The sequence below is a fragment of the Symphalangus syndactylus genome, chromosome 3, assembly GCF_028878055.3.
Source record: "Symphalangus syndactylus isolate Jambi chromosome 3, NHGRI_mSymSyn1-v2.1_pri, whole genome shotgun sequence".
Taxonomy (NCBI): Eukaryota; Metazoa; Chordata; class Mammalia; order Primates; family Hylobatidae; genus Symphalangus; species Symphalangus syndactylus.
In genome coordinates this window covers 2,671,684-2,743,772 of record NC_072425.2, presented here as the reverse complement: position 1 = coordinate 2,743,772, position 72,089 = coordinate 2,671,684, and positions in this window count along the sequence as shown.

Genomic DNA, 72,089 nt, shown 5'->3' with positions numbered 1-72,089 from the left:
AGCGCTAAGAGGCCTACATTGGGAAAAAGAATATCTTCAAATAAAAACTACACAGATGCATTCTGTGAAACTTCTTTCTGTTCTGTTTGTTCAACTAAAAGAGTTGAACCTTAGTTTTGATTGAGCTGTTCTGAAACACTCTTTCTGTAGAAAATGCAAGTGGAGATTCGGAGCGCTAAGAGGGTAATAGTGGAAAAATGAATGTCTCCAAATATAAACTACACAGAATCATTCTGTGAAACTTCTTTCTGATCTGTGCATTCAGCTAACAGAGTTAAACCATACTTTTGATTGAGCAGATCTGAACACTCTTTCTGTAGAAAATGCAACTGGACATTTGGAGCGCTAAGAGCGTAGTAGTGAAAAAAGGAATATATTCAAATATAAACTACACAGAAGCATTCTGTGAAACTTCTTTCTGATCTGAGAATTCAGCTAACAGAGTTAAACCATACTTTTGATTGAGCAGTTTTGAAACTCTCTGTCTGTAGAAAATGCCACTGGACATTCGTAGCGCTAAGTGGGTTATAGTGGAAAAAAGAATATGTTCAAATATAAACTACACAGAAGCATTGTATGAAACTTCTTTCTGTTCTGTGCATTCAACTAACAGAGTTGAACCTTACTTTTGATTGAGCCTTTCTGAAACACTCTTTCTGTAGAAACTGCAATTGGACATTCTGAGCGCTAAGAGGCCTATATTGGGAAAAAGAATGTCTACAAATAAAAACTACACAGAAGAATTGTGTGAAACTTCTTTCTGTTCTGTTTGTTCAACTAAAAGAGTTGAACCTTAGTTTTGATTGAGCCGTTCTGAAACACTCTTTCTGTAGAAAATGCAAGTGGAGATTCGGAGCGCTAAGAGGGTAATAGTGGAAAAAGGAATGTCTCCAAATATAAACTACACAGAATCATTCTGTGAAACTTCTTTCTGATCTGTGCGTTCAGCTAACAGAGTAAAACCATACTTTTGATTGAGCAGATCTGAACACTCTTTCTGTAGAAAATGCAACTGGACATTTGGAGCGCTAAGAGAGTAGTAGTGGAAAAAGGGATATATTCAAATATAAACTACACAGAAGCATTCTGTGAAACTTCTTTCTGATCTGAGCATTCAGCTAACAGAGTTAAACCATACTTTTGATTGAGCAGTTTTGAAACACTCTGTCTGTAGAAAATGCAACTGGACATTCGTAGCGCCAAGTGGGTAATAGTGGAAAAAAGAATATGTTCAAATATAAACTACACAGAAGCATTGTATGAAATTACTTTCTGTTCTGTGCATTCAACTAACAGAGTTGAACCTTACTTTTTATTGAGCCTTTCTGAAACACTCTTTCTGTAGAAACTGCAATTGGACATTCTGAGCGCTAAGAGGCCTATATTGGGAAAAATAATATCTTCAAATAAAAACTACACATAAGCATTGTGTGAAACTTATTTCTGATATGTTCGTTAAGCTAACAGAGATAAACAATACTTTTGATTGCGCAGTTCTGAACACTCTTTCTGTAGAAAATGCAAGTGGACATTCGGAGCGCTAAGAGGGTAATAGTGGAGAAAGGAATATATTCAAATATAAACTACACAGTAGCATTCTGTGAAAATTCTTTCTGTTCTGTGCATTCAACTAACAGAGTTGAACCTTACTTTTGATTGAGCCGTTCTGAAACACTCTTTCTGTAGAAACTGCAATTGGACATGCTAAGCGCTAAGAGGCCTTCATTGGGAAAAAGAATATCTTCAAATAAAAACTACACAGATGCATTCTGTGAAACCTATTTCTGATCTGTAAATTCAGTTAACAGAGATAAAACATATTTTTGATTGAGCAGTTATGAAACACTCTTTTTGTAGAAAATGCAAGTGGAGATTCGGAGCGCTAAGAGGGTAATAGTGGAAAACGGAATGTCTTCAAATATAAACTACACAGAATCATTCGGTGAAACTTCTTTCTGATCTGTGCATTCAGCTAACAGAGTTAAACCATACTTTTCATAGAGCAGATCTGAACACTCTTTCTGTAGAAAATGCAACTGGACATTTGGAGCGCTAAGAGCGTAGTAGTGGAAAAAGGAATATATTCAAATATAAACTACACAGAAGCATTCTGTGAAACTTCTTTCTGATCTGAGCATTCAGCTAACAGAGTTAAACCATACTTTTGATTGAGCAGTTTTGAAACACTCTGTCTGTAGAAAATGCAACTGGACATTCGTAGCGCTAAGTGGGTAATAGTGGAAAAAAGAATATGTTCAAATATAAACTACACAGAAGCATTGTATGAAACTTCTTTCTGTTCTGTGCATTCAACTAACAGAGTTGAACCTTACTTTTGATTGAGCCGTTCTGAAACACTCTTTCTGTAGAAACTGCAATTGGACATTCTGAGCGCTAAGAGGCCTATATTGGGAAAAAGAATGTCTACAAATAAAAATTACACAGAAGAATTGTGTGAAACTTCTTTCTGTTCTGTTTGTTCAACTAAAAGAGTTGAACCTTAGTTTTGATTGAGCCGTTCTGAAACCCTCTTTCTGTAGAAAATGCAAGTGGAGATTCGGAGCGCTAAGAGGGTAATAGTGGAAAAAGGAATGTCTCCAAATATAAACTACACAGAATCATTCTGTGAAACTTCTTTCTGCTCTGTGCATTCAGCTAACAGAGTTAAAGCATACTTTTGATTGAGGAGATCTGAACACTCTTTCTGTAGAAAATGCAACTGGACATTTGGAGCGCTAAGAGAGTAGTAGTGGAAAAAGGAATATATTCAAATATAAACTACACAGAAGCATTCTGTGAAACTTCTTTCTGATCTGAGCATTCAGCAAACAGATTTAAACCATACTTTTGATTGAGCAGATTTGAAACACTCTGTCTGTAGAAAATGCAACTGGACATTCTTAGCGCTAAGTGGTTAATAGTGGAAAAAAGAATATGTTCAAATATAAACTACACAGATGCATTGTATGAAACTTCTTTCTGTTCTGTGCATTCAACTAACAGAGTTGAACCTTACTTTTGATTGAGCCTTTCTGAAACACTCTTTCTGTAGAAACTGCAATTGGACATTCTGAGCGCTAAGAGGCCTATATTGGGAAAAATAATATCTTCAAATAAAAACTACACAGAAGCATTGTGTGAAACTTATTTCTGATATGTTCTTTAAGCTAACAGAGTTAAACCATACTTTTGATTGCGCAGTTCTGAACACTCTTTCTGTAGAAAATGCAAGTGGACATTCGGAGCGCTAAGAGGGTAATAGTGGAAAAAGGAATGTCTTCAAATATAAACTACACAGAATCATTCGGTGAAACTTCTTTCTGATCTGTGCATTCAGCTAACAGAGTTAAACCATACTTTTGATTGAGCAGATCTGAACACTCTTTCTGTAGAAAATGCAACTGGACATTTGGAGCGCTAAGAGTGTAGTAGTGGAAAAAGGAATATATTCAAATATAAACTACACAGAAGCATTCTGTGAAACTTCTTTCTGATCTGAGCATTCAGCTAACAGAGTTAAACCATACATTTGATTGAGCAGTTTTGAAACACTCTGTCTGTAGAAAATGCAACTGGACATTCGTAGCGCTAAGTGGGTAATAGTGGAAAAAAGAATATGTTCAAATATAAATTACACAGAAGCATTGTATGAAACTTCTTTCTGTTCTGTGCATTCAACTAACGGAGTTGAACCTTACTTTTGATTGAGCCTTTCTGAAACACTCTTTCTGTAGAAACTGCAATTGGACATTCTGAGCGCTAAGAGGCCTATATTGGGAAACATAATATCTTCAAATAAAAACTACACAGAAGCATTGTGTGAAACTTATTTCTGATATGTTCATTAAGCTAACAGAGTTAAACCATACTTTTGATTGCGCAGTTCTGAACACTCTTTCTGTAGAAAATGCAAGTGGACATTCGGAGCGCTAAGAGGTTAATAGTGGAAAAAGGAATATATTGAAATATAAACTACACAGTAGCATTCTGTGAAAATTCTTTCTGTTCTGTGCATTCAACTAACAGAGTTGAACCTTACTTTTGATTGAGCCGTTCTGAAACACTCTTTCTGTAGAAACTGCAATTGGACATGCTAAGCGCTAAGAGGCCTACATTGGGAAAAAGAATATCTTCAAATAAAAACTACACAGATGCATTCTGTGAAACTTATTTCTGATCTGTAAATTCAGTTAACAGAGATAAAACATATTTTTGATTGAGCAGTTATGAAACACTCTTTTTGTAGAAAATGCAAGTGGAGATTCGGAGCGCTAAGAGGGTAATAGTGGAAAAAGGAATGTCTTCAAATATAAACTACACAGAATCATTCGGTGAAACTTCTTTCTGATCTGTGCATTCAGCTAACAGAGTTAAACGATACTTTTGATTGAGCAGATCTGAACACTCTTTCTGTTGAAAATGCAACTGGACATTTGGAGCGCTAAGAGCGTAGTAGTGGAAAAAGGAATATATTCAAATATAAACTACACAGAAGCATTCTGTGAAACTTCTTTCTGATCTGAGCATACAGCTAACAGAGTTAAACCATACTTTTGATTGAGCAGTTTTGAAACACTCTGTCTGTAGAAAATGCAACTGGACATTCGTAGCCCTAAGTGGGTAATAGTGGAAAAAAGAATATGTTCAAATATAAACTACACAGACGCATTGTATGAAACTTCTTTCTCTTCTGTGCATTCAACTAACAGAGTTGAACCTTACTTTTGATTGAGCCGTTCTGAAACACTCTTTCTGTAGAAACTGCAATTGGACATTCTGAGCGCTAAGAGGCCTATATTGGGAAAAAGAATGTCTACAAATAAAAACTACACAGAAGAATTGTGTGAAACTTCTTTCTGTTCTGTTTGTTCAACTAAAAGAGTTGAACCTTAGTTTTGATTGAGCCGTTCTGAAACACTCTTTCTGTAGAAAATGCAAGTGGAGATTCGGAGCGCTAAGAGGGTAATAGTGGAAAAAGGAATGTCTCCAAATATAAACTACACAGAATCATTCTGTGAAACTTCTTTCTGATCTGTGCATTCAGCTAACAGAGTTAAACCATACTTTTGATTGAGCAGATCTGAACACTCTTTCTGTAGAAAATGCAACTGGACATTTGGAGCGCTAAGAGCGTAGTAGTGAAAAAAGGAATATATTCAAATATAAACTACACAGAAGCATTCTGTGAAACTTCTTTCTGATCTGAGAATTCAGCTAACAGAGTTAAACCATACTTTTGATTGAGCAGTTTTGAAACTCTCTGTCTGTAGAAAATGCCACTGGACATTCGTAGCGCTAAGTGGGTTATAGTGGAAAAAAGAATATGTTCAAATATAAACTACACAGAAGCATTGTATGAAACTTCTTTCTGTTCTGTGCATTCAACTAACAGAGTTGAACCTTACTTTTGATTGAGCCTTTCTGAAACACTCTTTCTGTAGAAACTGCAATTGGACATTCTGAGCGCTAAGAGGCCTATATTGGGAAAAAGAATGTCTACAAATAAAAACTACACAGAAGAATTGTGTGAAACTTCTTTCTGTTCTGTTTGTTCAACTAAAAGAGTTGAACCTTAGTTTTGATTGAGCCGTTCTGAAACACTCTTTCTGTAGAAAATGCAAGTGGAGATTCGGAGCGCTAAGAGGGTAATAGTGGAAAAAGGAATGTCTCCAAATATAAACTACACAGAATCATTCTGTGAAACTTCTTTCTGATCTGTGCGTTCAGCTAACAGAGTAAAACCATACTTTTGATTGAGCAGATCTGAACACTCTTTCTGTAGAAAATGCAACTGGACATTTGGAGCGCTAAGAGAGTAGTAGTGGAAAAAGGGATATATTCAAATATAAACTACACAGAAGCATTCTGTGAAACTTCTTTCTGATCTGAGCATTCAGCTAACAGAGTTAAACCATACTTTTGATTGAGCAGTTTTGAAACACTCTGTCTGTAGAAAATGCAACTGGACATTCGTAGCGCCAAGTGGGTAATAGTGGAAAAAAGAATATGTTCAAATATAAACTACACAGAAGCATTGTATGAAATTACTTTCTGTTCTGTGCATTCAACTAACAGAGTTGAACCTTACTTTTTATTGAGCCTTTCTGAAACACTCTTTCTGTAGAAACTGCAATTGGACATTCTGAGCGCTAAGAGGCCTATATTGGGAAAAATAATATCTTCAAATAAAAACTACACATAAGCATTGTGTGAAACTTATTTCTGATATGTTCATTAAGCTAACAGAGATAAACAATACTTTTGATTGCGCAGTTCTGAACACTCTTTCTGTAGAAAATGCAAGTGGACATTCGGAGCGCTAAGAGGGTAATAGTGGAGAAAGGAATATATTCAAATATAAACTACACAGTAGCATTCTGTGAAAATTCTTTCTGTTCTGTGCATTCAACTAACAGAGTTGAACCTTACTTTTGATTGAGCCGTTCTGAAACACTCTTTCTGTAGAAACTGCAATTGGACATGCTAAGCGCTAAGAGGCCTTCATTGGGAAAAAGAATATCTTCAAATAAAAACTACACAGATGCATTCTGTGAAACCTATTTCTGATCTGTAAATTCAGTTAACAGAGATAAAACATATTTTTGATTGAGCAGTTATGAAACACTCTTTTTGTAGAAAATGCAAGTGGAGATTCGGAGCGCTAAGAGGGTAATAGTGGAAAACGGAATGTCTTCAAATATAAACTACACAGAATCATTCGGTGAAACTTCTTTCTGATCTGTGCATTCAGCTAACAGAGTTAAACCATACTTTTCATAGAGCAGATCTGAACACTCTTTCTGTAGAAAATGCAACTGGACATTTGGAGCGCTAAGAGCGTAGTAGTGGAAAAAGGAATATATTCAAATATAAACTACACAGAAGCATTCTGTGAAACTTCTTTCTGATCTGAGCATTCAGCTAACAGAGTTAAACCATACTTTTGATTGAGCAGTTTTGAAACACTCTGTCTGTAGAAAATGCAACTGGACATTCGTAGCGCTAAGTGGGTAATAGTGGAAAAAAGAATATGTTCAAATATAAACTACACAGAAGCATTGTATGAAACTTCTTTCTGTTCTGTGCATTCAACTAACAGAGTTGAACCTTACTTTTGATTGAGCCGTTCTGAAACACTCTTTCTGTAGAAACTGCAATTGGACATTCTGAGCGCTAAGAGGCCTATATTGGGAAAAAGAATGTCTACAAATAAAAATTACACAGAAGAATTGTGTGAAACTTCTTTCTGTTCTGTTTGTTCAACTAAAAGAGTTGAACCTTAGTTTTGATTGAGCCGTTCTGAAACCCTCTTTCTGTAGAAAATGCAAGTGGAGATTCGGAGCGCTAAGAGGGTAATAGTGGAAAAAGGAATGTCTCCAAATATAAACTACACAGAATCATTCTGTGAAACTTCTTTCTGCTCTGTGCATTCAGCTAACAGAGTTAAAGCATACTTTTGATTGAGGAGATCTGAACACTCTTTCTGTAGAAAATGCAACTGGACATTTGGAGCGCTAAGAGAGTAGTAGTGGAAAAAGGAATATATTCAAATATAAACTACACAGAAGCATTCTGTGAAACTTCTTTCTGATCTGAGCATTCAGCAAACAGATTTAAACCATACTTTTGATTGAGCAGATTTGAAACACTCTGTCTGTAGAAAATGCAACTGGACATTCTTAGCGCTAAGTGGTTAATAGTGGAAAAAAGAATATGTTCAAATATAAACTACACAGATGCATTGTATGAAACTTCTTTCTGTTCTGTGCATTCAACTAACAGAGTTGAACCTTACTTTTGATTGAGCCTTTCTGAAACACTCTTTCTGTAGAAACTGCAATTGGACATTCTGAGCGCTAAGAGGCCTATATTGGGAAAAATAATATCTTCAAATAAAAACTACACAGAAGCATTGTGTGAAACTTATTTCTGATATGTTCTTTAAGCTAACAGAGTTAAACCATACTTTTGATTGCGCAGTTCTGAACACTCTTTCTGTAGAAAATGCAAGTGGACATTCGGAGCGCTAAGAGGGTAATAGTGGAAAAAGGAATGTCTTCAAATATAAACTACACAGAATCATTCGGTGAAACTTCTTTCTGATCTGTGCATTCAGCTAACAGAGTTAAACCATACTTTTGATTGAGCAGATCTGAACACTCTTTCTGTAGAAAATGCAACTGGACATTTGGAGCGCTAAGAGTGTAGTAGTGGAAAAAGGAATATATTCAAATATAAACTACACAGAAGCATTCTGTGAAACTTCTTTCTGATCTGAGCATTCAGCTAACAGAGTTAAACCATACATTTGATTGAGCAGTTTTGAAACACTCTGTCTGTAGAAAATGCAACTGGACATTCGTAGCGCTAAGTGGGTAATAGTGGAAAAAAGAATATGTTCAAATATAAATTACACAGAAGCATTGTATGAAACTTCTTTCTGTTCTGTGCATTCAACTAACGGAGTTGAACCTTACTTTTGATTGAGCCTTTCTGAAACACTCTTTCTGTAGAAACTGCAATTGGACATTCTGAGCGCTAAGAGGCCTATATTGGGAAACATAATATCTTCAAATAAAAACTACACAGAAGCATTGTGTGAAACTTATTTCTGATATGTTCATTAAGCTAACAGAGTTAAACCATACTTTTGATTGCGCAGTTCTGAACACTCTTTCTGTAGAAAATGCAAGTGGACATTCGGAGCGCTAAGAGGTTAATAGTGGAAAAAGGAATATATTGAAATATAAACTACACAGTAGCATTCTGTGAAAATTCTTTCTGTTCTGTGCATTCAACTAACAGAGTTGAACCTTACTTTTGATTGAGCCGTTCTGAAACACTCTTTCTGTAGAAACTGCAATTGGACATGCTAAGCGCTAAGAGGCCTACATTGGGAAAAAGAATATCTTCAAATAAAAACTACACAGATGCATTCTGTGAAACTTATTTCTGATCTGTAAATTCAGTTAACAGAGATAAAACATATTTTTGATTGAGCAGTTATGAAACACTCTTTTTGTAGAAAATGCAAGTGGAGATTCGGAGCGCTAAGAGGGTAATAGTGGAAAAAGGAATGTCTTCAAATATAAACTACACAGAATCATTCGGTGAAACTTCTTTCTGATCTGTGCATTCAGCTAACAGAGTTAAACGATACTTTTGATTGAGCAGATCTGAACACTCTTTCTGTTGAAAATGCAACTGGACATTTGGAGCGCTAAGAGCGTAGTAGTGGAAAAAGGAATATATTCAAATATAAACTACACAGAAGCATTCTGTGAAACTTCTTTCTGATCTGAGCATACAGCTAACAGAGTTAAACCATACTTTTGATTGAGCAGTTTTGAAACACTCTGTCTGTAGAAAATGCAACTGGACATTCGTAGCCCTAAGTGGGTAATAGTGGAAAAAAGAATATGTTCAAATATAAACTACACAGACGCATTGTATGAAACTTCTTTCTCTTCTGTGCATTCAACTAACAGAGTTGAACCTTACTTTTGATTGAGCCGTTCTGAAACACTCTTTCTGTAGAAACTGCAATTGGACATTCTGAGCGCTAAGAGGCCTATATTGGGAAAAAGAATGTCTACAAATAAAAACTACACAGAAGAATTGTGTGAAACTTCTTTCTGTTCTGTTTGTTCAACTAAAAGAGTTGAACCTTAGTTTTGATTGAGCCGTTCTGAAACACTCTTTCTGTAGAAAATGCAAGTGGAGATTCGGAGCGCTAAGAGGGTAATAGTGGAAAAAGGAATGTCTCCAAATATAAACTACACAGAATCATTCTGTGAAACTTCTTTCTGATCTGTGCATTCAGCTAACAGAGTTAAACCATACTTTTGATTGAGCAGATCTGAACACTCTTTCTGTAGAAAATGCAACTGGACATTTGGAGCGCTAAGAGCGTAGTAGTGAAAAAAGGAATATATTCAAATATAAACTACACAGAAGCATTCTGTGAAACTTCTTTCTGATCTGAGAATTCAGCTAACAGAGTTAAACCATACTTTTGATTGAGCAGTTTTGAAACTCTCTGTCTGTAGAAAATGCCACTGGACATTCGTAGCGCTAAGTGGGTTATAGTGGAAAAAAGAATATGTTCAAATATAAACTACACAGAAGCATTGTATGAAACTTCTTTCTGTTCTGTGCATTCAACTAACAGAGTTGAACCTTACTTTTGATTGAGCCTTTCTGAAACACTCTTTCTGTAGAAACTGCAATTGGACATTCTGAGCGCTAAGAGGCCTATATTGGGAAAAAGAATGTCTACAAATAAAAACTACACAGAAGAATTGTGTGAAACTTCTTTCTGTTCTGTTTGTTCAACTAAAAGAGTTGAACCTTAGTTTTGATTGAGCCGTTCTGAAACACTCTTTCTGTAGAAAATGCAAGTGGAGATTCGGAGCGCTAAGAGGGTAATAGTGGAAAAAGGAATGTCTCCAAATATAAACTACACAGAATCATTCTGTGAAACTTCTTTCTGATCTGTGCGTTCAGCTAACAGAGTAAAACCATACTTTTGATTGAGCAGATCTGAACACTCTTTCTGTAGAAAATGCAACTGGACATTTGGAGCGCTAAGAGAGTAGTAGTGGAAAAAGGGATATATTCAAATATAAACTACACAGAAGCATTCTGTGAAACTTCTTTCTGATCTGAGCATTCAGCTAACAGAGTTAAACCATACTTTTGATTGAGCAGTTTTGAAACACTCTGTCTGTAGAAAATGCAACTGGACATTCGTAGCGCCAAGTGGGTAATAGTGGAAAAAAGAATATGTTCAAATATAAACTACACAGAAGCATTGTATGAAATTACTTTCTGTTCTGTGCATTCAACTAACAGAGTTGAACCTTACTTTTTATTGAGCCTTTCTGAAACACTCTTTCTGTAGAAACTGCAATTGGACATTCTGAGCGCTAAGAGGCCTATATTGGGAAAAATAATATCTTCAAATAAAAACTACACATAAGCATTGTGTGAAACTTATTTCTGATATGTTCATTAAGCTAACAGAGATAAACAATACTTTTGATTGCGCAGTTCTGAACACTCTTTCTGTAGAAAATGCAAGTGGACATTCGGAGCGCTAAGAGGGTAATAGTGGAGAAAGGAATATATTCAAATATAAACTACACAGTAGCATTCTGTGAAAATTCTTTCTGTTCTGTGCATTCAACTAACAGAGTTGAACCTTACTTTTGATTGAGCCGTTCTGAAACACTCTTTCTGTAGAAACTGCAATTGGACATGCTAAGCGCTAAGAGGCCTTCATTGGGAAAAAGAATATCTTCAAATAAAAACTACACAGATGCATTCTGTGAAACCTATTTCTGATCTGTAAATTCAGTTAACAGAGATAAAACATATTTTTGATTGAGCAGTTATGAAACACTCTTTTTGTAGAAAATGCAAGTGGAGATTCGGAGCGCTAAGAGGGTAATAGTGGAAAACGGAATGTCTTCAAATATAAACTACACAGAATCATTCGGTGAAACTTCTTTCTGATCTGTGCATTCAGCTAACAGAGTTAAACCATACTTTTCATAGAGCAGATCTGAACACTCTTTCTGTAGAAAATGCAACTGGACATTTGGAGCGCTAAGAGCGTAGTAGTGGAAAAAGGAATATATTCAAATATAAACTACACAGAAGCATTCTGTGAAACTTCTTTCTGATCTGAGCATTCAGCTAACAGAGTTAAACCATACTTTTGATTGAGCAGTTTTGAAACACTCTGTCTGTAGAAAATGCAACTGGACATTCGTAGCGCTAAGTGGGTAATAGTGGAAAAAAGAATATGTTCAAATATAAACTACACAGAAGCATTGTATGAAACTTCTTTCTGTTCTGTGCATTCAACTAACAGAGTTGAACCTTACTTTTGATTGAGCCGTTCTGAAACACTCTTTCTGTAGAAACTGCAATTGGACATTCTGAGCGCTAAGAGGCCTATATTGGGAAAAAGAATGTCTACAAATAAAAATTACACAGAAGAATTGTGTGAAACTTCTTTCTGTTCTGTTTGTTCAACTAAAAGAGTTGAACCTTAGTTTTGATTGAGCCGTTCTGAAACCCTCTTTCTGTAGAAAATGCAAGTGGAGATTCGGAGCGCTAAGAGGGTAATAGTGGAAAAAGGAATGTCTCCAAATATAAACTACACAGAATCATTCTGTGAAACTTCTTTCTGCTCTGTGCATTCAGCTAACAGAGTTAAAGCATACTTTTGATTGAGGAGATCTGAACACTCTTTCTGTAGAAAATGCAACTGGACATTTGGAGCGCTAAGAGAGTAGTAGTGGAAAAAGGAATATATTCAAATATAAACTACACAGAAGCATTCTGTGAAACTTCTTTCTGATCTGAGCATTCAGCAAACAGATTTAAACCATACTTTTGATTGAGCAGATTTGAAACACTCTGTCTGTAGAAAATGCAACTGGACATTCTTAGCGCTAAGTGGTTAATAGTGGAAAAAAGAATATGTTCAAATATAAACTACACAGATGCATTGTATGAAACTTCTTTCTGTTCTGTGCATTCAACTAACAGAGTTGAACCTTACTTTTGATTGAGCCTTTCTGAAACACTCTTTCTGTAGAAACTGCAATTGGACATTCTGAGCGCTAAGAGGCCTATATTGGGAAAAATAATATCTTCAAATAAAAACTACACAGAAGCATTGTGTGAAACTTATTTCTGATATGTTCTTTAAGCTAACAGAGTTAAACCATACTTTTGATTGCGCAGTTCTGAACACTCTTTCTGTAGAAAATGCAAGTGGACATTCGGAGCGCTAAGAGGGTAATAGTGGAAAAAGGAATGTCTTCAAATATAAACTACACAGAATCATTCGGTGAAACTTCTTTCTGATCTGTGCATTCAGCTAACAGAGTTAAACCATACTTTTGATTGAGCAGATCTGAACACTCTTTCTGTAGAAAATGCAACTGGACATTTGGAGCGCTAAGAGTGTAGTAGTGGAAAAAGGAATATATTCAAATATAAACTACACAGAAGCATTCTGTGAAACTTCTTTCTGATCTGAGCATTCAGCTAACAGAGTTAAACCATACATTTGATTGAGCAGTTTTGAAACACTCTGTCTGTAGAAAATGCAACTGGACATTCGTAGCGCTAAGTGGGTAATAGTGGAAAAAAGAATATGTTCAAATATAAATTACACAGAAGCATTGTATGAAACTTCTTTCTGTTCTGTGCATTCAACTAACGGAGTTGAACCTTACTTTTGATTGAGCCTTTCTGAAACACTCTTTCTGTAGAAACTGCAATTGGACATTCTGAGCGCTAAGAGGCCTATATTGGGAAACATAATATCTTCAAATAAAAACTACACAGAAGCATTGTGTGAAACTTATTTCTGATATGTTCATTAAGCTAACAGAGTTAAACCATACTTTTGATTGCGCAGTTCTGAACACTCTTTCTGTAGAAAATGCAAGTGGACATTCGGAGCGCTAAGAGGTTAATAGTGGAAAAAGGAATATATTGAAATATAAACTACACAGTAGCATTCTGTGAAAATTCTTTCTGTTCTGTGCATTCAACTAACAGAGTTGAACCTTACTTTTGATTGAGCCGTTCTGAAACACTCTTTCTGTAGAAACTGCAATTGGACATGCTAAGCGCTAAGAGGCCTACATTGGGAAAAAGAATATCTTCAAATAAAAACTACACAGATGCATTCTGTGAAACTTATTTCTGATCTGTAAATTCAGTTAACAGAGATAAAACATATTTTTGATTGAGCAGTTATGAAACACTCTTTTTGTAGAAAATGCAAGTGGAGATTCGGAGCGCTAAGAGGGTAATAGTGGAAAAAGGAATGTCTTCAAATATAAACTACACAGAATCATTCGGTGAAACTTCTTTCTGATCTGTGCATTCAGCTAACAGAGTTAAACGATACTTTTGATTGAGCAGATCTGAACACTCTTTCTGTTGAAAATGCAACTGGACATTTGGAGCGCTAAGAGCGTAGTAGTGGAAAAAGGAATATATTCAAATATAAACTACACAGAAGCATTCTGTGAAACTTCTTTCTGATCTGAGCATACAGCTAACAGAGTTAAACCATACTTTTGATTGAGCAGTTTTGAAACACTCTGTCTGTAGAAAATGCAACTGGACATTCGTAGCCCTAAGTGGGTAATAGTGGAAAAAAGAATATGTTCAAATATAAACTACACAGACGCATTGTATGAAACTTCTTTCTCTTCTGTGCATTCAACTAACAGAGTTGAACCTTACTTTTGATTGAGCCGTTCTGAAACACTCTTTCTGTAGAAACTGCAATTGGACATTCTGAGCGCTAAGAGGCCTATATTGGGAAAAAGAATGTCTACAAATAAAAACTACACAGAAGAATTGTGTGAAACTTCTTTCTGTTCTGTTTGTTCAACTAAAAGAGTTGAACCTTAGTTTTGATTGAGCCGTTCTGAAACACTCTTTCTGTAGAAAATGCAAGTGGAGATTCGGAGCGCTAAGAGGGTAATAGTGGAAAAAGGAATGTCTCCAAATATAAACTACACAGAATCATTCTGTGAAACTTCTTTCTGATCTGTGCATTCAGCTAACAGAGTTAAACCATACTTTTGATTGAGCAGATCTGAACACTCTTTCTGTAGAAAATGCAACTGGACATTTGGAGCGCTAAGAGCGTAGTAGTGGAAAAAGGAATATATTCAAATATAAACTACACAGAAGCATTCTGTGAAACTTCTTTCTGATCTGAGCATTCAGCTAACAGAGTTAAACCATACTTTTGATTGAGCAGTTTTGAAACACTCTGTCTGTAGAAAATGCAACTGGACATTCGTAGCGCTAAGTGGGTAATAGTGGAAAAAAGAATATGTTCAAATATAAACTACACAGAAGCATTGTATGAAACTTCTTTCTGTTCTGTGCATTCAACTAACAGAGTTGAACCTTACTTTTGATTGAGCCGTTCTGAAACACTCTTTCTGTAGAAATTGCAATTGGACATTCTGAGCGCTAAGAGGCCTATATTGGGAAAAAGAATGTCTACAAATAAAAACTACACAGAAGCATTGTGTGAAACTTCTTACTGTTCTGTTTGTTCAACTAAAAGAGTTGAACCTTAGTTTTGATTGAGCCGTTCTGAAACACTCTTTCTTTAGAAAATGCAAGTGGAGATTCGGAGCGCTAAGAGGGTAATAGTGGAAAAAGGGATGTCTCCAAATATAAACTACACAGAATCATTCTGTGAAACTTCTTTCTGATCTGTGCATTCAGCTAACAGAGTTAAACCATACTTTTGATTGAGCAGATCTGAACACTCTTTCTGTAGAAAATGCAACTGGACATTTGGAGCGCTAAGAGAGTAGTAGTGGAAAAAGGAATATATTCAATTATAAACTACACAGAAGCATTCTGTGAAACTTCTTTCTGATCTGAGAATTCAGCTAACAGAGTTAAACCATACTTTTTATTGAGCAGTTTTGAAACACTCTGTCTGTAGAAAATGCAACTGGACATTCGTAGCGCTAAGTGGGTAATAGTGGAAAAAAGAATATTTTCAAATATAAACTACACAGAAGCATTGTATGAAACTTCTTTCTGTTCTGTGCATTCAACTAACAGAGTTGAACCTTACTTTTGATTGAGCCGTTATGAAACACTCTTTCTGTAGAAACTGCAATTGGACATTCTGAGCGCTAAGAGGCCTATATTGGGAAAAAGAATGTCTACAAATAAAAACTACACAGAAGAATTGTGTGAAACTTCTTTCTGTTCTGTTTGTTCAACTAAAAGTGTTGAACCTTAGTTTTGATTGAGCCGTTCTGAAACACTCTTTCTGTAGATAATGCAAGTGGAGATTCGGAGCGCTAAGAGGGTAATAGTGGAAAAAGGAATGTCTCCAAATATAAACTACACAGAATCATTCTGTGAAACTTCTTTCTGATCTGTGCATTCAGCTAACAGAGTTAAACCATACTTTTGATTGAGCAGATCTGAACACTCTTTCTGTAGAAAATGCAACTGGACATTTGGAGCGCTAAGAGAGTAGTAGTGGAAAAAGGAATATATTCAAATAGAAACTACACAGAAGCATTCTGTGAAATTTCTTTCTGATCTGAGCATTCAGCTAACAGAGTTAAACCATACTTTTGATTGAGCAGTTTTGAAACACTCTGTCTGTAGAAAATGCAACTGGACATTCGTAGCGCTAAGTGGGTAATAGTGGAAAAAAGAATATGTTCAAATATAAACTACACAGAAGCATTGTATGAAACTTCTTTCTGTTCTGTGCATTCAACTAACAGAGTTGAACCTTACTTTTGATTGAGCCTTTCTGAAACACTCTTTCTGTAGAAACTGCAATTGGACATTCTGAGCGCTAAGAGGCCTCTAATGGGAAAAATAATATCTTCAAATAAAAACTACACAGAAGAATTGTGTGAAACTTATTTCTGATATGTTCATTAAGCTAACAGAGTTAAACCATACTTTTGATTGCGCAGTTCTGAACACTCTTTCTGTAGAAAATGCAAGTGGACATTCGGAGCGCTAAGAGGGTAATAGTGGAAAAAGGAATATATTCAAATATAAACTACACAATAGCATTCTGAGAAAATTCTTTCTGTTCTGTGCATTCAACTAACAGAATTGAACCTTACTTTTGATTGAGCCGTTCTGAAACACTCTTTCTGTAGAAACTGCAATTGGACATGCTAAGCGCTAAGAGGCCTACATTGGGAAAAAGAATATCTTCAAATAAAAACTACACAGATGCATTCTGTGAAACTTATTTCTGATCTGTAAATTCAGTTAACAGAGATAAAACATATTTTTGATTGAGCAGTTATGAAACAGTCTTTTTGTAGAAAATGCAAGTGCAGATTCGGAGCGTTAAGAGGGTAATAGTGGAAAACGGAATGTCTTCAAATATAAACTACACAGAATCATTCGGTGAAACTTCTTTCTGATCTGTGCATTCAGCTAACAGAGTTAAACCATACTTTTGATAGAGCAGATCTGAACACTCTTTCTGTAGAAAATGCAACTGGACATTTGGAGCGCTAAGAGCGTAGTAGTGGAAAAAGGAATATATTCAAATATAAACTACACAGAAGCATTCTGTGAAACTTCTTTCTGATCTGAGCATTCAGCTAACAGAGTTAAACCATACTTTTGATTGAGCAGTTTTGAAACACTCTGTCTGTAGAAAATGCAACTGGACATTCGTAGCGCTAAGTGGGTAATAGTGGAAAAAAGAATATGTTCAAATATAAACTACACAGAAGCATTGTATGAAACTTCTTTCTGTTCTGTGCATTCAACTAACAGAGTTGAACCTTACTTTTGATTGAGCCGTTCTGAAACACTCTTTCTGTAGAAACTGCAATTGGACATTCTGAGCGCTAAGAGGCCTATATTGGGAAAAAGAATGTCTACAAATAAAAATTACACAGAAGAATTGTGTGAAACTTCTTTCTGTTCTGTTTGTTCAACTAAAAGAGTTGAACCTTAGTTTTGATTGAGCCGTTCTGAAACCCTCTTTCTGTAGAAAATGCAAGTGGAGATTCGGAGCGCTAAGAGGGTAATAGTGGAAAAAGGAATGTCTCCAAATATAAACTACACAGAATCATTCTGTGAAACTTCTTTCTGCTCTGTGCATTCAGCTAACAGAGTTAAAACATACTTTTGATTGAGGAGATCTGAACACTCTTTCTGTAGAAAATGCAACTGGACATTTGGAGCGCTAAGAGAGTAGTAGTGGAAAAAGGAATATATTCAAATATAAACTACACAGAAGCATTCTGTGAAACTTCTTTCTGATCTGAGCATTCAGCAAACAGATTTAAACCATACTTTTGATTGAGCAGATTTGAAACACTCTGTCTGTAGAAAATGCAACTGGACATTCTTAGCGCTAAGTGGTTAATAGTGGAAAAAAGAATATGTTCAAATATAAACTACACAGATGCATTGTATGAAACTTCTTTCTGTTCTGTGCATTCAACTAACAGAGTTGAACCTTACTTTTGATTGAGCCTTTCTGAAACACTCTTTCTGTAGAAACTGCAATTGGACATTCTGAGCGCTAAGAGGCCTATATTGGGAAAAATAATATCTTCAAATAAAAACTACACAGAAGCATTGTGTGAAACTTATTTCTGATATGTTCTTTAAGCTAACAGAGTTAAACCATACTTTTGATTGCGCAGTTCTGAACACTCTTTCTGTAGAAAATGCAAGTGGACATTCGGAGCGCTAAGAGGGTAATAGTGGAAAAAGGAATGTCTTCAAATATAAACTACACAGAATCATTCGGTGAAACTTCTTTCTGATCTGTGCATTCAGCTAACAGAGTTAAAACATACTTTTGATTGAGCAGATCTGAACACTCTTTCTGTAGAAAATGCAACTGGACATTTGGAGCGCTAAGAGTGTAGTAGTGGAAAAAGGAATATATTCAAATATAAACTACACAGAAGCATTCTGTGAAACTTCTTTCTGATCTGAGCATTCAGCTAACAGAGTTAAACCATACTTTTGATTGAGCAGTTTTGAAACACTCTGTCTGTAGAAAATGCAACTGGACATTCGTAGCGCTAAGTGGGTAATAGTGGAAAAAAGAATATGTTCAAATATAAATTACACAGAAGCATTGTATGAAACTTCTTTCTGTTCTGTGCATTCAACTAACGGAGTTGAACCTTACTTTTGATTGAGCCTTTCTGAAACACTCTTTCTGTAGAAACTGCAATTGGACATTCTGAGCGCTAAGAGGCCTATATTGGGAAACATAATATCTTCAAATAAAAACTACACAGAAGCATTGTGTGAAACTTATTTCTGATATGTTCATTAAGCTAACAGAGTTAAACCATACTTTTGATTGCGCAGTTCTGAACACTCTTTCTGTAGAAAATGCAAGTGGACATTCGGAGCGCTAAGAGGTTAATAGTGGAAAAAGGAATATATTGAAATATAAACTACACAGTAGCATTCTGTGAAAATTCTTTCTGTTCTGTGCATTCAACTAACAGAGTTGAACCTTACTTTTGATTGAGCCGTTCTGAAACACTCTTTCTGTAGAAACTGCAATTGGACATGCTAAGCGCTAAGAGGCCTACATTGGGAAAAAGAATATCTTCAAATAAAAACTACACAGATGCATTCTGTGAAACTTATTTCTGATCTGTAAATTCAGTTAACAGAGATAAAACATATTTTTGTTTGAGCAGTTATGAAACACACTTTTTGTAGAAAATGCAAGTGGAGATTCGGAGCGCTAAGAGGGTAATAGTGGAAAAAGGAATGTCTTCAAATATAAACTACACAGAATCATTCGGTGAAACTTCTTTCTGATCTGTGCATTCAGCTAACAGAGTTAAACGATACTTTTGATTGAGCAGATCTGAACACTCTTTCTGTTGAAAATGCAACTGGACATTTGGAGCGCTAAGAGCGTAGTAGTGGAAAAAGGAATATATTCAAATATAAACTACACAGAAGCATTCTGTGAAACTTCTTTCTGATCTGAGCATACAGCTAACAGAGTTAAACCATACTTTTGATTGAGCAGTTTTGAAACACTCTGTCTGTAGAAAATGCAACTGGACATTCGTAGCCCTAAGTGGGTAATAGTGGAAAAAAGAATATGTTCAAATATAAACTACACAGAAGCATTGTATGAAACTTCTTTCTCTTCTGTGCATTCAACTAACAGAGTTGAACCTTACTTTTGATTGAGCCGTTCTGAAACACTCTTTCTGTAGAAACTGCAATTGGACATTCTGAGCGCTAAGAGGCCTATATTGGGAAAAAGAATGTCTACAAATAAAAACTACACAGAAGAATTGTGTGAAACTTCTTTCTGTTCTGTTTGTTCAACTAAAAGAGTTGAACCTTAGTTTTGATTGAGCCGTTCTGAAACACTCTTTCTGTAGAAAATGCAAGTGGAGATTCGGAGCGCTAAGAGGGTAATAGTGGAAAAAGGAATGTCTCCAAATATAAACTACACAGAATCATTCTGTGAAACTTCTTTCTGATCTGTGCATTCAGCTAACAGAGTTAAACCATACTTTTGATTGAGCAGATCTGAACACTCTTTCTGTAGAAAATGCAACTGGACATTTGGAGCGCTAAGAGAGTAGTAGTGGAAAAAGGAATATATTCAAATATAAACTACACAGAAGCATTCTGTGAAACTACTTTCTGATCTGAGCATTCAGCTAACAGAGTTAAACCATACTTTTGATTGAGCAGTTTTGAAACACTCTGTCTGTAGAAAATGCAACTGGACATTCGTAGCGCTAAGTGGGTAATAGTGGAAAAAAGAATATGTTCAAATATAAACTACACAGAAGCATTGTATGAAACTTCTTTCTGTTCTGTGCATTCAACTAACAGAGTTGAACCTTACTTTTGATTGAGCCGTTCTGAAACACTCTTTCTGTAGAAATTGCAATTGGACATTCTGAGCGCTAAGAGGCCTATATTGGGAAAAAGAATGTCTACAAATAAAAACTACACAGAAGCATTGTGTGAAACTTCTTTCTGTTCTGTTTGTTCAACTAAAAGAGTTGAACCTTAGTTTTGATTGAGCCGTTCTGAAACACTCTTTCTTTAGAAAATGCAAGTGGAGATTCGGAGCGCTAAGAGGGTAATAGTGGAAAAAGGAATGTCTCCAAATATAAACTACACAGAATCATTCTGTGAAACTTCTTTCTGATCTGTGCATTCAGCTAACAGAGTTAAACCATACTTTTGATTGAGCAGATCTGAACACTCTTTCTGTAGAAAATGCAACTGGACATTTGGAGCGCTAAGAGAGTAGTAGTGGAAAAAGGAATATATTCAATTATAAACTACACAGAAGCATTCTGTGAAACTTCTTTCTGATCTGAGCATTCAGCTAACAGAGTTAAACCATACTTTTTATTGAGCAGTTTTGAAACACTCTGTCTGTAGAAAATGCAACTGGACATTCGTAGCGCTAAGTGGGTAATAGTGGAAAAAAGAATATTTTCAAATATAAACTACACAGAAGCATTGTATGAAACTTCTTTCTGTTCTGTGCATTCAACTAACAGAGTTGAACCTTACTTTTGATTGAGCCGTTATGAAACACTCTTTCTGTAGAAACTGCAATTGGACATTCTGAGCGCTAAGAGGCCTATATTGGGAAAAAGAATGTCTACAAATAAAAACTACACAGAAGAATTGTGTGAAACTTCTTTCTGTTCTGTTTGTTCAACTAAAAGTGTTGAACCTTAGTTTTGATTGAGCCGTTCTGAAACACTCTTTCTGTAGATAATGCAAGTGGAGATTCGGAGCGCTAAGAGGGTAATAGTGGAAAAATTAATGTCTCCAAATATAAACTACACAGAATCATTCTGTGAAACTTCTTTCTGATCTGTGCATTCAGCTAACAGAGTTAAACCATACTTTTGATTGAGCAGATCTGAACACTCTTTCTGTAGAAAATGCAACTGGACATTTGGAGCGCTAAGAGAGTAGTAGTGGAAAAAGGAATATATTCAAATACAAACTACACAGAAGCATTCTGTGAAATTTCTTTCTGATCTGAGCATTCAGCTAACAGAGTTAAACCATACTTTTGATTGAGCAGTTTTGAAACACTCTGTCTGTAGAAAATGCAACTGGACATTCGTAGCGCTAAGTGGGTAATAGTGGAAAAAAGAATATGTTCAAATATAAACTACACAGAAGCATTGTATGAAACTTCTTTCTGTTCTGTGCATTCAACTAACAGAGTTGAACCTTACTTTTGATTGAGCCTTTCTGAAACACTCTTTCTGTAGAAACTGCAATTGGACATTCTGAGCGCTAAGAGGCCTCTATTGGGAAAAATAATATCTTCAAATAAAAACTACACAGAAGAATTGTGTGAAACTTATTTCTGATATGTTCATTAAGCTAACAGAGTTAAACCATACTTTTGATTGCGCAGTTCTGAACACTCTTTCTGTAGAAAATGCAAGTGGACATTCGGAGCGCTAAGAGGGTAATAGTGGAAAAAGGAATATATTCAAATATAAACTACACAGTAGCATTCTGAGAAAATTCTTTCTGTTCTGTGCATTCAACTAACAGAGTTGAACCTTACTTTTGATTGAGCCGTTCTGAAACACTCTTTCTGTAGAAAGTGCAATTGGACATGCTAAGCGCTAAGAGGCCTACATTGGGAAAAAGAATATCTTCAAATAAAAACTACACAGATGCATTCTGTGAAACTTATTTCTGATCTGTAAATTCAGTTAACAGAGATAAAACATATTTTTGATTGAGCAGTTATGAAACACTTTTTTTGTAGAAAATGCAAGTGGAGATTCGGAGCGCTAAGATGGTAATAGTGGAAAAAGGAATGTCTTCAAATATAAACTACACAGAATCATTCGGTGAAACTCCTTTCTGATCTGTGCATTCAGCTAACAGAGTTAAACCATACTTTTGATTGAGCACATCTGAACACTCTTTCTGTTGAAAATGCAACTGGACATTTGGAGCGCTAAGAGCGTAGTAGTGGAAAAAGGAATATATTCAAATATAAACTACACAGAAGAATTCTGTGAAACTTCTTTCTGATCTGAGCATACAGGTAACAGAGTTAAACCATACTTTTGATTGAGCAGTTTTGAAACACTGTCTGTAGAAAATGCAACTGGACATTCGTAGCGCTAAGTGGGTAATAGTGGAAAAGAGAATATGTTCAAATATAAACTACACAGAAGCATTGTATGAAACTTCTTTCTGTTCTGTGCATTCAACTAACAGAGTTGAACCTTACTTTTGATTGAGCCGTTCTGAAACACTCTTTCTGTAGAAACTGCAATTGGACATTCTGAGCGCTAAGAGGCCTATATTGGGAAAAAGAATGTCTACAAATAAAAACTACACAGAAGAATTGTGTGAAATTACTTTCTGTTCTGTTTGTTCAACTAAAAGAGTTGAACCTTAGTTTTGATTGAGCCGTTCTGAAACACTCTTTATGTAGAAAATGCAAGTGGAGATTCGGAGCGTTAAGAGGGTAATAGTGGAAAAAGGAATGTCTCCAAATATAAACTACACAGAATCATTCTGTGAAACTTCTTTCTGATCTGTGCATTCAGCTAACAGAGTTAAACCATACATGTGAATGAGCAGATCTGAACACTCTTTCTGTAGAAAATGCAACTGGACATTTGGAGCGCTAAGAGACTAGTAGTGGAAAAAGGAATATATTCAAATATAAACTACACAGAAGCATTCTGTGAAACTTCTTTCTGATCTGAGCATTCAGCTAACAGAGTTAAACCATATTTTTGATTGAGCAGTTTTGAAACACTCTGTCTGTAGAAAATGCAACTGGACATTCGTAGCGCTAAGGGGGTAAGAGTGGAAAAAAGAATATGTTCAAATATAAACTACACAGAATCATTGTATGAAACTTCTTTCTGTTCTGTGCATTCAACTAACAGAGTTGATCCTTACTTTTGATTGAGCCTTTCTGAAACACTCTTTCTGTAGAAACTGCAATTGGACATTCTGAGCGCTAAGAGGCCTCTATTGGGAAAAATAATATCTTCAAACAAAAACTACACAGAAGCATTGTTTGAAACTTATTTCTGATATGTTCATTAAGCTAACAGAGTTAAACCATACTTTTGATTGCGCAGTTCTGAACACTCTTTCTGTAGAAAATGCAAGTGGACATTCGGAGCGCTAAGAGGGTAATAGTGGAAAAAGGAATATATTCAAATATAAACTACACAGAAGCATTCTGTGAAACTTCTTTCTGATCTGAGCATTCAGCTAACAGAGTTAAACCATACTTTTGATTGAGCAGTTTTGAAACACTCTGTCTGTAGAAAATGCAACTGGACATTCGTAGCGCTAAGTGGGTAATAGTGGAAAAAAGAATATGTTCAAATATAAACTACACAGAAGCATTGTATGAAACTTCTTTCTGTTCTGTGCATTCAACTAACAGAGTTGAACCTCACTTTTGATTGAGCCTTTCTGAAACACTCTTTCTGTAGAAACTGCAATTGGACATTCTGAGCGCTAAGAGGCCTCTACTGGGAAAAATAATATCTTCAAATAAAAACTACACAGAAGCATTGTGTGAAACTTATTTCTGATATATTCATTAAGCTAACAGAGTTAAACCATACTTTTGATTGCGCAGTTCTGAACACTCTTTCTGTAGAAAATGCAAGTGGACATTCGGAGCGCTAAGAGGGTAATAGTGGAAAAAGGAATGTCTTCAAATATAAACTACACAGAATCATTCAGTGAAACTTCTTTCTGATCTGTGCATTCAGCTAACAGAGTTAAACCATACTTTTGATTGAGCAGATCTGAACACTCTTTCTGTAGAAAATGCAACTGGACATTTGGAGCGCTAAGAGTGTAGTAGTGGAAAAAGGAATATATTCAAATATAAACTACACAGAAGCATTCTGTGAAACTTCTTTCTGATCTGAGCATTCAGCTAACAGAGTTAAACCATACTTTTGATTGAGCAGTTTTGAAACACTCTGTCTGTAGAAAATGCAACTGGACATTCGTAGCGCTAAGTGGGTAATAGTGGAAAAAAGAATATGTTCAAATATAAACTACACAGAAGCATTGTATGAAACTTCTTTCTGTTCTGTGCATTCAACTAACAGAGTTGAACCTTACTTTTGATTGAGCCGTTCTGAAACACTCTTTCTGTAGAAATTGCAATTGGACATTCTGAGCGCTAAGAGGCCTATATTGGGAAAAAGAATGTCTACAAATAAAAACTACACAGAAGCATTGTGTGAAACTTCTTTCTGTTCTGTTTGTTCAACTAAAAGAGTTGAACCTTAGTTTTGATTGAGCCGTTCTGAAACACTCTTTCTTTAGAAAATGCAAGTGGAGATTCGGAGCGCTAAGAGGGTAATAGTGGAAAAAGGAATGTCTCCAAATATAAACTACACAGAATCATTCTGTGAAACTTCTTTCTGATCTGTGCATTCAGCTAACAGAGTTAAACCATACTTTTGATTGAGCAGATCTGAACACTCTTTCTGTAGAAAATGCAACTGGACATTTGGAGCGCTAAGAGAGTAGTAGTGGAAAAAGGAATATATTCAATTATAAACTACACAGAAGCATTCTGTGAAACTTCTTTCTGATCTGAGCATTCAGCTAACAGAGTTAAACCATACTTTTTATTGAGCAGTTTTGAAACACTCTGTCTGTAGAAAATGCAACTGGACATTCGTAGCGCTAAGTGGGTAATAGAGGAAAAAAGAATATTTTCAAATATAAACTACACAGAAGCATTGTATGAAACTTCTTTCTGTTCTGTGCATTCAACTAACAGAGTTGAACCTTACTTTTGATTGAGCCGTTATGAAACACTCTTTCTGTAGAAACTGCAATTGGACATTCTGAGCGCTAAGAGGCCTATATTGGGAAAAAGAATGTCTACAAATAAAAACTACACAGAAGAATTGTGTGAAACTTCTTTCTGTTCTGTTTGTTCAACTAAAAGTGTTGAACCTTAGTTTTGATTGAGCCGTTCTGAAACACTCTTTCTGTCGATAATGCAAGTGGAGATTCGGAGCGCTAAGAGGGTAATAGTGGAAAAAGGAATGTCTCCAAATATAAACTACACAGAATCATTCTGTGAAACTTCTTTCTGATCTGTGCATTCAGCAAACAGAGTTAAACCATACTTTTGATTGAGCAGATCTGAACACTCTTTCTGTAGAAAATGCAACTGGACATTTGGAGCGCTAAGAGAGTAGTAGTGGAAAAAGGAATATATTCAAATATAAACTACACAGAAGCATTCTGTGAAATTTCTTTCTGATCTGAGCATTCAGCTAACAGAGTTAAACCATACTTTTGATTGAGCAGTTTTGAAACACTCTGTCTGTAGAAAATGCAACTGGACATTCGTAGCGCTAAGTGGGTAATAGTGGAAAAAAGAATATGTTCAAATATAAACTACACAGAAGCATTGTATGAAACTTATTTCTGTTCTGTGCATTCAACTAATAGAGTTGAACCTTACTTTTGATTGAGCCTTTCTGAAACACTCTTTCTGTAGAAACTGCAATTGGACATTCTGAGCGCTAAGAGGCCTCTATTGGGAAAAATAATATCTTCAAATAAAAACTACACAGAAGAATTGTGTGAAACTTATTTCTGATATGTTCATTAAGCTAACAGAGTTAAACCATACTTTTGATTGCGCAGTTCTGAACACTCTTTCTGTAGAAAATGCAAGTGGACATTCGGAGCGCTAAGAGGGTAATAGTGGAAAAAGGAATATATTCAAATAGAAACTACACAGTAGCATTCTGTGAAAATTCTTTCTGTTCTGTGCATTCAACTAACAGAGTTGAACCTTACTTTTGATTGAGCCGTTCTGAAACACTCTTTCTGTAGAAAGTGCAATTGGACATGCTAAGCGCTAAGAGGCCTACATTGGGAAAAAGAATATCTTCAAATAAAAACTACACAGATGCATTCTGTGAAACTTATTTCTGATCTGTAAATTCAGTTAACAGAGATAAAACATATTTTTGATTGAGCAGTTATGAAACACTTTTTTTGTAGAAAATGCAAGTGGAGATTCGGAGCGCTAAGATGGTAATAGTGGAAAAAGGAATGTCTTCAAATATAAACTACACAGAATCATTCGGTGAAACTCCTTTCTGATCTGTGCATTCAGCTAACAGAGTTAAACCATACTTTTGATTGAGCACATCTGAACACTCTTTCTGTTGAAAATGCAACTGGACATTTGGAGCGCTAAGAGCGTAGTAGTGGAAAAAGGAATATATTCAAATATAAACTACACAGAAGAATTCTGTGAAACTTCTTTCTGATCTGAGCATACAGGTAACAGAGTTAAACCATACTTTTGATTGAGCAGTTTTGAAACACTGTCTGTAGAAAATGCAACTGGACATTCGTAGCGCTAAGTGGGTAATAGTGGAAAAGAGAATATGTTCAAATATAAACTACACAGAAGCATTGTATGAAACTTCTTTCTGTTCTGTGCATTCAACTAACAGAGTTGAACCTTACTTTTGATTGAGCCGTTCTGAAACACTCTTTCTGTAGAAACTGCAATTGGACATTCTGAGCGCTAAGAGGCCTATATTGGGAAAAAGAATGTCTACAAATAAAAACTACACAGAAGAATTGTGTGAAATTACTTTCTGTTCTGTTTGTTCAACTAAAAGAGTTGAACCTTAGTTTTGATTGAGCCGTTCTGAAACACTCTTTATGTAGAAAATGCAAGTGGAGATTCGGAGCGTTAAGAGGGTAATAGTGGAAAAAGGAATGTCTCCAAATATAAACTACACAGAATCATTCTGTGAAACTTCTTTCTGATCTGTGCATTCAGCTAACAGAGTTAAACCATACATGTGAATGAGCAGATCTGAACACTCTTTCTGTAGAAAATGCAACTGGACATTTGGAGCGCTAAGAGACTAGTAGTGGAAAAAGGAATATATTCAAATATAAACTACACAGAAGCATTCTGTGAAACTTCTTTCTGATCTGAGCATTCAGCTAACAGAGTTAAACCATATTTTTGATTGAGCAGTTTTGAAACACTCTGTCTGTAGAAAATGCAACTGGACATTCGTAGCGCTAAGGGGGTAAGAGTGGAAAAAAGAATATGTTCAAATATAAACTACACAGAATCATTGTATGAAACTTCTTTCTGTTCTGTGCATTCAACTAACAGAGTTGATCCTTACTTTTGATTGAGCCTTTCTGAAACACTCTTTCTGTAGAAACTGCAATTGGACATTCTGAGCGCTAAGAGGCCTCTATTGGGAAAAATAATATCTTCAAACAAAAACTACACAGAAGCATTGTTTGAAACTTATTTCTGATATGTTCATTAAGCTAACAGAGTTAAACCATACTTTTGATTGCGCAGTTCTGAACACTCTTTCTGTAGAAAATGCAAGTGGACATTCGGAGCGCTAAGAGGGTAATAGTGGAAAAAGGAATATATTCAAATATAAACTACACAGAAGCATTCTGTGAAACTTCTTTCTGATCTGAGCATTCAGCTAACAGAGTTAAACCATACTTTTGATTGAGCAGTTTTGAAACACTCTGTCTGTAGAAAATGCAACTGGACATTCGTAGCGCTAAGTGGGTAATAGTGGAAAAAAGAATATGTTCAAATATAAACTACACAGAAGCATTGTATGAAACTTCTTTCTGTTCTGTGCATTCAACTAACAGAGTTGAACCTCACTTTTGATTGAGCCTTTCTGAAACACTCTTTCTGTAGAAACTGCAATTGGACATTCTGAGCGCTAAGAGGCCTCTATTGGGAAAAATAATATCTTCAAATAAAAACTACACAGAAGCATTGTGTGAAACTTATTTCTGATATATTCATTAAGCTAACAGAGTTAAACCATACTTTTGATTGCGCAGTTCTGAACACTCTTTCTGTAGAAAATGCAAGTGGACATTCGGAGCGCTAAGAGGGTAATAGTGGAAAAAGGAATGTCTTCAAATATAAACTACACAGAATCATTCAGTGAAACTTCTTTCTGATCTGTGCATTCAGCTAACAGAGTTAAACCATACTTTTGATTGAGCAGATCTGAACACTCTTTCTGTAGAAAATGCAACTGGACATTTGGAGCGCTAAGAGTGTAGTAGTGGAAAAAGGAATATATTCAAATATAAACTACACAGAAGCATTCTGTGAAACTTCTTTCTGATCTGAGCATTCAGCTAACAGAGTTAAACCATACTTTTGATTGAGCAGTTTTGAAACACTCTGTCTGTAGAAAATGCAACTGGACATTCGTAGCGCTAAGTGGGTAATAGTGGAAAAAAGAATATGTTCAAATATAAACTACACAGAAGCATTGTATGAAACTTCTTTCTGTTCTGTGCATTCAACTAACAGAGTTGAACCTTACTTTTGATTGAGCCGTTCTGAAACACTCTTTCTGTAGAAATTGCAATTGGACATTCTGAGCGCTAAGAGGCCTATATTGGGAAAAAGAATGTCTACAAATAAAAACTACACAGAAGCATTGTGTGAAACTTCTTTCTGTTCTGTTTGTTCAACTAAAAGAGTTGAACCTTAGTTTTGATTGAGCCGTTCTGAAACACTCTTTCTTTAGAAAATGCAAGTGGAGATTCGGAGCGCTAAGAGGGTAATAGTGGAAAAAGGAATGTCTCCAAATATAAACTACACAGAATCATTCTGTGAAACTTCTTTCTGATCTGTGCATTCAGCTAACAGAGTTAAACCATACTTTTGATTGAGCAGATCTGAACACTCTTTCTGTAGAAAATGCAACTGGACATTTGGAGCGCTAAGAGAGTAGTAGTGGAAAAAGGAATATATTCAATTATAAACTACACAGAAGCATTCTGTGAAACTTCTTTCTGATCTGAGCATTCAGCTAACAGAGTTAAACCATACTTTTTATTGAGCAGTTTTGAAACACTCTGTCTGTAGAAAATGCAACTGGACATTCGTAGCGCTAAGTGGGTAATAGAGGAAAAAAGAATATTTTCAAATATAAACTACACAGAAGCATTGTATGAAACTTCTTTCTGTTCTGTGCATTCAACTAACAGAGTTGAACCTTACTTTTGATTGAGCCGTTATGAAACACTCTTTCTGTAGAAACTGCAATTGGACATTCTGAGCGCTAAGAGGCCTATATTGGGAAAAAGAATGTCTACAAATAAAAACTACACAGAAGAATTGTGTGAAACTTCTTTCTGTTCTGTTTGTTCAACTAAAAGTGTTGAACCTTAGTTTTGATTGAGCCGTTCTGAAACACTCTTTCTGTCGATAATGCAAGTGGAGATTCGGAGCGCTAAGAGGGTAATAGTGGAAAAAGGAATGTCTCCAAATATAAACTACACAGAATCATTCTGTGAAACTTCTTTCTGATCTGTGCATTCAGCAAACAGAGTTAAACCATACTTTTGATTGAGCAGATCTGAACACTCTTTCTGTAGAAAATGCAACTGGACATTTGGAGCGCTAAGAGAGTAGTAGTGGAAAAAGGAATATATTCAAATATAAACTACACAGAAGCATTCTGTGAAATTTCTTTCTGATCTGAGCATTCAGCTAACAGAGTTAAACCATACTTTTGATTGAGCAGTTTTGAAACACTCTGTCTGTAGAAAATGCAACTGGACATTCGTAGCGCTAAGTGGGTAATAGTGGAAAAAAGAATATGTTCAAATATAAACTACACAGAAGCATTGTATGAAACTTATTTCTGTTCTGTGCATTCAACTAATAGAGTTGAACCTTACTTTTGATTGAGCCTTTCTGAAACACTCTTTCTGTAGAAACTGCAATTGGACATTCTGAGCGCTAAGAGGCCTCTATTGGGAAAAATAATATCTTCAAATAAAAACTACACAGAAGAATTGTGTGAAACTTATTTCTGATATGTTCATTAAGCTAACAGAGTTAAACCATACTTTTGATTGCGCAGTTCTGAACACTCTTTCTGTAGAAAATGCAAGTGGACATTCGGAGCGCTAAGAGGGTAATAGTGGAAAAAGGAATATATTCAAATAGAAACTACACAGTAGCATTCTGTGAAAATTCTTTCTGTTCTGTGCATTCAACTAACAGAGTTGAACCTTACTTTTGATTGAGCCGTTCTGAAACACTCTTTCTGTAGAAACTGCAATTGGACATGCTAAGCGCTAAGAGGCCTACATTGGGAAAAAGAATATCTTCAAATAAAAACTACACAGATGCATTCTGTGAAACTTATTTCTGATCTGTAAATTCAGTTAACAGAGATAAAACATATTTTTGATTGAGCAGTTATGAAACACTTTTTTTGTAGAAAATGCAAGTGGAGATTCGGAGCGCTAAGATGGTAATAGTGGAAAAAGGAATGTCTTCAAATATAAACTACACAGAATTATTCGGTGAAACTCCTTTCTGATCTGTGCATTCAGCTAACAGAGTTAAACCATACTTTTGATTGAGCACATCTGAACACTCTTTCTGTTGAAAATGCAACTGGACATTTGGAGCGCTAAGAGCGTAGTAGTGGAAAAAGGAATATATTCAAATATAAACTACACAGAAGCATTCTGTGAAACTTCTTTCTGATCTGAGCATACAGCTAACAGAGTTAAACCATACTTTTGATTGAGCAGTTTTGAAACACTCTGTCTGTAGAAAATGCAACTGGACATTCGTAGCGCTAAGGGGGTAATAGTGGAAAAAAGAATATGTTCAAATATAAACTACACAGAAGCATTGTATGAAACTTCTTTCTGTTCTGTGCATTCAACTAACAGAGTTGAACCTTACTTTTGATTGAGCCTTTCTGAAACACTCTTTCTGTAGAAACTGCAATTGGACATTCTGAGCGCTAAGAGGCCTCTATTGGGAAAAATAATATCTTCAAACAAAAACTACACAGAAGCATTGTTTGAAACTTATTTCTGATATGTTCATTAAGCTAACAGAGTTAAACCATACTTTTGATTGCGCAGTTCTGAACACTCTTTCTGTAGAAAATGCAAGTGGACATTCGGAGCGCTAAGAGGGTAATAGTGGAAAAAGGAATATATTCAAATATAAACTACACAGAAGCATTCTGTGAAACTTCTTTCTGATCTGAGCATTCAGCTAACAGAGTTAAACCATACTTTTGATTGAGCAGTTTTGAAACACTCTGTCTGTAGAAAATGCAACTGGACATTCGTAGCGCTAAGTGGGTAATAGTGGAAAAAAGAATATGTTCAAATATAAACTACACAGAAGCATTGTATGAAACTTCTTTCTGTTCTGTGCATTCAACTAACAGAGTTGAACCTCACTTTTGATTGAGCCTTTCTGAAACACTCTTTCTGTAGAAACTGCAATTGGACATTCTGAGCGCTAAGAGGCCTCTATTGGGAAAAATAATATCTTCAAATAAAAACTACACAGAAGCATTGTGTGAAACTTATTTCTGATATGTTCATTAAGCTAACAGAGTTAAACCATACTTTTGATTGCGCAGTTCTGAACACTCTTTCTGTAGAAAATGCAAGTGGACATTCGGAGCGCTAAGAGGGTAATAGTGGAAAAAGGAATGTCTTCAAATATAAACTACACAGAATCATTCAGTGAAACTTCTTTCTGATCTGTGCATTCAGCTAACAGAGTTAAACCATACTTTTGATTGAGCAGATCTGAACACTCTTTCTGTAGAAAATGCAACTGGACATTTGGAGCGCTAAGAGTGTAGTAGTGGAAAAAGGAATATATTCAAATATAAACTACACAGAAGCATTCTGTGAAACTTCTTTCTGATCTGAGCATTCAGCTAACAGAGTTAAACCATACTTTTGATTGAGCAGTTTTGAAACACTCTGTCTGTAGAAAATGCAACTGGACATTCGTAGCGCTAAGTGGGTAATAGTGGAAAAAAGAATATGTTCAAATATAAACTACACAGAAGCATTGTATGAAACTTCTTTCTGTTCTGTGCATTCAACTAACAGAGTTGAACCTTACTTTTGATTGAGCCGTTCTGAAACACTCTTTCTGTAGAAATTGCAATTGGACATTCTGAGCGCTAAGAGGCCTATATTGGGAAAAAGAATGTCTACAAATAAAAACTACACAGAAGCATTGTGTGAAACTTCTTTCTGTTCTGTTTGTTCAACTAAAAGAGTTGAACCTTAGTTTTGATTGAGCCGTTCTGAAACACTCTTTCTTTAGAAAATGCAAGTGGAGATTCGGAGCGCTAAGAGGGTAATAGTGGAAAAAGGAATGTCTCCAAATATAAACTACACAGAATCATTCTGTGAAACTTCTTTCTGATCTGTGCATTCAGCTAACAGAGTTAAACCATACTTTTGATTGAGCAGATCTGAACACTCTTTCTGTAGAAAATGCAACTGGACATTTGGAGCGCTAAGAGAGTAGTAGTGGAAAAAGGAATATATTCAATTATAAACTACACAGAAGCATTCTGTGAAACTTCTTTCTGATCTGAGCATTCAGCTAACAGAGTTAAACCATACTTTTTATTGAGCAGTTTTGAAACACTCTGTCTGTAGAAAATGCAACTGGACATTCGTAGCGCTAAGTGGGTAATAGTGGAAAAAAGAATATTTTCAAATATAAACTACACAGAAGCATTGTATGAAACTTCTTTCTGTTCTGTGCATTCAACTAACAGAGTTGAACCTTACTTTTGATTGAGCCGTTATGAAACACTCTTTCTGTAGAAACTGCAATTGGACATTCTGAGCGCTAAGAGGCCTATATTGGGAAAAAGAATGTCTACAGATAAAAACTACACAGAAGAATTGTGTGAAACTTCTTTCTGTTCTGTTTGTTCAACTAAAAGTGTTGAACCTTAGTTTTGATTGAGCCGTTCTGAAACACTCTTTCCGTAGATAATGCAAGTGGAGATTCGGAGCGCTAAGAGGGTAATAGTGGAAAAAGGAATGTCTCCAAATATAAACTACACAGAATCATTCTGTGAAACTTCTTTCTGATCTGTGTATTCAGCTAACAGAGTTAAACCATACTTTTGATTGAGCAGATCTGAACACTCTTTCTGTAGAAAATGCAACTGGACATTTGGAGCGCTAAGAGAGTAGTAGTGGAAAAAGGAATATATTCAAATATAAACTACACAGAAGCATTCTGTGAAATTTCTTTCTGATCTGAGCATTCAGCTAACAGAGTTAAACCATACTTTTGATTGAGCAGTTTTGAAACACTCTGTCTGTAGAAAATGCAACTGGACATTCGTAGCGCTAAGTGGGTAATAGTGGAAAAAAGAATATGTTCAAATATAAACTACACAGAAGCATTTTATGAAACTTCTTTCTGTTCTGTGCATTCAACTAACAGAGTTGATCCTTACTTTTGATTGAGCCTTTCTGAAACACTCTTTCTGTAGAAACTGCAATTGGACATTCTGAGCGCTAAGAGGCCTCTATTGGGAAAAATAATATCTTCAAATAAAAACTACACAGAAGAATTGTGTGAAACTTATTTCTGATATGTTCATTAAGCTAACAGAGTTAAACCATACTTTTGATTGCGCAGTTCTGAACACTCTTTCTGTAGAAAATGCAAGTGGACATTCGGAGCGCTAAGAGGGTAATAGTGGAAAAAGGAATATATTCAAATAGAAACTACACAGTAGCATTCTGTGAAAATTCTTTCTGTTCTGTGCATTCAACTAACAGAGTTGAACCTTACTTTTGATTGAGCCGTTCTGAAACACTCTTTCTGTAGAAACTGCAATTGGACATGCTAAGCGCTAAGAGGCCTACATTGGGAAAAAGAATATCTTCAAATAAAAACTACACAGATGCATTCTGTGAAACTTATTTCTGATCTGTAAATTCAGTTAACAGAGATAAAACATATTTTTGATTGAGCAGTTATGAAACACTTTTTTTGTAGAAAATGCAAGTGGAGATTCGGAGCGCTAAGATGGTAATAGTGGAAAAAGGAATGTCTTCAAATATAAACTACACAGAATTATTCGGTGAAACTCCTTTCTGATCTGTGCATTCAGCTAACAGAGTTAAACCATACTTTTGATTGAGCACATCTGAACACTCTTTCTGTTGAAAATGCAACTGGACATTTGGAGCGCTAAGAGCGTAGTAGTGGAAAAAGGAATATATTCAAATATAAACTACACAGAAGCATTCTGTGAAACTTCTTTCTGATCTGAGCATACAGCTAACAGAGTTAAACCATACTTTTGATTGAGCAGTTTTGAAACACTCTGTCTGTAGAAAATGCAACTGGACATTCGTAGCGCTAAGGGGGTAATAGTGGAAAAAAGAATATGTTCAAATATAAACTACACAGAAGCATTGTATGAAACTTCTTTCTGTTCTGTGCATTCAACTAACAGAGTTGAACCTTACTTTTGATTGAGCCTTTCTGAAACACTCTTTCTGTAGAAACTGCAATTGGACATTCTGAGCGCTAAGAGGCCTCTATTGGGAAAAATAATATCTTCAAACAAAAACTACACAGAAGCATTGTTTGAAACTTATTTCTGATATGTTCATTAAGCTAACAGAGTTAAACCATACTTTTGATTGCGCAGTTCTGAACACTCTTTCTGTAGAAAATGCAAGTGGACATTCGGAGCGCTAAGAGGGTAATAGTGGAAAAAGGAATATATTCAAATATAAACTACACAGAAGCATTCTGTGAAACTTCTTTCTGATCTGAGCATTCAGCTAACAGAGTTAAACCATACTTTTGATTGAGCAGTTTTGAAACACTCTTTCTGTAGAAAATGCAACTGGACATTCGTAGCGCTAAGTGGGTAATAGTGGAAAAAAGAATATGTTCAAATATAAACTACACAGAAGCATTGTATGAAACTTCTTTCTGTTCTGTGCATTCAACTAACAGAGTTGAACCTCACTTTTGATTGAGCCTTTCTGAAACACTCTTTCTGTAGAAACTGCAATTGGACATTCTGAGCGCTAAGAGGCCTCTATTGGGAAAAATAATATCTTCAAATAAAAACTACACAGAAGCATTGTGTGAAACTTATTTCTGATATGTTCATTAAGCTAACAGAGTTAAACCATACTTTTGATTGCGCAGTTCTGAACACTCTTTCTGTAGAAAATGCAAGTGGACATTCGGAGCGCTAAGAGGGTAATAGTGGAAAAAGGAATGTCTTCAAATATAAACTACACAGAATCATTCAGTGAAACTTCTTTCTGATCTGTGCATTCAGCTAACAGAGTTAAACCATACTTTTGATTGAGCAGATCTGAACACTCTTTCTGTAGAAAATGCAACTGGACATTTGGAGCGCTAAGAGTGTAGTAGTGGAAAAAGGAATATATTCAAATATAAACTACACAGAAGCATTCTGTGAAACTTCTTTCTGATCTGAGCATTCAGCTAACAGAGTTAAACCATACTTTTGATTGAGCAGTTTTGAAACACTCTGTCTGTAGAAAATGCAACTGGACATTCGTAGCGCTAAGTGGGTAATAGTGGAAAAAAGAATATGTTCAAATATAAACTACACAGAAGCATTGTATGAAACTTCTTTCTGTTCTGTGCATTCAACTAACAGAGTTGAACCTTACTTTTGATTGAGCCGTTCTGAAACACTCTTTCTGTAGAAATTGCAATTGGACATTCTGAGCGCTAAGAGGCCTATATTGGGAAAAAGAATGTCTACAAATAAAAACTACACAGAAGCATTGTGTGAAACTTCTTTCTGTTCTGTTTGTTCAACTAAAAGAGTTGAACCTTAGTTTTGATTGAGCCGTTCTGAAACACTCTTTCTTTAGAAAATGCAAGTGGAGATTCGGAGCGCTAAGAGGGTAATAGTGGAAAAAGGAATGTCTCCAAATATAAACTACACAGAATCATTCTGTGAAACTTCTTTCTGATCTGTGCATTCAGCTAACAGAGTTAAACCATACTTTTGATTGAGCAGATCTGAACACTCTTTCTGTAGAAAATGCAACTGGACATTTGGAGCGCTAAGAGAGTAGTAGTGGAAAAAGGAATATATTCAATTATAAACTACACAGAAGCATTCTGTGAAACTTCTTTCTGATCTGAGCATTCAGCTAACAGAGTTAAACCATACTTTTTATTGAGCAGTTTTGAAACACTCTGTCTGTAGAAAATGCAACTGGACATTCGTAGCGCTAAGTGGGTAATAGTGGAAAAAAGAATATTTTCAAATATAAACTACACAGAAGCATTGTATGAAACTTCTTTCTGTTCTGTGCATTCAACTAACAGAGTTGAACCTTACTTTTGATTGAGCCGTTATGAAACACTCTTTCTGTAGAAACTGCAATTGGACATTCTGAGCGCTAAGAGGCCTATATTGGGAAAAAGAATGTCTACAGATAAAAACTACACAGAAGAATTGTGTGAAACTTCTTTCTGTTCTGTTTGTTCAACTAAAAGTGTTGAACCTTAGTTTTGATTGAGCCGTTCTGAAACACTCTTTCCGTAGATAATGCAAGTGGAGATTCGGAGCGCTAAGAGGGTAATAGTGGAAAAAGGAATGTCTCCAAATATAAACTACACAGAATCATTCTGTGAAACTTCTTTCTGATCTGTGTATTCAGCTAACAGAGTTAAACCATACTTTTGATTGAGCAGATCTGAACACTCTTTCTGTAGAAAATGCAACTGGACATTTGGAGCGCTAAGAGAGTAGTAGTGGAAAAAGGAATATATTCAAATATAAACTACACAGAAGCATTCTGTGAAATTTCTTTCTGATCTGAGCATTCAGCTAACAGAGTTAAACCATACTTTTGATTGAGCAGTTTTGAAACACTCTGTCTGTAGAAAATGCAACTGGACATTCGTAGCGCTAAGTGGGTAATAGTGGAAAAAAGAATATGTTCAAATATAAACTACACAGAAGCATTTTATGAAACTTCTTTCTGTTCTGTGCATTCAACTAACAGAGTTGAACCTTACTTTTGATTGAGCCTTTCTGAAACACTCTTTCTGTAGAAACTGCAATTGGACATTCTGAGCGCTAAGAGGCCTCTATTGGGAAAAATAATATCTTCAAATAAAAACTACACAGAAGAATTGTGTGAAACTTATTTCTGATATGTTCATTAAGCTAACAGAGTTAAACCATACTTTTGATTGCGCAGTTCTGAACACTCTTTCTGTAGAAAATGCAAGTGGACATTCGGAGCGCTAAGAGGGTAATAGTGGAAAAAGGAATATATTCAAATATAAACTACACAGTAGCATTCTGTGAAAATTCTTTCTGTTCTGTGCATTCAACTAACAGAGTTGAACCTTACTTTTGATTGAGCCGTTCTGAAACACTCTTTCTGTAGAAACTGCAATTGGACATGCTAAGCGCTAAGAGGCCTACATTGGGAAAAAGAATATCTTCAAATAAAAACTACACAGATGCATTCTGTGAAACTTATTTCTGATCTGTAAATTCAGTTAACAGAGATAAAACATATTTTTGATTGAGCAGTTATGAAACACTTTTTTTGTAGAAAATGCAAGTGGAGATTCGGAGCGCTAAGATGGTAATAGTGGAAAAAGGAATGTCTTCAAATATAAACTACACAGAATCATTCGGTGAAACTCCTTTCTGATCTGTGCATTCAGCTAACAGAGTTAAACCATACTTTTGATTGAGCACATCTGAACACTCTTTCTGTTGAAAATGCAACTGGACATTTGGAGCGCTAAGAGCGTAGTAGTGGAAAAAGGAATATATTCAAATATAAACTACACAGAAGCATTCTGTGAAACTTCTTTCTGATCTGAGCATACAGCTAACAGAGTTAAACCATACTTTTGATTGAGCAGTTTTGAAACACTGTCTGTAGAAAATGCAACTGGACATTAGTAGCGCTAAGTGGGTAATAGTGGAAAAGAGAATATGTTCAAATATAAACTACACAGAAGCATTGTATGAAACTTCTTTCTGTTCTGTGCATTCAACTAACAGAGTTGAACCTTACTTTTGATTGAGCCGTTCTGAAACACTCTTTCTGTAGAAACTGCAATTGGACATTCTGAGCGCTAAGAGGCCTATATTGGGAAAAAGAATGTCTACAAATAAAAACTACACAGAATAAATGTGTGAAATTACTTTCTGTTCTGTTTGTTCAACTAAAAGAGTTGAACCTTAGTTTTGATTGAGCCGTTCTGAAACACTCTTTATGTAGAAAATGCAAGTGGAGATTCGGAGCGTTAAGAGGGTAATAGTGGAAAAAGGAATGTCTCCAAATATAAACTACACAGAATCATTCTGTGAAACTTCTTTCTGATCTGTGCATTCAGCTAACAGATTTAAACCATACATGTGATTGAGCAGATCTGAACACTCTTTCTGTAGAAAATGCAACTGGACATTTGGAGCGCTAAGAGACTAGTAGTGGAAAAAGGAATATATTCAAATATAAACTACACAGAAGCATTCTGTGAAACTTCTTTCTGATCTGAGCATTCAGCTAACAGAGTTAAACCATATTTTTGATTGAGCAGTTTTGAAACACTCTGTCTGTAGAAAATGCAACTGGACATTCGTAGCGCTAAGGGGGTAATAGTGGAAAAAAGAATATGTTCAAATATAAACTACACAGAAGCATTGTATGAAACTTCTTTCTGTTCTGTGCATTCAACTAACAGAGTTGAACCTTACATTTGATTGAGCCTTTCTGAAACACTCTTTCTGTAGAAACTGCAATTGGACATTCTGAGCGCTAAGAGGCCACTATTGGGAAAAATAATATCTTCAAACAAAAACTACACAGAAGCATTGTTTGAAACTTATTTCTGATATGTTCATTAAGCTAACAGAGTTAAACCATACTTTTGATTGCGCAGTTCTGAACACTCTTTCTGTAGAAAATGCAAGTGGACATTCGGAGCGCTAAGAGGGTAATAGTGGAAAAAGGAATATATTCAAATATAAACTACACAGAAGCATTCTGTGAAACTTCTTTCTGATCTGAGCATTCAGCTAACAGAGTTAAACCATACTTTTGATTGAGCAGTTTTGAAACACTCTGTCTGTAGAAAATGCAACTGGACATTCGTAGCGCTAAGTGGGTAATAGTGGAAAAAAGAATATGTTCAAATATAAACTACACAGAAGCATTGTATGAAACTTCTTTCTGTTCTGTGCATTCAACTAACAGAGTTGAACCTCACTTTTGATTGAGCCTTTCTGAAACACTCTTTCTGTAGAAACTGCAATTGGACAATCTGAGCGCTAAGAGGCCTCTATTGGGAAAAATAATATCTTCAAATAAAAACTACACAGAAGCATTGTGTGAAACTTATTTCTGATATGTTCATTAAGCTAACAGAGTTAAACCATACTTTTGACTGCGCAGTACTGAACACTCTTTCTGTAGAAAATGCAAGTGGACATTCGGAGCGCTAAGAGGGTAATAGTGGAAAAAGGAATGTCTTCAAATATAAACTACACAGAATCATTCAGTGAAACTTCTTTCTGATCTGTGCATTCAGCTAACAGAGTTAAACCATACTTTTGATTGAGCAGATCTGAACACTCTTTCTGTAGAAAATGCAACTGGACATTTGGAGCGCTAAGAGTGTAGTAGTGGAAAAAGGAATATATTCAAATATAAACTACACAGAAGCATTCTGTGAAACTTCTTTCTGATCTGAGCATTCAGCTAACAGAGTTAAACCATACTTTTGATTGAGCAGTTTTGAAACACTCTGTCTGTAGAAAATGCAACTGGACATTCGTAGCGCTAAGTGGGTAATAGTGGAAAAAAGAATATGTTCAAATATAAATTACACAGAAGCATTGTATGAAACTTCTTTCTGTTCTGTGCATTCAACTAACAGAGTTGAACCTTACTTTTGATTGAGCCTTTCTGAAACACTCTTTCTGTAGAAACTGCAATTGGACATTCTGAGCGCTAAGAGGCCTATATTGGGAAAAAGAATGTCTACAAATAAAAACTACACAGAAGAATTGTGTGAAATTTCTTTCTGTTCTGTTTGTTCAACTAAAAGTGTTGAACCTTAGTTTTGATTTAGCCGTTCTGAAACACTCTTTCTGTAGATAACGCAAGTGGAGATTCGGAGCGCTACGAGGGTAATAGTGGAAAAAGGAATGTCTCCAAATATAAACTACACAGAATCATTCTGTGAAACTTCTTTCTGATCTGTGCATTCAGCTAACAGAGTTAAACCATACTTTTGATTGAGCAGATCTGAACACTCTTTCTGTAGAAAATGCAACTGGACATTTGGAGCGCTAAGAGAGTAGTAGTGGAAAAAGGAATATATTCAAATATAAACTACACAGAAGCATTCTGTGAAATTTCTTTCTGATCTGAGCATTCAGCTAACAGAGTTAAACCATACTTTTGATTGAGCAGTTTTGAAACACTCTGTCTGTAGAAAATGCAACTGGACATTCGTAGCGCTAAGTGGGTAATAGTGGAAAAAAGAATATGTTCAAATATAAACTACACAGAAGCATTGTATGAAACTTCTTTCTGTTCTGTGCATTCAACTAACAGAGTTGAACCTTACTTTTGATTGAGCCTTTCTGAAACACTCTTTCTGTAGAAACTGCAATTGGACATTCTGAGCGCTAAGAGGCCTCTATTGGGAAAAATAATATCTTCAAATAAAAACTACACAGAAGCATTGTGTGAAACTTATTTCTGATATGTTCATTAAGCTAACAGAGTTAAACCATACTTTTGATTGCGCAGTTCTGAACACTCTTTCTGTAGAAAATGCAAGTGGACATTCGGAGCGCTAAGAGGGTAATAGTGGAAAAAGGAATATATTCAAATGTAAACTACACAGTAGCATTCTGTGAAAATTCTTTCTGTTCTGTGCATTCAACTAACAGAGTTGAACCTTACTTTTGATTGAGCCGTTCTGAAACACTCTTTCTGTAGAAACTGCAATTGGACATGCTAAGCGCTAAGAGGCCTACATTGGGAAAAAGAATATCTTCAAATAAAAACTACACAGATGCATTCTGTGAAACTTATTTCTGATCTGTAAATTCAGTTAACAGAGATAAAACATATTTTTGATTGAGCAGTTATGAAACACTTTTTTTGTAGAAAATGCAAGTGGAGATTCGGAGCGCTAAGATGGTAATAGTGGAAAAAGGAATGTCTTCAAATATAAACTACACAGAATCATTCGGTGAAACTCCTTTCTGATCTGTGCATTCAGCTAACAGAGTTAAACCATACTTTTGATTGAGCACATCTGAACACTCTTTCTGTTGAAAATGCAACTGGACATTTGGAGCGCTAAGAGCGTAGTAGTGGAAAAAGGAATATATTCAAATATAAACTACACAGAAGCATTCTGTGAAACTTCTTTCTGATCTGAGCATACAGCTAACAGAGTTAAACCATACTTTTGATTGAGCAGTTTTGAAACACTCTGTCTGTAGAAAATGCAACTGGACATTCGTAGCGCTAAGTGGGTAATAGTGGAAAAGAGAATATGTTCAAATATAAACTACACAGAAGCATTGTATGAAACTTCTTTCTGTTCTGTGCATTCAACCAACAGAGTTGAACCTTACTTTTGATTGAGCCGTTCTGAAACACTCTTTCTGTAGAAACTGCAATTGGACATTCTGAGCGCTAAGAGGCCTATATTGGGAAAAAGAATGTCTACAAATAAAAACTACACAGAAGAATTGTGTGAAATTACTTTCTGTTCTGTTTGTTCAACTAAAAGAGTTGAACCTTAGTTTTGATTGAGCCGTTCTGAAACACTCTTTATGTAGAAAATGCAAGTGGAGATTCGGAGCGTTAAGAGGGTAATAGTGGAAAAAGGAATGTCTCCAAATATAAACTACACAGAATCATTCTGTGAAACTTCTTTCTGATCTGTGCATTCAGCTAACAGAGTTAAACCATACATGTGATTGAGCAGATCTGAACACTCTTTCTGTAGAAAATGCAACTGGACATTTGGAGCGCTAAGAGAGTAGTAGTGGAAAAAGGAATATATTCAAATATAAACTACACAGAAGCATTCTGTGAAACTTCTTTCTGATCTGAGCATTCAGCTAACAGAGTTAAACCATATTTTTGATTGAGCAGTTTTGAAACACTCTGTCTCTAGAAAATGCAACTGGACATTCGTAGCGCTAAGGGGGTAATAGTGGAAAAAAGAATATGTTCAAATATAAACTACACAGAAGCATTGTATGAAACTTCTTTCTGTTCTGTGCATTCAACTAACAGAGTTGAACCTTACATTTGATTGAGCCTTTCTGAAACACTCTTTCTGTAGAAACTGCAATTGGACATTCTGAGCGCTAAGAGGCCTCTATTGGGAAAAATAATATCTTCAAACAAAAACTACACAGAAGCATTGTTTGAAACTTATTTCTGATATGTTCATTAAGCTAACAGAGTTAAACCATACTTTTGATTGCGCAGTTCTGAACACTCTTTCTGTAGAAAATGCAAGTGGACATTCGGAGCGCTAAGAGGGTAATAGTGGAAAAAGGAATATATTCAAATATAAACTACACAGTAGCATTCTGTGAAAATTCTTTCTGTTCTGTGCATTCAACTAACAGAGTTGAACCTTACTTTTGATTGAGCCGTTCTGAAACACTCTTTCTGTAGAAAGTGCAATTGGACATGCTAAGCGCTAAGAGGCCTACATTGGGAAAAAGAATATCTTCAAATAAAACTACACAGATGCATTCTGTGAAACTTATTTCTGATCTGTAAATTCAGTTAACAGAGATAAAACATATTTTTGATTGAGCAGTTATGAAACACTCTTTTTGTAGAAAATGCAAGTGGAGATTCGGAGCGCTAAGAGGGATATAGTGGAAAAAGGAATGTCTTCAAATATAAACTACACAGAATCATTCGGTGAAACTTCTTTCTGATCTGTGCATTCAGCTAACAGAGTTAAACCATACTTTTGATTGAGCAGATCTGAACACTCTTTCTGTAGAAAATGCAACTGGACATTTGGAGCGCTAAGAGTGTAGTAGTGGAAAAAGGAATATATTCAAATATAAACTACACAGAAGCATTCTGTGAAACTTCTTTCTGATCTGAGCATTCAGCTAACAGAGTTAAACCATACTTTTGATTGAGCAGTTTTGAAACACTCTGTCTGTAGAAAATGCAACTGGACATTCGTAGCGCTAAGTGGGTAATAGTGGAAAAAAGAATATGTTCAAATAAATATTACACAGAAGCATTGTATGAAACTTCTTTCTGTTCTGTGCATTCAACTAACAGAGTTGAACCTTACTTTTGATTGAGCCTTTCTGAAACACTCTTTCTGTAGAAACTGCAATTGGACATTCTGAGCGCTAAGAGGCCTATATTGGGAAAAAGAATGTCTACAAATAAAAACTACACAGAAGAATTGTGTGAAATTTCTTTCTGTTCTGTTTGTTCAACTAAAAGTGTTGAACCTTAGTTTTGATTTAGCCGTTCTGAAACACTCTTTCTGTAGATAACGCAAGTGGAGATTCGGAGCGCTACGAGGGTAATAGTGGAAAAAGGAATGTCTCCAAATATAAACTACACAGAATCATTCTGTGAAACTTCTTTCTGATCTGTGCATTCAGCTAACAGAGTTAAACCATACTTTTGATTGAGCAGATCTGAACACTCTTTCTGTAGAAAATGCAACTGGACATTTGGAGCGCTAAGAGAGTAGTAGTGGAAAAAGGAATATATTCAAATATAAACTACACAGAAGCATTCTGTGAAATTTCTTTCTGATCTGAGCATTCAGCTAACAGAGTTAAACCATACTTTTGATTGAGCAGTTTTGAAACACTCTGTCTGTAGAAAATGCAACTGGACATTCGTAGCGCTAAGTGGGTAATAGTGGAAAAAAGAATATGTTCAAATATAAACTACACAGAAGCATTGTATGAAACTTCTTTCTGTTCTGTGCATTCAACTAACAGAGTTGAACCTTACTTTTGATTGAGCCTTTCTGAAACACTCTTTCTGTAGAAACTGCAATTGGACATTCTGAGCGCTAAGAGGCCTCTATTGGGAAATATAATATCTTCAAATAAAAACTACACAGAAGCATTGTGTGAAACTTATTTCTGATATGTTCATTAAGCTAACAGAGTTAAACCATACTTTTGATTGCGCAGTTCTGAACACTCTTTCTGTAGAAAATGCAAGTGGACATTCGGAGCGCTAAGAGGGTAATAGTGGAAAAAGGAATATATTCAAATGTAAACTACACAGTAGCATTCTGTGAAAATTCTTTCTGTTCTGTGCATTCAACTAACAGAGTTGAACCTTACTTTTGATTGAGCCGTTCTGAAACACTCTTTCTGTAGAAACTGCAATTGGACATGCTAAGCGCTAAGAGGCCTACATTGGGAAAAAGAATATCTTCAAATAAAAACTACACAGATGCATTCTGTGAAACTTATTTCTGATCTGTAAATTCAGTTAACAGAGATAAAACATATTTTTGATTGAGCAGTTATGAAACACTTTTTTTGTAGAAAATGCAAGTGGAGATTCGGAGCGCTAAGATGGTAATAGTGGAAAAAGGAATGTCTTCAAATATAAACTACACAGAATCATTCGGTGAAACTCCTTTCTGATCTGTGCATTCAGCTAACAGAGTTAAACCATACTTTTGATTGAGCACATCTGAACACTCTTTCTGTTGAAAATGCAACTGGACATTTGGAGCGCTAAGAGCGTAGTAGTGGAAAAAGGAATATATTCAAATATAAACTACACAGAAGCATTCTGTGAAACTTCTTTCTGATCTGAGCATACAGCTAACAGAGTTAAACCATACTTTTGATTGAGCAGTTTTGAAACACTCTGTCTGTAGAAAATGCAACTGGACATTCGTAGCGCTAAGTGGGTAATAGTGGAAAAGAGAATATGTTCAAATATAAACTACACAGAAGCATTGTATGAAACTTCTTTCTGTTCTGTGCATTCAACCAACAGAGTTGAACCTTACTTTTGATTGAGCCGTTCTGAAACACTCTTTCTGTAGAAACTGCAATTGGACATTCTGAGCGCTAAGAGGCCTATATTGGGAAAAAGAATGTCTACAAATAAAAACTACACAGAAGAATTGTGTGAAATTACTTTCTGTTCTGTTTGTTCAACTAAAAGAGTTGAACCTTAGTTTTGATTGAGCCGTTCTGAAACACTCTTTATGTAGAAAATGCAAGTGGAGATTCGGAGCGTTAAGAGGGTAATAGTGGAAAAAGGAATGTCTCCAAATATAAACTACACAGAATCATTCTGTGAAACTTCTTTCTGATCTGTGCATTCAGCTAACAGAGTTAAACCATACATGTGATTGAGCAGATCTGAACACTCTTTCTGTAGAAAATGCAACTGGACATTTGGAGCGCTAAGAGAGTAGTAGTGGAAAAAGGAATATATTCAAATATAAACTACACAGAAGCATTCTGTGAAACTTCTTTCTGATCTGAGCATTCAGCTAACAGAGTTAAACCATATTTTTGATTGAGCAGTTTTGAAACACTCTGTCTCTAGAAAATGCAACTGGACATTCGTAGCGCTAAGGGGGTAATAGTGGAAAAAAGAATATGTTCAAATATAAACTACACAGAAGCATTGTATGAAACTTCTTTCTGTTCTGTGCATTCAACTAACAGAGTTGAACCTTACATTTGATTGAGCCTTTCTGAAACACTCTTTCTGTAGAAACTGCAATTGGACATTCTGAGCGCTAAGAGGCCTCTATTGGGAAAAATAATATCTTCAAACAAAAACTACACAGAAGCATTGTTTGAAACTTATTTCTGATATGTTCATTAAGCTAACAGAGTTAAACCATACTTTTGATTGCGCAGTTCTGAACACTCTTTCTGTAGAAAATGCAAGTGGACATTCGGAGCGCTAAGAGGGTAATAGTGGAAAAAGGAATATATTCAAATATAAACTACACAGTAGCATTCTGTGAAAATTCTTTCTGTTCTGTGCATTCAACTAACAGAGTTGAACCTTACTTTTGATTGAGCCGTTCTGAAACACTCTTTCTGTAGAAAGTGCAATTGGACATGCTAAGCGCTAAGAGGCCTACATTGGGAAAAAGAATATCTTCAAATAAAACTACACAGATGCATTCTGTGAAACTTATTTCTGATCTGTAAATTCAGTTAACAGAGATAAAACATATTTTTGATTGAGCAGTTATGAAACACTCTTTTTGTAGAAAATGCAAGTGGAGATTCGGAGCGCTAAGAGGGATATAGTGGAAAAAGGAATGTCTTCAAATATAAACTACACAGAATCATTCGGTGAAACTTCTTTCTGATCTGTGCATTCAGCTAACAGAGTTAAACCATACTTTTGATTGAGCAGATCTGAACACTCTTTCTGTAGAAAATGCAACTGGACATTTGGAGCGCTAGGAGCGTAGTAGTGGAAAAAGGAATATATTCAAATATAAACTACACAGAAGCATTCTGTGAAACTTCTTTCTGATCTGAGCATTCAGCTAACAGAGTTAAACCATACTTTTGATTGAGCAGTTTTGAAACACTCTGTCTGTAGAAAATGCAACTGGACATTCGTAGCGCTAAGTGGGTAATAGTGGAAAAAAGAATATGTTCAAATATAAACTACACAGAATCATTGTATGAAACTACTTTCTGTTCTGTGCATTCAACTAACAGAGTTGAACCTTACATTTGATTGAGCCGTTCTGAAACACTCTTTCTGTAGAAACTGCAATTGGACATTCTGAGCCCTAAGAGGCCTATATTGGGAAAAAGAATGTCTACAAATAAAAACTACACAGAAGAATTGTGTGAAACTTCTTTCTGTTCTGTTTGTTCAACTAAAAGAGTTGAACCTTAGTTTTGATTGAGCCGTTCTGAAACACTCTTTCTGTAGAAAATGCAAGTGGAGATTCGGAGCGCTAAGAGGGTAATAGTGGAAAAAGGAATGTCTCCAAATATAAACTACACAGAATCATTCTGTGAAACTTCTTTCTGATCTGTGCATTCAGCTAACAGAGTTAAACCATACTTTTGATTGAGCAGATCTGAACACTCTTTCTGTAGAAAATGCAACTGGACATTTGGAGCGCTAAGAGAGTAGTAGTGGAAAAAGGAATACATTCAAATATAAACTACACAGAAGCATTCTGTGAAACTTCTTTCTGATCTGAGCATTCAGCTAACAGAGTTAAACCATACTTATGATTGAGCAGTTTTGAAACACTCTGTCTGTAGAAAATGCAACTGGACATTCGTAGCGCTAAGTGGGTAATAGTGGAAAAAAGAATATTTTCAAATATAAACTACACAGAATCATTGTATGAAACTTCTTTCTGTTCTGTGCATTCAACTAACAGAGTTGAACCTTACTTTTGATTGAGCCTTTCTGAAACACTCTTTCTGTAGAAACTGCAATTGGACATTCTGAGCGCTAAGAGGCCTATATTGGGAAAAATAATATCTTCAAATAAAAACTACACAGAAGCATTGTGTGAAACTTATTTCTGATATGTTCCTTAAGCTAACAGAGTTAAACCATACTTTTGATTGCGCAGTTCTGAACACTCTTTCTGTAGAAAATGCAAGTGGACATTCGGAGTGCTAAGAGGGTAATAGTGGAAAAAGGAATATATTCAAATATAAACTACACAGTAGCATTCTGTGAAAATTCTTTCTGTTCTGTGCATTCAACTAACAGAGTTGAACCTTACTTTTGATTGAGCCGTTCTGAAACACTCTTTCTGTAGAAACTGCAATTGGACATGCTAAGCACTAAGAGGAATACATTGGGAAAAAGAATATATTCAAATAAAAACTACACAGATGCATTCTGTGAAACTTATTTCTGATCTGTAAATTCAGTTAACAGAGATAAAACATATTTTTGATTGAGCAGTTATGAAACACTCTTTTTGTAGAAAATGCAAGTGGAGATTCGGAGCGCTAAGAGGGTAATAGTGGAAAAAGGAATGTCTTCAAATATAAACTACACAGAATCATTCGGTGAAACGTCTTTCTGTTCTGTGCATTCAGCTAACAGAGTTAAACCATACTTTTGATTGAGCAGATCTGAACACTCTTTCTGTTGAAAATGCAACTGGACATTTGGAGCGCTAAGAGCGTAGTAGTGGAAAAAGGAATATATTCAAATATAAACTACACAGAAGCATTCTGTGAAACTTCTTTCTGATCTGAGCATTCAGCTAACAGATTTAAACCATACCTTTGATTGAGCAGTTTTGAAACACTCTGTCTGTAGAAAATGCAACTGGACATTCGTAGCGCTAAGTGGGTAATAGCGGAAAAAAGAATATGTTCAAATATAAACTACACAGAAGCATTGCATGAAACTTCTTTCTGTTCTGTGCATTCAACTAACAGAGTTGAACCTTACTTTTGATTGAGCCTTTCTGAAACACTCTTTCTGTAGAAACTGCAATTGGACATTCTGAGCGCTAAGAGGCCTCTATTGGGAAAAATAATATCTTCAAATAAAAACTACACAGAAGAATTGTGTGAAACTTATTTCTGATATGTTCATTAAGCTAACAGAGTTAAAACATACTTTTGATTGCGCAGTTCTGAACACTCTTTCTGTAGAAAATGCAAGTGGACATTCGGAGCGCTAAGAGGGTAATAGTGGAAAAAGGGATATATTCAAATATAAACTACACAGTAGCATTCTGTGAAAATTCTTTCCGTTCTGTGCATTCAACTAACAGAGTTGAACCTTACTTTTGATTGAGCCGTTCTGAAACACTGTTTCTGTAGAAACTGCAATTGGACATGCTAAGCGCTAAGAGGCCTATATTGGGAAAAAGAATATCTTCAAATTAAAACTACACAGATGCATTCTGTGAAACTTATTTCTGATCTGTAAATTCAGTTAACAGAGATAAAACATATTTTTGATTGAGCAGTTATGAAACACTCTTTTTGTAGAAAATGCAAGTGGAGATTCGGAGCGCTAAGTGGGTAATAGTGGAAAAAGGAATGTCTTCAAATATAAACTACACAGAATCATTCGGTGAAACTTCTTTCTGATCTGTGCATTCAGCTAACAGAGTTAAACCATACTTTTGATTGAGCAGATCTGAACACACTTTCTGTTGAAAATGCAACTGGACATTTGGAGCGCTAAGAGCGTAGTAGTGGAAAAAGGAATATATTCAAATATAAACTACACAGAAGCATTCTGTGAAACTTCTTTCTGATCTGAGCATTCAGCTAACAGAGTTAAACCATACTTTTGATTGAGCAGTTTTGAAACACTCTGTCTGTAGAAAATGCAACTGGACATTCGTAGCGCTAAGTGGGTAATAGTGGAAAAAAGAATATGTTCAAATATAAAATACACAGAAGCAGTGTATGAAACTTCTTTCTGTTCTGTGCATTCAACTAACAGAGTTGAACCTTACTTTTGATTGAGCCGTTCTGAAACACTCTTTCTGTAGAAACTGCAATTGGACATTCTGAGCGCTAAGAGGCCTCTATTGGGAAAAATAATATCTTAAAATAAAAACTACACAGAAGCATTTTGTGAAACTTATTTCTGATATGTTCATTAGGCTAACAGAGTTAAACCATACTTTTGATTGCGCAGTTCTGAACACTCTTTCTGTAGAAAATGCAAGTGGACATTCGGAGCGCTAAGAGGGTAATAGTGGAAAAAGGAATGTCTTCAAATATAAACTACACAGAATCATTCGGTGAAACTTCTTTCTGATCTGTGCATTCAGCTAACAGAGTTAAACCATACTTTTGATTGAGCAGATCTGAACACTCTTTCTGTAGAAACTGCAATTGGACATGTTAAGCGCTAAGAGGCCTACATTGGGAAAAAGAATATCCTCAAATAAAAACTACACAGATGCATTCTGTGAAACTTATTTCTGATCTGTAAATTCAGTTAACAGAGGTAAAATATATTTTTGATTGAGCAGTTATGAAACACTCTTTTTGTAGAAAATGCATGTGGAGATTCCGAGCGCTAAGAAGGTAATAGTGGAAAAAGGAATGTCTTCAAATATAAACTACACAGAATCATTCGGTGAAACTTATTTCTGATCTGTGCATTCAGCTAACAGAGTTAAACCATAATTTTGATTGAGCAGATCTGAACACTCTTTCTGTAGAAAATGCAACTGGACATTTGGAGCGCTAAGAGCGTAGTAGGGGAAAAAGGAATATATTCAAATATAAACTACACAGAAGCATTCTGTGAAACTTCTTTCTGATCTGAGCATTCAGCTAACAGAGTTAAACCATACTTTTGATTGAGCAGTTTTGAAACACTCTGTCTGTAGAAAATGCAACTGGACATTCGTAGCGCTAAGTGGGTAATAGTGGAAAAAAGAATATGTTCAAATATAAACTACACAGAAGCATTGTATGAAACTTCTTTCTGTTCTGTGCATTCAACTAACAGAGTTGAACCTTACATTTGATTGAGCCGTTCTGAAACACTCTTTCTGTAGAAACTGCAATTGGACATTCTGAGCGCGAAGAGGCCTATATTGGGAAAAAGAATGTCTACAAATAAAAACTACACAGAAGAATTGTGTGAAACTTCTTTCTGTTCTGTTTGTTCAACTAAAAGAGTTGAACCTTAATTTTGATTGAGCCGTTCTGAAACACTCTTTCTGTAGAAAATGCAAGTGGAGATTCGGAGCGCTAAGAGGGTAATAGTGGAAAAATGAATGTCTCCAAATATAAACTACACAGAATCATTCTGTGAAACTTCTTTCTGATCTGTGCATTCAGCTAACAGAGTTAAACCATACTTTTGATTGAGCAGATCTGAACACTCTTTCTGTAGAAAATGCAACTGGACATTTGGAGCGCTAAGAGACTAGTAGTGGAAAAAGGAATACATTCAAATATAAACTACACAGAAGCATTCTGTGAAACTTCTTTCTGATCTGAGCATTCAGCTAACAGAGTTAAACCATACTTATGATTGAGCAGTTTTGAAACACTCTGTCTGTAGAAAATGCAACTGGACATTCGTAGCGCTAAGGGGGTAATAGTGGAAAAAAGAATATGTTCAAATATAAACTACACAGAAGCATTGTATGAAACTTCTTTCTGTTCTGTGCATTCAACTAACAGAGTTGAACCTTACTTTTGATTGAGCCTTTCTGAAACACTCTTTCTGTAGAAACTGCAATTGGACATTCTGAGCGCTAAGAGGCCTCTATTGGGAAAAATAATATCTTCAAACAAAAACTACACAGAAGCATTGTTTGAAACTTATTTCTGATATGTTCATTAAGCTAACAGAGTTAAACCATACTTTTGATTGCGCAGTTCTGAACACTCTTTCTGTAGAAAATGCAAGTGGACATTCGGAGCGCTAAGAGGGTAATAGTGGAAAAAGGAATATATTCAAATATAAACTACACAGTAGCATTCTGTGAAAATTCTTTCTGTTCTGTGCATTCAACTAACAGAGTTGAACCTTACTTTTGATTGAGCCGTTCTGAAACACTCTTTCTGTAGAAAGTGCAATTGGATATGCTAAGCGCTAAGAGGCCTACATTGGGAAAAAGAATATCTTCAAATAAAACTACACAGATGCATTCTGTGAAACTTATTTCTGATCTGTAAATTCAGTTAACAGAGATAAAACATATTTTTGATTGAGCAGTTATGAAACCCTCTTTTTGTAGAAAATGCAAGTGGAGATTCGGAGCGCTAAGAGGGTAATAGTGGAAAAAGGAATGTCTTCAAATATAAACTACACAGAATCATTCGGTGAAACTTCTTTCTGATCTGTGCATTCAGCTAACAGAGTTAAACCATACTTTTGATTGAGCAGATCTGAACACTCTTTCTGTAGAAAATGCAACTGGACATTTGGAGCGCTAGGAGCGTAGTAGTGGAAAAAGGAATATATTCAAATATAAACTACACAGAAGCATTCTGTGAAACTTCTTTCTGATCTGAGCATTCAGCTAACAGAGTTAAACCATACTTTTGATTGAGCAGTTTTGAAACACTCTGTCTGTAGAAAATGCAACTGGACATTCGTAGCGCTAAGTGGGTAATAGTGGAAAAAAGAATATGTTCAAATATAAACTACACAGAAGCATTGTATGAAACTTCTTTCTGTTCTGTGCATTCAACAAACAGAGTTGAACCTTACATTTGATTGAGCCGTTCTGAAACACTCTTTCTGTAGAAACTGCAATTGGACATTCTGAGCCCTAAGAGGCCTATATTGGGAAAAAGAATGTCTACAAATTAAAACTACACAGAAGAATTGTGTGAAACTTCTTTCTGTTCTGTTTGTTCAACTAAAAGAGTTGAACCTTAGTTTTGATTGAGCCGTTCTGAAACACTCTTTCTGTAGAAAATGCAAGTGGAGATTCGGAGCGCTAAGAGGGTAATAGTGGAAAAAGGAATGTCTCCAAATATAAACTACACAGAATCATTCTGTGAAACTTCTTTCTGATCTGTGCATTCAGCTAACAGAGTTAAACCATACTTTTGATTGAGCGGATCTGAACACTCTTTCTGTAGAAAATGCAACTGGACATTTGGAGCGCTAAGAGACTAGTAGTGGAAAAAGGAATACATTCAAATATAAACTACACAGAAGCATTCTGTGAAACTTCTTTCTGAACTGAGCATTCAGCTAACAGATTTAAACCATACTTTTGATTGAGCAGTTTTGAAACTCTCTGTCTGTGGAAAATGCAACTGGACATTCGTAGCGCTAAGTGGGTAATAGTGGAAAAAAGAATATGTTCAAATATAAACTACACAGAAGCATTGTATGAAACTTCTTTCTGTTCTGTGCATTCAACTAACAGAGTTGAACCTTACTTTTGATTGAGCCTTTCTGAAACACTCTTTCTGTAGAAACTGCAATTGGACATTCTGAGCGCTAAGAGGCCTCTATTGGGAAAAATAATATCTTCAAATAAAAATTACACAGAAGAATTGTGTGAAACTTATTTCTGATATGTTCATTAAGCTAACAGAGTTAAACCATACTTTTGATTGCGCAGTTCTGAACACTCTTTCTGTAGAAAATGCAAGTGGACATTCGGAGCGCTAAGAGGGTAATAGTGGAAAAAGGAATATATTCAAATATAAACTACACAGTAGCATTCTGTGAAAATTCTTTCTGTTCTGTGCATTCAACTAACAGTGTTGAACCTTATTTTGATTGAGCCGTTCTGAAACACTGTTTCTGTAGAAACTGCAATTGGACATGCTAAGCGCTAAGAGGCCTACATTGGGAAAAAGAATGTCTTCCAATAAAAACTACACAGATGCATTCTGTGAAACTTATTTCTGATCTGTAAATTCAGTTAACAGAGATAAAACATATTTTTGATTGAGCAGTTATGAAACACTCTTTTTGTAGAAAATGCAAGTGGAGCTTCGGAGCGCTAAGGGGGTAATAGTGGAAAAAGGATTGTCTTCAAATATAAACTACACAGAATCATTCGGTGAAACTTCTTTCTGATCTGTGCATTCAGCTAACAGAGTTAAACCATACTTTTGATTGAGCAGATCTGAACACTCTTTCTGTTGAAAATGCAACTGGACATTTTGAGCGCTAAGAGCGTAGTAGTGGAAAAAGTAATATATTCAAATATAAACTACACAGAAGCATTCTGTGAAACTTCTTTCTGATCTGAGCATACAGCTAACAGAGTTAAACCATACTTTTGATTGAGCAGTTTTGAAACACTCTGTCTGTAGAAAATGCAACTGAACATTCGTAGCGCTAAGTGGGTAATAGTGGAAAAGAGAATATGTTCAAATATAAACTACACAGAAGCATTGTATGAAACTTCTTTCTGTTCTGTGCATTCAACTAACAGAGTTGAACCTTACTTTTGATTGAGCCGTTCTGAAACACTCTTTCTGTAGAAACTGCAATTGGACATTCTGAGCGCTAAGAGGCCTATATTGGGAAAAAGAATGTCTACAAATAAAAACTACACAGAAGAATTGTGTGAAACTTCTTTCTGTTCTGTTTGTTCAACTAAAAGAGTTGAACCTTAGTTTTGATTGAGCCGTTCTGAAACACTCTTTCTGTAGAAAATGCAAGTGGAGATTCGGAGCGCTAAGAGAGTAATAGTGGAAAAAGGAATGTCTCCAAATATAAACTACACAGAATCATTCTGTGAAACTTCTTTCTGATCTGTGCATTCAGCTAACAGAGTTAAACCATACTTTTGATTGAGCAGATCTGAACAATCTTTCTGTAGAAAATGCAACAGGACATTTGGAGAGCTACGAGAGTAGTAGTGGAAAAAGGAATATATTCAAATATAAACTACACAGAAGCATTCTGTGAAACTTCTTTCTGATCTGAGCATTCAGCTAACAGAGTTAAACCATACTTTTGATTGAGCAGTTTTGAAACACTCTGTCTGTAGAAAATGCAACTGGACATTCGTAGCGCTAAGTGGGTGATAGTGGAAAAAAGAATATGTTCAAATATAAACTACACAGAAGCATTGTATGAAACTTCTTTCTGTTCTGTGCATTCAACTAACAGAGTTGAACCTTACTTTTGATTGAGCCTTTCTGAAACACTCTTTCTGTAGAAACTGCAATTGGACATTCTGAGCGCTAAGAGGCCTCTATTGGGAAAAATAATATCTTCAAATAAAAACTACACAGAAGCATTGTGTGAAACTTATTTCTGATATGTTCATTAAGCTAACAGAGTTAAAACATACTTTTGATTGCGCAGTTCTGAACACTCTTTCTGTAGAAAATGCAAGTGGACATTCGGAGCGCTAAGAGGGTAATAGTGGAAAAAGGGATATATTCAAATATAAACTACACAGTAGCATTCTGTGAAAATTCTTTCTGTTCTGTGCATTCAACTAACAGAGTTGAACCTTACTTTTGATTGAGCCGTTCTGAAACACTGTTTCTGTAGAAACTGCAATTGGATATGCTAAGCGCTAAGAGGCCTACATTGGGAAAAAGAATATCTTCAAATAAAAACTACACAGATGCATTCTGTGAAACTTATTTCTGATCTGTAAATTCAGTTAACAGAGATAAAACATATTTTTGATTGAGCAGTTATGAAACACTCTTTTTGTAGAAAATGCAAGTGGAGATTCGGAGCGCTAAGAGGGTAATAGTGGAAAAAGGAATGTCTTCAAATATAAACTACACAGAATCATTCGGTGAAACTTCTTTCTGATCTGTGCATTCAGCTAACAGAGTTAAACCATACTTTTGATTGAGCAGATCTGAACACTCTTTCTGTAGAAAATGCAACTGGACATTTGGAGCGCTAAGAGCGTAGTAGTGGAAAAAGGAATATATTCAAATATAAACTACACAGAAGCATTCTGTGAAACTTCTTTCTGATCTGAGCATTCAGCTAACAGAGTTAAACCATACTTTTGATTGAGCAGTTTTGAAACACTCTGTCTGTAGAAAATGCAACTGGACATTCGTAGCGCTAAGTGGGTAATAGTGGAAAAAAGAATATGTTCAAATATAAACTACACAGAAGCATTGTATGAAACTTCTTTCTGTTCTGTGCATTCAACTAACAGAGTTGAACCTTACTTTTGATTGAGCCGTTCTGAAACACTCTTTCTGTAGAAACTGCAATTGGACATTCTGAGCGCTAAGAGGCCTATATTGGGAAAAAGAATGTCTACAAATAAAAACTACACAGAAGAATTGTGTGAAACTTCTTTCTGTTCTGTTTGTTCAACTAAAAGAGTTGAACCTTAGTTTTGATTGAGCCGTTCTGAAACACTCTTTCTGTAGAAAATGCAAGTGGAGATTCCGAGCGCTAAGAGGGTAATAGTGGAAAAAGGAATGTCTCCAAATATAAACTACACAGAATCATTCTGTGAAACTTCTTTCTGATCTGTGCATTCAGCTAACAGAGTTAAACCATACTTTTGATTGAGCAGATCTGAACACTCTTTCTGTAGAAAATGCAACTGGACATTTGGAGCGCTAAGAGAGTAGTAGTGGAAAAAGGAATATAATCAAATATAAACTACACAGAAGCATTCTGTGAAACTTCTTTCTGAACTGAGCATTCAGCTAACAGATTTAAACCATACTTTTGATTGAGCAGTTTTGAAACACTCTGTCTGTGGAAAATGCAACTGGACATTCGTAGCGCTAAGTGGGTAATAGTGGAAAAAAGAATATGTTCAAATATAAACTACACAGAAGCATTGTATGAAACTTCTTTCTGTTCTGTGCATTCAACTAACAGAGTTGAACCTTACTTTTGATTGAGCCTTTCTGAAACACTCTTTCTGTAGAAACTGCAATTGGACATTCTGAGCGCTAAGAGGCCTCTATTGGGAAAAATAATATCTTCAAATAAAAATTACACAGAAGAATTGTGTGAAACTTATTTCTGATATGTTCATTAAGCTAACAGAGTTAAACCATACTTTTGATTGCGCAGTTCTGAACACTCTTTCTGTAGAAAATGCAAGTGGACATTCGGAGCGCTAAGAGGGTAATAGTGGAAAAAGGAATATATTCAAATATAAACTACACAGTAGCATTCTGTGAAAATTCTTTCTGTTCTGTGCATTCAACTAACAGTGTTGAACCTTACTTTTGATTGAGCCGTTCTGAAACACTGTTTCTGTAGAAACTGCAATTGGACATGCTAAGCGCTAAGAGGCCTACATTGGGAAAAAGAATGTCTTCCAATAAAAACTACACAGATGCATTCTGTGAAACTTATTTCTGATCTGTAAATTCAGTTAACAGAGATAAAATATATTTTTGATTGAGCAGTTATGAAACACTCTTTTTGTAGAAAATGCAAGTGGAGCTTCGGAGCGCTAAGGGGGTAATAGTGGAAAAAGGAATGTCTTCAAATATAAACTACACAGAATCATTCGGTGAAACTTCTTTCTGATCTGTGCATTCAGCTAACAGAGTTAAAACATACATTTGATTGAGCAGATCTGAACACTCTTTCTGTTGAAAATGCAACTGGACATTTGGAGCGCTAAGAGCGTAGTAGTGGAAAAAGGAATATATTCAAATATAAACTACACAGAAGCATTCTGTGAAACTTCTTTCTGATCTGAGCATACAGCTAACAGAGTTAAACCATACTTTTGATTGAGCAGTTTTGAAACACTCTGTCTGTAGAAAATGCAACTGGACATTCGTAGCGCTAAGTGGGTAATAGTGGAAAAGAGAATATGTTCAAATATAAACTGCACAGAAGCATTGTATGAAACATCTTTCTGTTCTGTGCATTCTACTAACAGAGTTGAACCTTACTTTTGATTGAGCCGTTCTGAAACACTCTTTCTGTAGAAACTGCAATTGGACATTCTGAGCGCTAAGAGGCCTATATTGGGAAAAAGAATATCTACAAATAAAAACTACACAGAAGAATTGTGTGAAACTTCTTTCTGTTCTGTTTGTTCAACAAAAGGAGTTGAACCTTAGTTTTGATTGAGTCGTTCTGAAACACTCTTTCTGTAGAAAATGCAAGTGGTGATTCGGAGCGCTAAGAGGGTATTAGTGGAAGAAGGAATGTCTACAAATATAAACTACACAGAATCATTCTGTGAAACTTCTTTCTGATCTGTGCATTCAGCTAACAGAGTTAAACCATACTTTTGATTGAGCAGATCTGAACACTCTTTCTGTTGAAAATTCAACTGGACATTTTGAGCGCTAAGAGCGTAGTAGTGGAAAAAGTAATATATTCAAATATAAACTACACAGAAGCATTCTGTGAAACTTCTTTCTGATCTGAGCATACAGCTAACAGAGTTAAACCATACTTTTGATTGAGCAGTTTTGAAACACTCTGTCTGTAGAAAAGGCAACTGGACATTCGTAGCGCTAAGTGGGTAATAGTGGAAAAGAGAATATGTTCAAATATAAACTACACAGAAGCATTGTATGAAACTTCTTTCTGTTCTGTGCATTCAACTAACAGAGTTGAACCTTACTTTTGATTGAGCCGTTCTGAAACACTCTTTCTGTAGAAACTGCAATTGGACATTCTGAGCGCTAAGAGGCCTATATTGGGAAAAAGAATGTCTACAAATAAAAACTACACAGAAGAATTGTGTGAAACTTCTTTCTGTTCTGTTTGTTCAACTAAAAGAGTTGAACCTTAGTTTTGATTGAGCCGTTCTGAAACACTCTTTCTGGAGAAAATGCAAGTGGAGATTCGGAGCGCTAAGAGGGTAATAGTGGAAAAAGGAATGTCTCCAAATATAAACTACACAGAATCATTCTGTGAAACTTCTTTCTGATCTGTGCATTCAGCTAACAGAGTTAAACCATACTTTTGATTGAGCAGATCTGAACACTCTTTCTGTAGAAAATGCAACAGGACATTTGGAGAGCTACGAGAGTAGTAGTGGAAAAAGGAATATATTCAAATATAAACTACACAGAAGCATTCTGTGAAACTTCTTTCTGATCTGAGCATTCAGCTAACAGAGTTAAACCATACTTTTGATTGAGCAGTTTTGAAACACTCTGTCTGTAGAAAATGCAACTGGACATTCGTAGCGCTAAGTGGGTAATAGTGGAAAAAAGAATATGTTCAAATATAAACTACACAGAAGCATTGCATGAAACTTCTTTCTGTTCTGTGCATTCAACTAACAGAGTTGAACCTTACTTTTGATTGAGCCTTTCTGAAACACTCTTTCTGTAGAAACTGCAATTGGACATTCTGAGCGCTAAGAGGCCTCTATTGGGAAAAATAATATCTTCAAATAAAAACTACACAGAAGCATTGTGTGAAACTTATTTCTGATATGTTCATTAAGCTAACAGAGTTAAACCATACTTTTGATTGCGCAGTTCTGAACACTCTTTCTGTAGAAAATGCAAGTGGACATTCGGAGCGCTAAGAGGGTAATAGTGGAAAAAGGAATATATTCAAATATAAACTACACAGTAGCATTCTGTGAAAACTCTTTCTGTTCTGTGCATTCAGCTAACAGAGTTGAACCTTACTTTTGATTGAGCCGTTCTGAAACTCTCTTTCTGTAGAAACTGCAATTGGACATGCTAAGCGCTAAGAGGCCTACATTGGGAAAAAGAATATCTTCAAATAAAAACTACACAGATGCATTCTGTGAAAATTATTTCTGATCTGTAAATTCAGTTCACAGAGATAAAACATATTTTTGATTGAGCAGTTATGAAACACTCTTTTTGTAGAAAATGCAAGTGGAGATTCGGAGCGCTAAGAGGGTAATAGTGGAAAATGGAATGTCTTCAAATATAAACTACACAGAATCATTCGGTGAAACTTCTTTCTGATCTGTGCATTCAGCTAACAGAGTTAAACCATACTTTTGATTGAGCAGATCTGAACACTCTTTCTGTAGAAAATGCAACTGGACATTTGGAGCGCTAAGAGCGTAGTAGTGGAAAAAGGAATATATTCAAATATAAACTACACAGAAGCATTCTGTGAAACTTCTTTCTGATCTGAGCATACAGCTAACAGAGTTAAACCATACTTTTGATTGAGCAGTTTTGAAACACTCTGTCTGTAGAAAATGCAACTGGACATTCGTAGCGCTAAGTGGGTTATAGTGGAAAAAAGAATATGTTCAAATATAAACTACACAGAAGCATTGTATGAAACTTCTTTCTGTTCTGTGCATTCAACTAACAGAGTTGAACCTTACTTTTGATTGAGCCGTTCTGAAACACTCTTTCTGTAGAAACTGCAATTGGACATTCTGAGCGCTAAGAGGCCTATATTGGGAAAAAGAATGTCTACAAATAAAAACTACACAGAAGAATTTTGTGAAACTTCTTTCTGTTCTGTTTGTTCAACTAAAAGAGTTGAACCTTAGTTTTGATTAAGCCGTTCTGAAACACTCTTTCTGTAGAAAATGCAAGTGGAGATTTGGAGCGCTAAGAGGGTAATAGTGGAAAAAGCAATGTCACCAAATATAAACTACACAGAATCATTCTGTGAAACTTCTTTCTGATCTGTGCATTCAGCTAACAGAGTTAAACCATACTTTTGATTGAGCAGATCTGAACACTCTTTCTGTAGAAAATGCAACTGGACATTTGGAGCGCTAAGAGAGTAGTAGTGGAAAAAGGAATATATTCAAATATAAACTACACAGAAGCATTCTGGGAAACTTCTTTCTGAACTGAGCATTCAGCTAACAGATTTAAACCATACTTTTGATTGAGCAGTTTTGAAACACTCTGTCTGTGGAAAATGCAACTGGACATTCGTAGCGCTAAGTGGGTAATAGTGGAAAAAAGAATATGTTCAAATATAAACTACACAGAAGCATTGTATGAAACTTCTTTCTGTTCTGTGCATTCAACTAACAGAGTTGAACCTTACTTTTGATTGAGCCTTTCTGAAACACTCTTTCTGTAGAAACTGCAATTGGACATTCTGAGCGCTAAGAGGCCTCTATTGGGAAAAATAATATCTTCAAATAAAAATTACACAGAAGAATTGTGTGAAACTTATTTCTGATATGTTCATTAAGCTAACAGAGTTAAACCATACTTTTGATTGCGCAGTTCTGAACACTCTTTCTGTAGAAAATGCAAGTGGACATTCGGAGCGCTAAGAGGGTAATAGTGGAAAAAGGAATATATTCAAATATAAACTACACAGTAGCATTCTGTGAAAATTCTTTCTGTTCTGTGCATTCAACTAACAGTGTTGAACCTTACTTTTGATTGAGCCGTTCTGAAACACTGTTTCTGTAGAAACTGCAATTGGACATGCTAAGCGCTAAGAGGCCTACATTGGGAAAAAGAATGTCTTCCAATAAAAACTACACAGATGCATTCTGTGAAACTTATTTCTGATCTGTAAATTCAGTTAACAGAGATAAAATATATTTTTGATTGAGCAGTTATGAAACACTCTTTTTGTAGAAAATGCAAGTGGAGCTTCGGAGCGCTAAGGGGGTAATAGTGGAAAAAGGAATGTCTTCAAATATAAACTACACAGAATCATTCGGTGAAACTTCTTTCTGATCTGTGCATTCAGCTAACAGAGTTAAAACATACATTTGATTGAGCAGATCTGAACACTCTTTCTGTTGAAAATGCAACTGGACATTTGGAGCGCTAAGAGCGTAGTAGTGGAAAAAGGAATATATTCAAATATAAACTACACAGAAGCATTCTGTGAAACTTCTTTCTGATCTGAGCATACAGCTAACAGAGTTAAACCATACTTTTGATTGAGCAGTTTTGAAACACTCTGTCTGTAGAAAATGCAACTGGACATTCGTAGCGCTAAGTGGGTAATAGTGGAAAAGAGAATATGTTCAAATATAAACTGCACAGAAGCATTGTATGAAACATCTTTCTGTTCTGTGCATTCTACTAACAGAGTTGAACCTTACTTTTGATTGAGCCGTTCTGAAACACTCTTTCTGTAGAAACTGCAATTGGACATTCTGAGCGCTAAGAGGCCTATATTGGGAAAAAGAATATCTACAAATAAAAACTACACAGAAGAATTGTGTGAAACTTCTTTCTGTTCTGTTTGTTCAACAAAAGGAGTTGAACCTTAGTTTTGATTGAGTCGTTCTGAAACACTCTTTCTGTAGAAAATGCAAGTGGTGATTCGGAGCGCTAAGAGGGTATTAGTGGAAGAAGGAATGTCTACAAATATAAACTACACAGAATCATTCTGTGAAACTTCTTTCTGATCTGTGCATTCAGCTAACAGAGTTAAACCATACTTTTGATTGAGCAGATCTGAACACTCTTTCTGTTGAAAATTCAACTGGACATTTTGAGCGCTAAGAGCGTAGTAGTGGAAAAAGTAATATATTCAAATATAAACTACACAGAAGCATTCTGTGAAACTTCTTTCTGATCTGAGCATACAGCTAACAGAGTTAAACCATACTTTTGATTGAGCAGTTTTGAAACACTCTGTCTGTAGAAAAGGCAACTGGACATTCGTAGCGCTAAGTGGGTAATAGTGGAAAAGAGAATATGTTCAAATATAAACTACACAGAAGCATTGTATGAAACTTCTTTCTGTTCTGTGCATTCAACTAACAGAGTTGAACCTTACTTTTGATTGAGCCGTTCTGAAACACTCTTTCTGTAGAAACTGCAATTGGACATTCTGAGCGCTAAGAGGCCTATATTGGGAAAAAGAATGTCTACAAATAAAAACTACACAGAAGAATTGTGTGAAACTTCTTTCTGTTCTGTTTGTTCAACTAAAAGAGTTGAACCTTAGTTTTGATTGAGCCGTTCTGAAACACTCTTTCTGGAGAAAATGCAAGTGGAGATTCGGAGCGCTAAGAGGGTAATAGTGGAAAAAGGAATGTCTCCAAATATAAACTACACAGAATCATTCTGTGAAACTTCTTTCTGATCTGTGCATTCAGCTAACAGAGTTAAACCATACTTTTGATTGAGCAGATCTGAACACTCTTTCTGTAGAAAATGCAACAGGACATTTGGAGAGCTACGAGAGTAGTAGTGGAAAAAGGAATATATTCAAATATAAACTACACAGAAGCATTCTGTGAAACTTCTTTCTGATCTGAGCATTCAGCTAACAGAGTTAAACCATACTTTTGATTGAGCAGTTTTGAAACACTCTGTCTGTAGAAAATGCAACTGGACATTCGTAGCGCTAAGTGGGTAATAGTGGAAAAAAGAATATGTTCAAATATAAACTACACAGAAGCATTGCATGAAACTTCTTTCTGTTCTGTGCATTCAACTAACAGAGTTGAACCTTACTTTTGATTGAGCCTTTCTGAAACACTCTTTCTGTAGAAACTGCAATTGGACATTCTGAGCGCTAAGAGGCCTCTATTGGGAAAAATAATATCTTCAAATAAAAACTACACAGAAGCATTGTGTGAAACTTATTTCTGATATGTTCATTAAGCTAACAGAGTTAAACCATACTTTTGATTGCGCAGTTCTGAACACTCTTTCTGTAGAAAATGCAAGTGGACATTCGGAGCGCTAAGAGGGTAATAGTGGAAAAAGGAATATATTCAAATATAAACTACACAGTAGCATTCTGTGAAAACTCTTTCTGTTCTGTGCATTCAGCTAACAGAGTTGAACCTTACTTTTGATTGAGCCGTTCTGAAACTCTCTTTCTGTAGAAACTGCAATTGGACATGCTAAGCGCTAAGAGGCCTACATTGGGAAAAAGAATATCTTCAAATAAAAACTACACAGATGCATTCTGTGAAAATTATTTCTGATCTGTAAATTCAGTTCACAGAGATAAAACATATTTTTGATTGAGCAGTTATGAAACACTCTTTTTGTAGAAAATGCAAGTGGAGATTCGGAGCGCTAAGAGGGTAATAGTGGAAAATGGAATGTCTTCAAATATAAACTACACAGAATCATTCGGTGAAACTTCTTTCTGATCTGTGCATTCAGCTAACAGAGTTAAACCATACTTTTGATTGAGCAGATCTGAACACTCTTTCTGTAGAAAATGCAACTGGACATTTGGAGCGCTAAGAGCGTAGTAGTGGAAAAAGGAATATATTCAAATATAAACTACACAGAAGCATTCTGTGAAACTTCTTTCTGATCTGAGCATACAGCTAACAGAGTTAAACCATACTTTTGATTGAGCAGTTTTGAAACACTCTGTCTGTAGAAAATGCAACTGGACATTCGTAGCGCTAAGTGGGTTATAGTGGAAAAAAGAATATGTTCAAATATAAACTACACAGAAGCATTGTATGAAACTTCTTTCTGTTCTGTGCATTCAACTAACAGAGTTGAACCTTACTTTTGATTGAGCCGTTCTGAAACACTCTTTCTGTAGAAACTGCAATTGGACATTCTGAGCGCTAAGAGGCCTATATTGGGAAAAAGAATGTCTACAAATAAAAACTACACAGAAGAATTTTGTGAAACTTCTTTCTGTTCTGTTTGTTCAACTAAAAGAGTTGAACCTTAGTTTTGATTAAGCCGTTCTGAAACACTCTTTCTGTAGAAAATGCAAGTGGAGATTTGGAGCGCTAAGAGGGTAATAGTGGAAAAAGCAATGTCACCAAATATAAACTACACAGAATCATTCTGTGAAACTTCTTTCTGATCTGTGCATTCAGCTAACAGAGTTAAACCATACTTTTGATTGAGCAGATCTGAACACTCTTTCTGTAGAAAATGCAACTGGACATTTGGAGCGCTAAGAGAGTAGTAGTGGAAAAAGGAATATATTCAAATATAAACTACACAGAAGCATTCTGGGAAACTTCTTTCTGAACTGAGCATTCAGCTAACAGATTTAAACCATACTTTTGATTGAGCAGTTTTGAAACACTCTGTCTGTGGAAAATGCAACTGAACATTCGTAGCGCTAAGTGGGTAATAGTGGAAAAAAGAATATGTTCAAATATAAACTACACAGAAGCATTGTATGAAACTTCTTTCTGTTCTGTGCATTCAACTAACAGAGTTGAACCTTACTTTTGATTGAGCCTTTCTGAAACACTCTTTCTGTAGAAACTGCAATTGGACATTCTGAGCGCTAAGAGGCCTCTATTGGGAAAAATAATATCTTCAAATAAAAATTACACAGAAGAATTGTGTGAAACTTATTTCTGATATGTTCATTAAGCTAACAGAGTTAAACCATACTTTTGATTGCGCAGTTCTGAACACTCTTTCTGTAGAAAATGCAAGTGGACATTCGGAGCGCTAAGAGGGTAATAGTGGAAAAAGGAATATATTCAAATATAAACTACACAGTATCATTCTGTGAAAATTCTTTCTGTTCTGTGCATTCAACTAACAGTGTTGAACCTTACTTTTGATTGAGCCGTTCTGAAACACTGTTTCTGTAGAAACTGCAATTGGACATGCTAAGCGCTAAGAGGCCTACATTGGGAAAAAGAATGTCTTCCAATAAAAACTACACAGATGCATTCTGTGAAACTTATTTCTGATCTGTAAATTCAGTTAACAGAGATAAAACATATTTTTGATTGAGCACTTATGAAACACTCTTTTTGTAGAAAATGCAAGTGGAGCTTCGGAGCGCTAAGGGGGTAATAGTGGAAAAAGGAATGACTTCAAATATAAACTACACAGAATCATTCGGTGAAACTTCTTTCTGATCTGTGCATTCAGCTAACAGAGTTAAACCATACATTTGATTGAGCAGATCTGAACACTCTTTCTGTTGAAAATGCAACTGGACATTTGGAGCGCTAAGAGCGTAGTAGTGGAAAAAGGAATATATTCAAATATAAACTACACAGAAGCATTCTGTGAAACTTCTTTCTGATCTGAGCATACAGCTAACAGAGTTAAACCATACTTTTGATTGAGCAGTTTTGAAACACTCTGTCTGTAGAAAATGCAACTGGACATTCGTAGCGCTAAGTGGGTAATAGTGGAAAAGAGAATATGTTCAAATATAAACTGCACAGAAGCATTGTATGAAACTTCTTTCTGTTCTGTGCATTCTACTAACAGAGTTGAACCTTACTTTTGATTGTGCCGTTCTGAAACACTCTTTCTGTAGAAACTGCAATTGGACATTCTGAGCGCTAAGAGGCCTATATTGGGAAAAAGAATATCTACAAATAAAAACTACACAGAAGAATTGTGTGAAACTTCTTTCTGTTCTGTTTGTTCAACAAAAGGAGTTGAACCTTAGTTTTGATTGAGTCGTTCTGAAACACTCTTTCTGTAGAAAATGCAAGTGGAGATTCGGAGCGCTAAGAGGGTAATAGTGGAAGAAGGAATGTCTACAAATATAAACTACACAGAATCATTCTGTGAAACTTCTTTCTGATCTGTGCATTCAGCTAACAGAGTTAAACCATACTTTTGATTGAGCAGATCTGAACACTCTTTCTGTTGAAAATTCAACTGGACATTTTGAGCGCTAAGAGCGTAGTAGTGGAAAAAGTAATATATTCAAATATAAACTACACAGAAGCATTCTGTGAATCTTCTTTCTGATCTGAGCATACAGCTAACAGAGTTAAACCATACTTTTGATTGAGCAGTTTTGAAACACTCTGTCTGCAGAAAATGCAACTGGACATTCGTAGCGCTAAGTGGGTAATAGTGGAAAAGAGAATATGTTCAAATATAAACTACACAGAAGCATTGTATGAAACTTCTTTCTGTTCTGTGCATTCAACTAACAGAGTTGAACCTTACTTTTGATTGAGCCGTTCTGAAACACTCTTTCTGTAGAAACTGCAATTGGACATTCTGAGCGCTAAGAGGCCTATATTGGGAAAAAGAATGTCTACAAATAAAAACTACACAGAAGAATTGTGTGAAACTTCTTTCTGTTCTGTTTGTTCAACTAAAAGAGTTGAACCTTAGTTTTGATTGAGCCGTTCTGAAACACTCTTTCTGTAGAAAATGCAAGTGGAGATTCGGAGCGCTAAGAGGGTAATAGTGGAAAAAGGAATGTCTCCAAATATAAACTACACAGAATCATTCTGTGAAACTTCTTTCTGATCTGTGCATTCAGCTAACAGAGTTAAACCATACTTTTGATTGAGCAGATCTGAACACTCTTTCTGTAGAAAATGCGACTGGACATTTGGAGCACTAAGAGAGTAGTAGTGGAAAAAGGAATATATTCAAATATAAACTACACAGAAGCATTCTGTGAAACTTCTTTCTGATCTCAGCATTCAGCTAACCGAGGTAAACCATACTTTTGATTGAGCAGTTTTGAAACACTCTGTCTGTAGAAAATGCAACTGGACATTCGTAGCGCTAAGTGGCTAATAGTGGAAAAAAGAATATGTTCAAATATAAACTACACAGAAGCATTGTATGAAACTTCTTTCTGTTCTGTGCATTCAACTAACAGAGTTGAACCTTACTTTTGATTGAGCCTTTCTGAAACACTCTTTCTGTAGAAACTGCAATTGGACATTCTGAGCGCTAAGAGGCCTATATTGGGAAAAATAATATCTTCAAATAAAAACTACACAGAAGCTTTGTGTGAAACTAATTTCTGATATGTTCATTAAGCAAACAGAGTTAAACCATACTTTTGATTGCGCAGTTCTGAACACTCTTTCTGCAGAAAATGCAAGTGGACATTCGGAGCGCTAAGATGGTAATAGTGGAAAAAGAAATATATTCAAATATAAACTACACAGTAGCATTCTGTGAAAATTCTTTCTGTTCTGTGCATTCAACTAACAGATTTGAACCTTACTTTTGATTGAGCCGTTCTGAAACACTCTTTCTGTACAAACTGCAATTGGACATGCTAAGCGCTAAGAGGCCTACATTGGGAAAAAGAATATCTTCAAATAAAAACTACACAGATGCATTCTGTGAAACTTATTTCTGATCTGTAAATTCAGTTAACAGAGATAAAACATATTTTTGATTGAGCAGTTATGAAACACTCTTTTTGTAGAAAATGCAAGTGGAGATTCGGAGCGCTAGAGGGTAATAGTAGAAAAAGGAATGTCTTCAAATATAAACTACACAGAATCATTCGGTGAAACTTCTTTCTGCTCTGTGCATTCAGCTAACAGAGTTAAACCATACTTTTGATTGAGCAGATCTGAACACTCTTTCTGTAGAAAATGCAACTGGACATTTGGAGCGCTAAGAGCGTAGTAGTGGAAAAAGTAATATATTCTAATATAAACTACACAGAAGCATTCTGTGAAACATCTTTCTGATCTGAGCATTCAGCTAACAGAGTTAAACCATAATTTTGATTGAGCAGTTTTGAAACACTCTGTCTGTAGAAAATGCAACTGGACATTCGTAGCGCTAAGTGGGTAATAGTGGAAAAAAGAATATGTTCAAATATGAACTACACAGAAGCATTGTATGAAACTTCTTTCTGTTCTGTGCATTCAACTAACAGAGTTGAACCTTACTTTTGATTGAGCCGTTCTGAAACACTCTTTCTGTAGAAACTGCAATTGGAAATTCTGAGCGCTAAGAGGCCTATATTGGCAAAAAGAATGTCTACAAATAAAAACTACACAGAAGAATTGTGTGAAACTTCTTTCTGTTCTGTTTGTTCAACTAAAAGAGTTGAACCTTAGTTTTGATTGAGCCGTTCTGAAACACTCTTTCTGTAGAAAATGCAAGTGGAGATTCGGAGCGCTAAGAGGGTAATAGTTTAAAAAGGAATGTCTGCAATATAAACTACACAGAATCATTCTGTGAAACTTCTTTCTGATCTGTGCATTCAGCTAACAGTGTTAAACCATACTTTTGATTGAGCAGATCTGAACACTCTTTCTGTAGAAAATGCAACTGGACATTTGGAGCGCTAAGAGGTTAGTAGTGGAAAAAGGAATATATTCAAATATAAATTACACAGAAGCATTCTGTGAAACTTCTTTCTGATCTGAGCATTCAGCTAACAGAGTTAAACCATACTTTTGATTGAGCAGTTTTGAAACACTCTGTCTGTAGAAAAAGCAACTGGACATTCGTAGCGCTAAGTGGGTAATAGTGGAAAAAAGAATATGTTCAAATATAAACTACACAGAAGCATTGTATGAAACTTCTTTCTGTTCTGTGCATTCAACTAACAGAGTTGAACCTTACTTTTGATTGAGCCTTTCTGAAACACTCTTTCTGTAGAAACTGCAATTGGACATTCTGAGCGCTAAGAGGCCTCTATTGGGAAAAATAATATCTTCAAATAAAAACTACACAGAAGCATTGTGTGAAACTTATTTCTGATATGTTCATTAAGCTAACAGAGTTAAACCATACTTTTGATTGCGCAGTTCTGAACACTCTTTCTGTAGAAACTGCAATTGGACATTCTGAGCGCTAAGAGGCCTCTATTGGGAAAAATAATATCTTCAAATAAAAACTACACAGAAGCATTGTGTGAAACTTATTTCTGATATGTTCATTAAGCTAACAGAGTTAAACCATACTTTTGATTGTGCAGTTCTGAACACTCTTTCTGTAGAAAATGCAAGTGGACATTCGGAGCGCTAAGAGGGTAATAGTGGAAAAAGGAATATATTCAAATATAAACTACACAGTAGCATTCTGTGAAAACTCTTTCTGTTCTGTGCATTCAGCTAACAGAGTTGAACCTTACTTTTGATTGAGCCGTTCTGAAACTCTCTTTCTGTAGAAACTGCAATTGGACATGCTAAGCGCTAAGAGGCCTACATTGGGAAAAAGAATATCTTCAAATAAAAACTACACAGATGCATTCTGTGAAACTTATTTCTGATCTGTAAATTCAGTTAACAGAGATAAAACATATTTTTGATTGAGCAGTTATGAAACACTCTTTTTGTAGAAAATGCAAGTGGAGATTCGGAGCGCTAAGAGGGTAATAGTGGAAAAAGGAATGTCTTCAAATATAAACTACACAGAATCATTCTGTGAAACTTCTTTCTGATCTGTGCATTCAGCTAACAGAGTTAAACCATACTTTTGATTGAGCAGATCTGAACACTCTTTCTGTAGAAAATGCAACTGGACATTTGGAGCGCTAAGAGAGTAGTAGTGGAAAAAGTAATATATTCAAATATAAACTACACAGAAGCATTCTGTGAAACTTCTTTCTGAACTGAGCATTCAGCTAACAGATTTAAACCATACTTTTGATTGAGCAGTTTTGAAACACTCTGTCTGTGGAAAATGCAACTGGACATTCGTAGCGCTAAGTGGGTAATAGTGGAAAAAAGAATATGTTCAAATATAAACTACACAGAAGCATTGTATGAAACTTCTTTCTGTTCTGTGCATTCAACTAACAGAGTTGAACCTTACTTTTGATTGAGCCTTTCTGAAACACTCTTTCTGTAGAAACTGCAATTGGACATTCTGAGCGCTAAGAGGCCTCTATTGGGAAAAATAATATCTTCAAATAAAAATTACACAGAAGAATTGTGTGAAACTTATTTCTGATATGTTCATTAAGCTAACAGAGTTAAACCATACTTTTGATTGCGCAGTTCTGAACACTCTTTCTGTAGAAAATGCAAGTGGACATTCGGAGCGCTAAGAGGGTAATAGTGGAAAAAGGAATATATTCAAATATAAACTACACAGTAGCATTCTGTGAAAATTCTTTCTGTTCTGTGCATTCAACTAACAGTGTTGAACCTTACTTTTGATTGAGCCGTTCTGAAACACTGTTTCTGTAGAAACTGCAATTGGACATGCTAAGCGCTAAGAGGCCTACATTGGGAAAAAGAATGTCTTCCAATAAAAACTACACAGATGCATTCTGTGAAACTTATTTCTGATCTGTAAATTCAGTTAACAGAGATAAAACATATTTTTGATTGAGCAGTTATGAAACACTCTTTTTGTAGAAAATGCAAGTGGAGCTTCGGAGCGCTAAGGGGGTAATAGTGGAAAAAGGAATGTCTTCAAATATAAACTACACAGAATCATTCGGTGAAACTTCTTTCTGATCTGTGCATTCAGCTAACAGAGTTAAACCATACTTTTCATTGAGCAGATCTGAACACTCTTTCTGTTGAAAATTCAACTGGACATTTTGAGCGCTAAGAGTGTAGTAGTGGAAAAAGTAATATATTCAAATATAAACTACACAGAAGCATTCTGTGAAACTTCTTTCTGATCTGAGCATACAGCTAACAGAGTTAAACCATACTTTTGATTGAGCAGTTTTGAAACACTCTGTCTGTAGAAAATGCAACTGAACATTCGTAGCGCTAAGTGGGTAATAGTGGAAAAGAGAATATGTTCAAATATAAACTACACAGAAGCATTGTATGAAACTTCTTTCTGTTCTGTGCATTCAACTAACAGAGTTGAACCTTACTTTTGATTGAGCCGTTCTGAAACACTCTTTCTGTAGAAACTGCAATTGGACATTCTGAGCGCTAAGAGGCCTATATTGGGAAAAAGAATGTCTACAAATAAAAACTACACAGAAGAATTGTGTGAAACTTCTTTCTGTTCTGTTTGTTCAACTAAAAGAGTTGAACCTTAGTTTTGATTGAGCCGTTCTGAAACACTCTTTCTGTAGAAAATGCAAGTGGAGATTCGGAGCGCTAAGAGAGTAATAGTGGAAAAAGGAATGTCTCCAAATATAAACTACACAGAATCATTCTGTGAAACTTCTTTCTGATCTGTGCATTCAGCTAACAGAGTTAAACCATACTTTTGATTGAGCAGATCTGAACACTCTTTCTGTAGAAAATGCAAAAGGACATTTGGAGAGCTACGAGAGTAGTAGTGGAAAAAGGAATATATTCAAATATAAACTACACAGAAGCATTCTGTGAAACTTCTTTCTGATCTGAGCATTCAGCTAACAGAGTTAAACCATACTTTTGATTGAGCAGTTTTGAAACACTCTGTCTGTAGAAAATGCAACTGGACATTCGTAGCGCTAAGTGGGTGATAGTGGAAAAAAGAATATGTTCAAATATAAACTACACAGAAGCATTGTATGAAACTTCTTTCTGTTCTGTGCATTCAACTAACAGAGTTGAACCTTACTTTTGATTGAGCCTTTCTGAAACACTCTTTCTGTAGAAACTGCAATTGTACATTCTGAGCGCTAAGAGGCCTCTATTGGGAAAAATAATATCTTCAAATAAAAACTACACAGAAGCATTGTGTGAAACT